Below are 72089 nucleotides of genomic sequence, written 5' to 3'. Positions count from 1 at the left end.
TCGTATTTTTCCTTTTCACTTAATGGAATCCCAGCAACTGGGCACGGGCCCTATGCCCAGCGCACATGATCCCTTATGGTTAAGGATTATATATAGCCAAGGGGAAGGAAAATATAAGGGGTTACTAGAAGGCATATGTGTGCATAAATATAGAGACTCTGCTTCTGATAGAGCTCAAAAAGGCTAAGCACATTTGTAAGTGCACCCCCAGTTAGCAAAGAGATAATACACTTAAGCCATAGTATTGTTGTCCTTATATGCCAGCACAGTATAATTGAGTCAGTAAATGTGGGGAAGACAAAATCCTTGAGCTTTAAAGTATGAAAACTAAGCATTAGAAGGGTGTGTGTGTCTATTATGACTAAGCCACACCATCTAGATAACAGAATGAAAAATTGAGAAGTACAGTGTACAGGCAAACATTTACCAATAGCCTATAATAGAGCAAACATCAGAATCTGTATAAACTAAACATATTGCAATATCTGTCCTTGACTCTCAGAGTGTGGGATAACTGAGTTTATAGCTTTCGGTGAGGAGGTCTCCTATGCGGCTCATGTGTAGATCTAAAGCAACACTGAAAGTTGCGACCATCCTGAATTAGTCTAGTAACAATACATGCAGAAAACATAACTTCCCAAACAGAGCACTATGTAAAAGCCTATATATGGCTCGATCCCTTCAATAACATGGGAATTAACATATGTACAATGCAGGCGTCTAAAGGAGCAAATCCAAATGTCCATATTAACATTTAATCCCTCTGGGCAACTCACGGCCTAGGTGAGAGAAGGCGCCGTGGCGCAGCATACCATAAGGGAAAGTTTTCTACCCTACTCCAGAGCGTTGTAGGATCCATGCGTGTGTATGATGGCGATGGCAGCGGCAGTGAAACCGCTGATCAGGTGTCAGTGAAGTAAGGTGAGAGCTAGTCCAGACTGTAATATTGTTCATCTTACCCTCTGGCGACAGGCTCCAGAAGTAAATACTAGTCACCGTAAGAGATGTGTGTTGCCGAGTTGTGCTGGTGCGCTCTAGCTTAACGGGCGTCAGGGAGGAGATGCGCACATCAGCTGGGGATATTAGATGTCCCGACATGGGTGATTTGCCCGCGGTGTTTCTGGTCAGGTGCGCCTCTGCCAACCCACACTCCGCTGCCACATCTTCAGAGGATAAGGAGCACCGAGGTCTCAAAACGCCATCTCCCTGCAGGGCAATTGTATAGATGGGCGTGCAGCTAGCATGGTCTTCAGGATTGGTAACTACTTGCTGGGGCGCCAAAATGAGTGGGCGCTCAAACAAACTGCAACACTCATGTAGAAAGGTGTGGATCTCCTCCATAATTTGCTCCGCGGCCTGCATAGCTGTAGTTAGAGGGAGGCTTAGGGCTTTAGGAGGTTATTGCAGTGATTGTCCCAAGATGGCCGACTTCAGGGCTTCTTGTCAGCACTAAGTACTTCAGGAACGTGTGTTACTGTGAAAATGGCAGAGTTCACGCCAAAATTAGGTGCACAAATTGTTAAGCTGAGCAGGCCATATTATAAATTACATATTTGAGCTGGTGTAATCTTTGGAATCAGTTTTTATATGTTTCTTAGCCGGAGCTGCTGAAATGTGCGACTGCTCTGCTTCCTAGTTGGCTCCGCCCCCCTTCTGCTTATGTTTTAAGTTTTTTTCTTTAAATTTATGAGAAAAACTTTATTTTTTTGTGGATTTATTTTTTTCAGTGGAAAATGGCTTTATTTTATCCCTCCCTTTCTACTGACACTTCTGTGGACTTCTACATCTTGGGTATTTCTATCCCATACGTCACTAGCTCATGGACTCTTGCCAATTACATGAAAGAAAACATAATTTTTCTGTAAGAACTTACCTGATAAATTCAATTATTTCATATTGGCAAGCGTCCATGAGACCCACCCTTTTTATTGTGGTTATGATTTTTTGTATAAAAGCACAATTATATTTCCAGTTCCTCTTTTTGTATGCTTTTCTACTCCTTATTTTATCACCCCACTACTTGGCTATTCGTTAAACTGAATTGTGGGTGGGGTGAGGGTGTATTTATAGGCATTTTGCGGTTTGGGAAACTTTGCCCCTCCTGGTAGGATTGTATATCCCATTCGTCACGAGCTCATGGACTCTTGCCAATATGAAAGAAATTAATCTATCGGGTAAATTCTTACATAAATTCTAGAAATTGAAATCCTGCGATCGTGCACGTGGTCATGAGATTTCAATTATGGGATTGGGTAAGGGGGGCGTCCCTATGACGCTAGGCAAGCTCACCAGACCACAATCACATCCAGAAAGCGCAGTTGGCTTCAGGATAGCCAAACGGCTATGACATTGTATTATGTCCTAACGGTGCTAAAGCCCAGCGCCGTTTGGACGGAATACAAGGCAATAATGGCGCTAAAAGGTTAATTTTAAAAATATGCCGTTTTACAGTCATTTAACATTTTAAATGTATTTTTTTTTTAAATATTTTCTTATTTTTCAAAATAAACAAATAATAGATGAAACAATTTATAACAAACACACAACTCTGCACGTCTTTAATCTTAGGTTTTTCCAAAGTATGGATTTATCTTAAAAAAAGAGCAATATGGTTTGTGTACATGTATATAAGTATATATTATATGTATGGAAATAAATGTTATATATCTGCTGCGGGCTTCTTTTAAATACAAAAAGTAAGACAATGACTAATTACAAAATCTCAGTTAGTTGCAGAGTACAGTAATTTATATGTGTAGAATAAAATATAGTCAGAAGAAATATAAATAATGGTAGAAAGATTAGAAAAAGAAACATTAGATTACACAGTTAGTGAACAAACAATAAAAGGGTTAAATTATTAGTATTGAAATACTCAGAATTTTATCTCACATGTATCTAATAACGTTAATATTATACATCTGTTTGCAACTAAATTTTGTTAAAATAACAATTGCCATCAATAAAAACATAATATGATGCTGTATCCTGATGTTTTTTAGGACACAACAGAATAATCTCTCATATTTTAAATAAACAGTTTGTTTTCTCCTTACTTATCCATATGATAATCACACCCTGAGGGGGAGGCAGGGACTCTGTATTCATGTGACACCAGAGGGGACAATAGACATATATATGAGAACAAAAGTCCAGGTGTGACCCTCTCATTGTCTACCAACTGACAAGTTGTACTCATGTGTGTGACAAGTTGTACTCATGTGTGTCACACAGAGAAAGGTGACACTCCCACATTAGTATAAATATCTGTGTAACACTCAGTGATATCACAGGAGGAACCAGAGAGACTTCATACTTACAGAGCTTCTGCTAAACGGTAATATGCAAAACCTGACATAAATATTTATTAACAGCCTCACACTGTTGTGTTTTATATAATGATGAGAATATAGTGTTCTGTATTTTGTTGTGATAAAGATAAAATATTTCACTTAATATAAGAAACTGAGTTTAAATAAAAAAAAAAAATCTCAACTGTTCTTATTTAATTTATTTTATACATTTTTCATGCTGTGTTAATGAGTATAACTTACATTTAAGTTCTTTCATTTAAAAAGCCCAATTTAATACATAATGATTTACAGCAGTTTGTAGCAGAACCAAACCATATTTTAAAGCTTGATGAGGTCTGTACAATAATACATTTGTGGGGTTGTTCCTGCTATCCAATGAGCAACAGATTCTTAAGTATCTGCCAATTAGAATCCTGTATTTCCCTATATGTTTATAATTAACTGTAGAGCCCAGATAAACCATTTTCATTAAATATTAGTCTGAAGCTGCTATTTGCTCCAGTAATAAATATCACTCAGCTTATGGCCCTGTTGTATCAGTCTCATCACATATACTGATCTAATCATAAATATCTTGTGATCTGCATATTATTTTATTTCTAATGAGGTTATTTTATAATACATTTCTTATTTCTATTAGCTGCACCTGTTTATCATCAGAACGTTTATCCCACTGATCTGTGACTGATTCTTGTTGTTAGTAAAGACCTTAGTAAGTGTATTCTGCACCTTCAGCTGCTGCTGTTTCTTTCATGTAATTGGCAAGAGTCCATGAGCTAGTGACGTAAGGGATATACAATCCTACCAGGAGGGGCAACGTTTCCCAAACCTCAAAATGCCTATAAATACAGCCCTCGCCACATCCACAATTCAGTTTTACAAACTTTGCCTCCTATGGAGGTGGTGAAGTAGGTTTGTGCTAAGATTTTTACATTGACATGCGCTTCTCAGCATTTTGAAGCCCGATTCCTCTCAGAGTACAGTGAATGTCAGAGTGATGTGAAGGGAGTATCACCTATTGAATGCAATGGTTTTCCTAACGGGAGATCTATTTCATAGGTTCTCTGTTATCGGTCATAGAGATTCATCTCCTACCTCCCTTTTCAGATCGACAATATACTCTCATATTCCATTACCTCTACTGATAGCCAAACCAGTACTGAAACGGTTATCTGCTTTATGTGGATGGGTGTCTTTTGGTAAGTATGTTTTCATTACTTAATGCACTCTCAGCTATGGTTTGGCACTTTATGTATTTATATAAAGTTCTAAATATATGTATTGTACTTATATTTGCCATGATTCAGGTTTCAGTATATTTCCTTTTGCAGACTGTCAGTTTCATATCTGGGAAATGTTTTTTTTTTAAGAAAAAAAAATAAAAAATTCTTACCTCGGGTTTAGTCTTTTTTTTCAATTGGCTGTCTTTTAAATTCGTGGGCAGAATTAGGCTTGCGAGGGCGCAAAATGCCAAAGTTTACTGCCCCATTGTTGTCGCAAGATTTTTTTGGCGCAAAGTTACGTTCGTTGACGTAAATTCATAATTTCCGGCGTCTTAGTTGAAGCCAAGTCCTTCACAAGGTTGCGTCATCCGTGACGCGAGTGTGTAATTCCGGACGTTTTTGGCTCCAAAAAATATTTTTCTGTTTGTTGTGCGTCATACTTGGCGCCAAATATTTTCATTATTTAAGACACCAATTCCTATATGCCTCTTGCCTTTTTTCTCTATCAGAGGGCTATGCTGTTTGCTTTTTTTTTCTCATTCCTGAAACTGCCATATAAGGAAATTGATAATTTTGCTTTATATGTTGTTTTTTTTTACATGTGCAAGATGTCTAAATCTCATCCTGTCTCAGAAGTCTCTGTTGGAACCCTGCTGCCTGATAACAGTTCTACCAAAGCTAAGTGCATTTGTTGTATACTTGTGGAGGTTATATCTCCTGCTGTGGTTTGTATTAGTTGTCATGATAATCGTTAACATGCAGAGAATGTTTCCATCAATAGTAGTTCATTACCTGTTGCTGTTCCTTCAACATCTAATGCAGAAGATATATCTGTAAATTTAAAAGAATTTCTTTCTGATTCTATTCAGAAGGCTTTGTCTGCCATCCCGCCTTCTAATAAACGTAAAAGGTCTTTTAAAACTTCTCATAAAGTTGATGAAATTTCAAATGACCGGCAACATGCTGATTTATCCTTCTCTGATGGGGATCTATCTGATTCAGAAGATCCTGCCTCAGATATTGACACTGACAAATCTTCTTATTTATTTAAAATGAAGTATATTCGTTCTTTGTTAAAAGAAGTGTTGATTACATTGGATATGGAGGAAACTAGTCCTCTTGATATTTAAACTAGTAAATGTTTAAATTCTGTTTATAAACCTCCTGTGGTTATTCCAGAAGTTTTTCCAGCTCCTGATGCTATTTCTGATATGGGTTCTAAGGAATGGAATAGGCCTGATACTTCTTTTATTCCTTCTTCAAGGTTTAAAAAATTGTATACTTTGCCAGCAGTTTCTTTAGAGTTTTAGGAAAAGATCCCCAAAGTTGATGGGGCTATCTCTACTCTTGCTAAATGTACTACTATTCCTACAGAAGATAGTACTTCTTTTAAAGATAATTTAGATAGGAAACTTGAATCTTACCTAAGGAAAGCTTATTTATATTCAGGTCATCTTCTCAGGACTGCAATTTCTTTGGCTGATGTTGCAGCTGCATCAACTTTTTTCATAAATAAAAAGAGAAGCGCTCAATCTGGGAACGAACAGTAGCATAATAGCTTGTTTTATGGCTAGTTACCACCATAGAAGCAGCCTCTTTTTGCTCAATATGTGCCTTTCACAGAGAACTTTCCTGTAGCATATCAGTCTTATCCTGACTTCACAGTACAGTCCAGCACTGAAATACCAGGCAATCCCTCTCTGAACGAGAGAAACGGCAAAACCCCAGACGTACGTTTCGGCCTATTGTGGGCCTTGTCAGTGTGGTGCAGCCATATCCCTTTAGGCACACTGAGCAACGGGTCCACGTCTGGATTCCCGCATCACACTTAGGGAGACCTCCCTAAGTGTCATAATTTGCATAAATAAAAAGAGAGAAGCGCTCAACCTGGGAACGAACAATAGCATAACAGCTTGTTCTATGGCTAGTTACCACCCTAGAAGCAGCCTCTTTTTGCTCAATATGTGCCTTTCACAGAGAAGAACTTTCCTGTAGCATATCAGTCTGATCCTGACTTCACAGTACAGTCCAGCACCGAAATACCAGGCAATCCCTCTCTGAACGAGAGAAATGGCAAAACCCCAGACGTACGTTTCGGCCTATTGTGGGCCTCGTCAGTGAGGTGCAGCCATATCCCTCTAGGCACACTGAGCAACGGGTCCACGTCTGGATTCCTGCATCACACTTAGGGAGACTGCTTCTTGGCTGCTTCTTGGGTGTAACTAGCCATAGAACAAATTGTTTAGAGAAAAAAAGGGGGGGGGGTAGGGGAGAGTAGAGTTATAGGAATGGTACCAGGTTTAACCTATATTTATTATTAATAATAGTGTTCTAATTACTAGAATTTAGTTTATATATAACAACAGCAAAACCTGAAGTGGATTATTCAATAAAGCAACTGACAACAACTAGACAAACTAGTTGTAACTGAGAGTACAACAAAGTTTAAAGAGAGAATAATTCCACTAAGTATTATCAGACTAACTCTACTAGTATCAGAAAGTGTTCAAAATAATTAAATCGTTCCCAATCATTCATACATTAAAGTTTATTAGGTTAACTAAGGAAATCACACTCATACAGTAGCAAAGGCTGTGAATTAAAACCACTTAAACTCTGTGGTTTGCATAATAGCTATTAGATATGTAAGTCCACTATTCAATATCCCCAATCCGTATTGAATTAGAATTAACTAAGCCCTTACAATCCGAGGGCTGCATTAATATTATTATATGACAGTAAAGGATTAGAGGACATAAATTCAACCACTTATTAATCTATTTTCCACAAGAGTAAGCCCATTAAAAACAAAACAACAGGAGAGACTAAGCTACCCCTGCCGGACCCCTGACGCGCGTTTCACGAACGCTTCCTCAGAGGGGGTGCGGGCCGCTGCTACTCGGCGTCTTTTATTCAATTGCAATGCCCACCACTCACACCGGACTGGTTAAACGAATGGGAGTTGTCTCCCTATGATTAGCTGAATATCCTGTCCATCAAAGCATCAGCATCTTACGTATGAGGAACTCGAAATTAAACAGTGGGTGTGATTCTGGTCATCGCTTAGTCATAGCGGTGGGACCAATCCACAACAGGATTGTCATTCCCATATGGGGCGTGTGAGTTAAAGCTAATGTGATTGGAAGATCAAGTGTCTAAGCATTATTTGTAAATATCGAGATTCACAAACTGTGAATTCATTTGTACATCTCTTTACACATCAACAATAAGCAATCCTCGGACTATTGGTTTTTACCCGACCTGAAACGGATTGTTAACAGGGTATATTAATACAAAGTGTGATGTAAGACATGCGGGTAATTCCTATCCTTATAGCACATAAACAGCTCTAGTAATCCACAATTAAAGCTTACTATAATATACATACTTATTATTAAGAGGTTTGCGATGTTTGTTATTACTCCATCTTATATTATTTCACAACAGACAATCACTGTTATATTGTTATTTATTATAAGAATCGCAAGTATGCTCTTAAACCAGATATCAGTATTTTAAGTTTACATTTGGTGTTTGTACTGATTGTTTCTTTATGTTGCATTGTAGAGTTTATTCCTCATATCTTAAGGGTGCATGTTAATGCACATACTGTCAACAAAATATTAGCTTTCTTGCAAAGGGTCTTAACTTCAACTGCATGTTAGACTAACTTTGTTGTTAAAGTAATATCTGTTGAACCAAAGATCGTAACTGCAAATCCTATTTACTAGATTAGCAAATGGAGAAGGAGGCATGATGTAGGCAGGAAATTTTATTAATTTGCAAGGATTCAATATATTATGCCTGGATGAGTAAAGATAAGAAATATGAACGAAATATAAATATTTATCTTAACAGTGGCAGTATTTAGAACTTGATACTATTGTGTACATAGAAGAATTTTTGTGTACAATAGAGAAATTTTATCTCTTAGTGATCTTAGTGATCAGTTGTACAAATGAATTCACAGGTGGTGGAACTGGCACTTCTTTGAGAAGTACGCAGAGAAAAATATTATACCTAGAGGTCTGAGAATGAAGGTATTTCCTGCATTCAATCTTAACAATGAAGTTTTGGTCAAAGAGTGGGAAACAGCACTATCAGAATGCTCTCTCAAATTAATACAAATATTAATCAAGCATGATAAACTAGAGTTATCCAAACTTGATACTGAGATTGAAGAATATAACGCTCAGCTGTCCAAATTTGATGATAAAATTGACTATAAAACACAATACGATAAATATCAGAAAGAATTGGATAAACTAGAGCTAGAAATAATAGCCACTAAAAAACAGAAACTTCAAAGAGATATAGAAGATTTTTCAAATCAAAGAGTTTACCGTTGGCGTAATAATACTAACACTACATTCAGACAGAGAACCAACAGGTACATAGTGCAGCAACCTGAAAGTAGTGCTGAGAGCGAAAGTGACAATTCTGATGGAGATTCAGACCACATGACTAGAGATGAATCTAATGACATAACACCTAGTACATCAAGTACCAGACCTAGAAGTTATAGTTCTGCACAATCTATAACTTCCTCCACCTCCTCCTCTACCTCTTTTTTGTCCACCACACCACAGAACACAACTCAACCGGTCATACAGACCAATCAGACTTCCACACAGAACAGAGGCAACAAAAGAAAGTTTTCAGGCCCAGTGAGACAATCAACAAGAAGAAGGGAATTGAGTCCCTTCAGCAAGATAAGGATGAACAAATGAGAGTTATTAATTTATCAGATCATGTACTAAGCATAACACATAAATCAGTACTATCTAAAGGACTATCTTTTTGCCCTGTTAATTCGCTCAACAAATTTGAACTGATTAAGGATATACACTTATTCTCCAGAAAGATGCTACTTAAGAAATTATATGAATTAAAAACACTTAACCAAAATGTGTGCTAAGTAAGATTATGTAAAGTAATAGAGTGGGCTAATAATACCAGGGTAAGAGTCTCTATTTGGGTTATTCTCTGTTGGGGGGTCGTGTAATATGGGTACAATCGACAGGGGGTTAAATATACTTATAAATGAAGTCCGGATCAGTACTTAGTATGTAGTACCTATGTGGCCCCTATCTTATGTAGCACACATTTTGGTTAAGTGTTTTTAATTGATTTTTTGTTTTCCGCAAATTTTAGCACTGTGAATTAATAAATGTTAAGTTTTAAATTAGTTAGATTTAGTATAATAGGGAACTAGTGTTGTCTTTACTAACATTTCACCACTTTATTCTCCACTGTGACCCTTATGATTAAAAAAGCATAAAATTACAAGCTCTCGAGTGCTTCAAGTGTACTCCTTTCAGTGGTTATCTCTTTAACCACATCCAGCCTCCATAATTTATATACAGTACACAGCACCACAGACTCATATACCACAGCATTGACCGGGGATATACTCCCCAGTCTGCCACATATAGAGATCTAGAGCTTCTAATAATCCTTTCAATAATAAAAAAGTAGTGCCATTGGTTTTCTCTTTCTGTTATTAAGAAATTATATGCCTACAATCCAAATATCCTCAATGCAGAAGATTTAGTCACAGCTGATTTATTATGTGAATTATCAGAAAGTAGTACTGACATTGATAATGAGAATTTGACACCGACACAACAAGTCTGGAAGTCAAATGTTAAACCTAAGTCTACATATACTCCATCCTTATCTTTATCACCTGAGATACAAGTTTTTTGTAAAATGGTTTGCCAGAAAATTGAACAGATACCTATATATAATGTTAATAACAATTTGAGCAGTCTTGAAATGCAAGCTTTGAGGGAGATTGAATCATGGCAAGATATTCTGATTAAACCATCAGACAAGGGTGGGAATGTGGTCTTATGGCCACGACAGATGTATATAGATGAAGCCACAAAACAACTATCTAATAATTCCTGCTATAAACAACTAATATTCAATCCCCAAAGCTCTTACCTCATACAGTATAACCGAATAATTAAGGATGCATGGGAGAACAATATACTCTCCAATTCAGAAAAGAAGTTTTTGACAAAAGAGAACCCTAAGATTGCCACTCTGTATTTTCTACCGAAAGTGCACAAAAACCCTGTAATACCACCTGGCAAACCTATCATGTCTGGAAATGATAATTTAACTGAAAATGCTAGCAAATTTATAGACCTTAGACTAAGGGAATATCTAACAACATTACCATCATATGTCCGTGACACCATGGAAGTACTACAAATGATAAAAGATATTGAACTAACAGATAATATGTGGTTAGTTACAGCAGATGTGGAGTCACTATATACTAACATCAGGCACAGTGATGGCATAGAAGCCATCAAATACTTCCTAGCGTCTAACAGTCTAGAAAATGAAGCACACAATGCCTTCATAGTTCAGTTGCTACATTTCATTCTAACACATAACTTCTTCACATTTAATGATAGGTACTATCTCCAAAAACAGGGTACCGCAATGGGCACTGCATGTGCACCAACGTATGCAAATTTATTTCTTGGTTTTTGGGAACGCTTTAGTGTATTCTCTGATCAACTACAAACATATACTGAATGTATACCACTGTGGGTACGGTTCATAGATGATGTTCTGTTCATCTGGGAGGGTACTTTTGATGATTTACAACTATTCATGCAAAAACTTAATGAAAATGATTTAAATATAAAACTGACGTATTCTGCTAGCCAGCAGGAGATATGTTTCTTAGACTTGAAAATATTCAAAAATAGCGAAGGCCTTATAAATACTACAATCTACAGAAAGGAGACAGCAACCAACACTCTCTTACACCATTCGAGTGCCCATTCACCCAACACTCTTAGAGCGATTCCATATGGGGAGTTTTTGAGACTCCGCCGTAATTGCACAAATAAAGAGATCTATATGACAGAGAGTGTTGCACTGTCACAAAGGCTAATATCGCGAGGATATAGTAAAAAGTCTGTAAAAAGAGCAAAATACAAAGCGCTAAAAGTTTGCAGGGATGAATTACTAGTACCTAAGGATAAAACAAAAACTGAATCTTATCCAAGATTAATAACTACATATAATCCCCAGATGAGACATGTGACAAAAATCATAAATGATCATTGGCAAATTCTACAAAATGATGAAACCTTAAAACCCCTCATTGGAGAGAGAGTATCCTTAGGATACAAAAGACCAAATAACCTAAGAGATAAATTGGTATCGAGTCATTTTGTAAGATCTGCTAAAAAACAACATAGGGACCCAGGCATGTATCCTTGTGGCACCTGTTCAGCGTGCCAATATGTGTGGAAAGTCAAATCTCTAACTGATAAAACTGGCAGAGTACATAAGATACCCTGTCATTTCTCATGCACTACCATTGGAGTGGTTTATGCACTACACTGTTCTTGCCAAATGTTTTATGTTGGCATGACTACCAGAGAGGTAAAAACAAGAATCTTGGAACACTGCTATAATATTAAAACAGCTGAACGGGATCTGAAAAAGGGCAAAAAATAACCTCAGTTGCCAAACATTTTTTATTATATCATAAGAGCTCTTCCAAAGATTTGAAATTCACAGTAATCCAGAAAGCATCCCTCGGCATCCGAGGAGGCGATATAGAAAAAATATTGCTGAAAATGGAATGCAGGTGGATTTACTTACTGAATACTGTTAAACCAAATGGAATGAATGACTACAATAATTACTTTGTTTATCTGTGAACCATTTTTTGTAAGACATCAGGAATTACAGTCAATATAATAAGGCATGTTCAAGTAAGAAAATTAATCACTTGAAAAAAGGTAAAAAATCAATACATGACACCACGTGCAATAACAAATATAGGTTAGAATACCTTGATGTAAATAAGGAATTGAACTAACACTTTTTTGCACCATTTCACTATTTAGCATTAAATTATATATATAAAGCACTCTACACCTGGGTCAAAGTCAATAGTTACCACACAAGGCTACTCGAAGAAGATGCTCCTTATAAAATTGATAATCACCACATAAGGATACTCGAAACAGATACTCCTTATAAAATTGATATATTTATTATATATAATTTTTTTATTATTTTTTCACTATTATAATGGGTCTCCATTAATCACATATACATGAAAGTAACGTAATTAGGTTACTTTAAAAATAAACCACACTCTCCACATGATTTCTGCACTAGCAATAGATCTTGGGTTTGTTGTTTTTCATTCACCCTTTTTTTTTATTCTCTTTATTCTTTTATTATTTTTATTATTTGTTGCACTGATCACTAAGAGATAAAATTTCTCTATTGTACACAAAAATTCTTCTATGTACACAATAGTATCAAGTTCTAAATACTGCCACTGTTAAGATAAATATTTATATTTCGTTCATATTTCTTATCTTTACTCATCCAGGCATAATATATTGAATCCTTGCAAATTAATAAAATTTCCTGCCTACATCATGCCTCCTTCTCCATTTGCTAATCTAGTAAATAGGATTTGCAGTTACGATCTTTGGTTCAACAGATATTACTTTAACAACAAAGTTAGTCTAACATGCAGTTGAAGTTAAGACCCTTTGCAAGAAAGCTAATATTTTGTTGACAGTATGTGCATTAACATGCACCCTTAAGATATGAGGAATAAACTCTACAATGCAACATAAAGAAACAATCAGTACAAACACCAAATGTAAACTTAAAATACTGATATCTGGTTTAAGAGCATACTTGCGATTCTTATAATAAATAACAATATAACAGTGATTGTCTGTTGTGAAATAATATAAGATGGAGTAATAACAAACATCGCAAACCTCTTAATAATAAGTATGTATATTATAGTAAGCTTTAATTGTGGATTACTAGAGCTGTTTATGTGCTATAAGGATAGGAATTACCCGCATGTCTTACATCACACTTTGTATTAATATACCCTGTTAACAATCCGTTTCAGGTCGGGTAAAAACCAATAGTCCAGAGGATTGCTTATTGTTGATGTGTAAAGAGATGTACAAATGAATTCACAGTTTGTGAATCTCGATATTTACAAATAATGCTTAGACACTTGATCTTCCAATCACATTAGCTCTAACTCACACGCCCCGTATGGGAATGACAATCCTGTTGTGGATTGGTCCCACCGCTATGACTAAGCGATGACCAGAATCACACCCACTGTTTAATTTCGAGTTCCTCATACGTAAGATGCTGATGCTTTGATGGACAGGATATTCAGCTAATCATAGGGAGACAACTTCCATTCGTTTAACCAGTCCGGTGTGAGTGGTGGGCATTGCAATTGAATAAAAGACGCCGAGTAGCAGCGGCCCGCACCCCCTCTGAGGAAGCGTTCGTGAAACGCGCGTCAGGGGTCCGGCAGGGGTAGCTTAGTCTCTCCTGTTGTTTTGTTTTTAATGGGCTTACTCTTGTGGAAAATAGATTAATAAGTGGTTGAATTTATGTCCTCTAATCCTTTACTGTCATATAATAATATTAATGCAGCCCTCGGATTGTAAGGGCTTAGTTAATTCTAATTCAATACGGATTGGGGATATTGAATAGTGGACTTACATATCTAATAGCTATTATGCAAACCACAGAGTTTAAGTGGTTTTAATTCACAGCCTTTGCTACTGTATGAGTGTGAGTTCCTTAGTTAACCTAATAAACTTTAATGTATGAATGATTGGGAACGATTTAATTATTTTGAACACTTTCTGATACTAGTAGAGTTAGTCTGATAATACTTAGTGGAATTATTCTCTCTTTAAACTTTGTTGTACTCTCAGTTACAACTAGTTTGTCTAGTTGTAGCCATAGAACAAGCTATTATGCTATTGTTCGTTCTCAGGTTGAGCGCTTCTCTCTTTTTTATTTATGCAAATTATGACATTTAGGGAAGTCTCCCTAAGTGTGATGCGGGAAGCCAGACGTGGACCCGTTGATCAGTGTGCCTAGAGGGATATGACTGCACCTCACTGACGAGGCCCACAATAGGCCGAAACGTACGTCTGGGGTTTTGCTGTTTCTCTCGTTCAGAGAGGGATTGCCTGGTATTTCGGGGCTGGACTGTACTGTGAAGTCAGGATCAGACTGATATGCTTCAGGAAAGTTCTTCTCTGTGAAAGGCACATGTTAAGCAAAAAGAGGCTGCTTCTTGGGTGGTAACTAGCCAGAGAACAAGCTATTATGCTATTGTCCGTTCTCAGGTTGAGCGCTTCTCTCTTTTTTTTTTTTTTTTTTATTTATAGCCAACAAGGGTTATAACATAAAAACAAAAATTTTTGACCCCTATCTGGGGTACATTGAAAAGATACAAATTGTACATGTAAAATATTCACCTAGAATTTCAGATTGCACATTAATGATACATTTTTTTCTTTTAACCAAGCAATATTCTGAAAAACATAATATAGAGCAGTGTTTTTCAACCAGTGTGCCGTGGCACACTAGTGTGCCGTGAGAGATCCTCAGGTGTGCCGCGGCAGACTGACAACAGTGCGGGGGTGTTTGTGAATGAATGTCAATATGTCATGTATAGTTTGTAGGAGGCATGGCATGACAGCACAGTACAGTGTGTGTGTGTATATATATATATATATATATATATATATATATATATATATATATATATATACCGGTATATATACTGTATATATATATATCCTGTATTAGGCTACAATGTGTGATTTTGTAAAATTTTGGGATGGTGGTGTGCCACGGGATTTTTTAATGTAAAAAAGTGTGCCACTGCAAAAAAAAGGTTGCAAATCACTGATATAGAGATCATTGTAAATACCATCAAGAAAAAATCATTTTACACCCCGCCTGGGGTATGATGAAAGTATATGCAATATAGGTATCGAACAATTACCTAATCCTGTCACAAAATATAACATGTATCTTTATGCTTTTAGATTATACCTTGTCGGTATTTTTTTTTTTTTTTTTTATACTTTACACAAACAATACTCAAGGGAAACAAAAAAAACAAAACAAAACCATAACAGAAAAAAAAAGGGGAAGGGAATTTCTTCTTTCCTCTCTCTCCTCTCTCCCCCCTCTCCTAATTGTCAGATATAAAATTATGTTACCATATACCAAGCGTGATCAGCTCTGAATTTCTAAAGGGATATATCAAGTATTTAATTTCACTATGTGGTAAATCTTTAATAAAAAGAGACCATTTTATGAACAATCTTCTAATCTCTTGCTCGTTATCTTGGTTGGTGTCAATCTGTTCAAGAATATATTGTTTCTTTAAATAGTTCTTAACTTCAGCTATGCTAGCGGTTGTTCTCAGTTTCCACTTTTTAAATATAAGATATCTGGCAGCTAATATAGTCATGTTAATAATTTTATTGTTATTACCTTCCTTTTTCCCTGAGTTATGGAGTAAAAAAAATATAATTCTTAATGAAAGGGTCACAGGGGAAGAATCTAGTATTTTATTCAGCCAATATTGGAGTTTCAACCAGAAATTCTTAATTTTTGGACAAGCCCATAACATGTGCCGAAGGTCTGCCGACGGGAGGGAGCATTTTGGACAAAGAGTAAAACTACTATTTCCACATTTAGATCTCTTTTCTGGTGTAAAATATGACATGTACAATAATTTGAGATGGGATTCCCTCCAAGAAGAGGAGAGAGTTACACGAGCAGTCTCTTGGATTGAGAAATAAGATAGTTGAGGATCTAAAGTTTGGTTAATCAGTGGAGCCCACTTGGTCTGAATTTTTTCGAGGTTATTTGTACCCTTCGCGGATACCATAATAAAATATCCTGGAGTAATCGAGATATGTCCAGTTTTAGCAATAGCAAGCCAGTTCCCAACACTCCCCAAAAACCAATCCCATCCGTGATCATGTGTAATTTTAAGGGCATAGTGTCTTGCCTGAGAGTAAGCGAAGAAGTTCTTGTGTGGTATATTGAATTCTAGTCTAAGAGAATCAAATATTTTGACACATCTTCTTTGAAAATCTAGGATCTGATATATATTAATAAGACCTAGTACTTTCCATTCTGTATAAACTCTTGTCTGTAATCCGGCTTGGAACTGAGGATTACCTAGAAATGGGATAAACATAGAAGCATGATGTTCCACAGCTAGTGATGTGCAGATCTTTTTCCAGGCAAGAATTGGATTATAAATAGATTTTAATTTCTTTATTTCAAGCGGGATCATATTGGTGTCGCAGTGTATAAGTGCCTCTGGATATAGAGGATATGTTATACTTTTTTCAAGATCATTATTTGTTACGTAATTCTTGGAGAATATCCAGTCAATAACCGTACGTACCAAGAAAGCTTGATTATAAACCCGTATATCTGGTAGGGCAAGACCACCATATTTCAATGGGAATGATAATTTAAAGAGAGATATCCTGGGTTTTCTACTCTGCCAAATAAATGATCTCAAGAATTGAGATGGTCAATGTCCTTCCGTTTAAGAAAAAGAGTAATATTTTGTAGAATATATAAAAGTTTGGGTAAGATCATCATTTTATAGGCGGCTATTCGTCCAGATAAGGAAAGAGGAAGATTTTGCCAATTTTTAAGGATATCTTTTATTCTCTTTAATGTTGGAGTAATATTGAGGGAATACCAAGTATCTTGAGTGGAGGAGATATTAATGCCCAAATAACGAAAATAATTCTGGACTATGGAAAAAGGTATATTTGCTAAGGAGTCTTCTACCCGTGTAATCCAGAATAGTTCAGATTTTGTATTATTGATCTTGTATCCCGAAAAGGATCCAAACTGTTGTACTATGGACAGAAGCTTGAGTATATTTGTTCTCATATTGGCCATATATATGAGGACATCGTCCGCATATAGGGCAATCTTCAACTCCTTCTTACCTATTTTTATTCCGTCTAGTTGCTGCCTTACTGAGATGGCAAGTGGTTCGATAGAAATATCAAACAGAAGCGGGGAGAGAGGGCATCCCTGTCTAGTACCTCGCTGTAGTTTTATATCCTGTGACATTTGACCATTCACCATTATCTTCGTGGAAGCACTTTGATAAAGATTACTAACAAATTTAGTAAAATTCTCGTTTATTCCGAATTGGTCTAAAGTATACAAGAGATGGTCATAGTGAACTGAATCTAAGGCTTTTTCGGCGTCTATTGATATTATTACCCTATAGAGGGTGCCCTCTCTCCCCACTAGGTCCTGAGCCCCCAATGTTTTAAAATAATCAATGACCAGAAGAAGTTCACGTATTTTAGCAGCAGAGTTCCTATTCTGTAGAAGCCAGCTTTGTCTACGTGGATAATAGGAGGCAAAATAATTTGAAGCCTATGTGCTAATATAGATGTTAAAATTTTGTAATCTGTGTTAAGTAAGGCAATAGGGCTGTAGGATTCGTTTTTAGTTGGATCCTTCCCTGGCTTTAATATTAAAGTAATATAAGAGGCAGAGAATTTAGCTGTTGACTCTTTTCCCTCTATATATATATATATATATATATATATATATATATATATATATATATATATATATATATATATATATATATATATATATATATATATATATATATAATTAAATAGAGAAGTTAGCTATGGTACAATAGAAGAGTGTAATAGTTGATAAAATTCATTGGGAAGTGCATCTGGACCTGCTGCTTTATTGTGAGGGAGTGTTTGAATTGCTTTATTGACTTCTATCTCGGTTATGGGAACATAGAGATCTTTTAAGGCCTCAGAGTCTAGTGATGGATAGGAGATTTTACTCCAAAATTCATCACGTTCCTTTATGTTTGAGGTTCGCTGTGAATATAGATCAGTATAATAATTAGAAAATACTTGTAAAAGTTCTTCGGGGGTTTTAAAAATTTGACCTTCAACATTTAAAGATTTATCGATTGGGAACCTCTCTCAGTTTTAAGAAGTTTTGCTAGTAACTTCCCCGTCTTATTTCCAAACCATTACATTTTTGATTGGACCCTAGTATCTTTCTGTGTTGTTTTATAGAGTAAAAAAGAATCTCTATTTCGTAGGGCAGTGGTGTACTTGGCCCAACTTCGCGATGAATTTTCAATTAGATGTAGGTTGAAAGCATTTGAGATCCAAGATACAAGTAGAAAGCAGGCACTACAACAAAGGTTCCTTATAGATAAAAAAATCCTTTATTGAAATAAACCAGGTTAAAAAAGTTTAACCAGCTACAAACGCTGGATGACACGCTAAAAACGATGGCAGGAGTGTATGAGAGACACTGTTTGCTGTCTGACTAGTTTTGCGTCCCTCTTGGACGCTTATTCATAGACTAAAGAGTTTAAACTTTTTTAACCTGGTTTTTTTCAATAAAGGATTTTTTTATCTATAAGGAACCTTCGTTGTAGTGCCTGCTTTCTACTTGTATTTTGGATCTGGACTTGTGGCTTGGTTTCGCCACGGCTACGGCGCTCCGTTTTCTTGGTGGGTTGAACTTGTATTTTGATAGACCGGTGTCACTTCCGGTCCCTTAGCCGGTTCCACGGTTGTTGCCAGCAATGCCGCCCGCCTCACAGCATCATCTCTCTGAAAGCATTTGAGACTGCTCGGACTAGCTCTCCCTCTCTCTCTGTTTAAGTTTTTTAGTTCTTTTCACACTATAGGCTAGTATTTCACCCCTTAAAACTGCTTTGGCCGTTTCCCAAAATAACATGGGGCGAGAAACATATTCGTGGTTGAAGCAAGCATAATCCTTGAGTTTAGCTTCCAGCCAGTTTTTAAATTTGAGATCTGTGGCAAGAAATGTAGGGAATGAAAATCGCCTATGCATTTGTATTAAATCACGAGACTGGAAGTCTAGGCAGATAGGAGCATGATCGGAAATAACGATAGGCAATATTTGAGCGTGGATTTGTGATTTACACAGCCTTTCGTCAATTAAAAATAAATCTATCCTTGAGAGCGATTTATGTGCTTTTGAGAGGCAAGTATAATCGCAAGAATCAGGGTTTTGCAGTCTCCATATATCTCGAACTTTCAAATTAGCAAATATTCTGGAGAAAAGTTTTGACTCCAATTTATCTCTTTTAGTTTTTTTTTGGGACAGGGTCTTGTCTAAGCCTATCTAGCGGGTACTTAGGGGCCATGTTAAAATCCCCTCCCATTATTAGATAGCCCTCAACACATGTCATAAGTTTAGCTTGTAAATTTCCCCAGAAAGATGGGTTAAAAACATTTGGGGCATATATATTACAAAGTGTATATAATATATTGTCAATTTTAATTTTTAAAATTATAAACCTCCCCTCAGGATCATATTAGATAGACTTCTCTAACCCATGAGGATTTGAGTTTGAGGATCTCTTCAGTTTTAAGTGTGTTTCTTGCCAAAATGCAAGGGAAGTGTTGATTTTCTTTAGATATGATAGTATTGTTTTTCTTTTAATAGGAGACGTAAGGCCTCCTATGTTCCATGAGGTGAGTTTAACTCTGCTTGGCATAGCTAATCTTTATAAGAGGAAGAGAGGGAGAGAAGGAGGAAGAGAAGGAAAAAAAAAAGAGGGGGGGAGGGAAAAAGGGGAGGGGGGTCCCATATTCCAGAGAGACTATACCACCAACACTCTCTGTTGCCCTTTGTGGAAGATCCTTCATAGTTTAGGAAAAAAGTAAATCAATTGTAATAACGATATTATCTATAGAATTTTACTCTGGAGCAACCTTTTCGGCGTAGAATTTCCCTGCCTCTGCAGCTGTGTCAAAGAAGTATGTGTGTTTATCTAGTTGTACTTTGAGTCTAGCGGAATGCAATATGGTTGCTCGTATTCCCTTCTGAATACATTTTGTGCATAGTGGGGCTATTTCTTTTCTTTTAGTAACTGTCTCTAATGAATAATCCTGAAATAGGAAGATTTTAGCTTCCCCAAGAAATATGGGTTGTTGCTTATGAAAGGATTGTAGGAATGTAAACCTTATCTTGGTAGTTCAGAAATTTAACAATAATTGGTCTAGGTCTAGTATTAGTTTTAATGGAGAGAATAGGGCCTATTCTGTGTACGCTTTCTATAAATGTTTGGGAAACCCCTCGGGAATCTTTAGAAGCTGTGGGATTGTGTGCATAAATATCTTAAATTGGTCCTCATATTGTTTCTCCTCAGGAACCCCTATTATTCTGAGGTTATTCTTGCGTGAGCGGTTCTCTAGATCTTCGATTTTGTTTTGTAATTTAAGAAGAATAGTGGAAGAGGTTTCAGACTTAATATTATGTTCTATCATAGTATCTTCAAGGTCAGATATCCTTTGCTCTGCTTCTGTAAGCCTGTTTGCAAATTGTTTGACTTCTGATGTTAATTGTGCAATATCTTGCTTAATTTCGTCTTTCAGGCTTTCAAATTTAGGTGAAAGAGCTTCCGATATTTTAAAAACTATAGATTGAATATCAATGGGTTCCGTAAATATTTGAGTGTTACTAGTGAGTAACTGTGCCTCAGCAGGAGGTTCTAAAGTATTTTTATTGCGTTTGTCTCTCTGTCATGGAAGAAGGTGATAATTTGGAGTGAGCGTGCCAAAATTTGTCCATGTATTGGTGAATTTAGAGGATAGTGACTGTGTGGAGATAAACCAGTGGATTAAGTGAGGAAAAAAAGGGAAAGGAGCCCCTTCGCTAGGAAGCAAGAATTGGGCGAGGGGGAGTGCCACACGGAATGGAGGGGAGTGCCACACGGAATGGAGGGGAGTGAGGGGAGGGGACGTGAATAGTGAGGATATGTAGGGAATTTAGTCGTTGGTTGCCACTTCCCGGGCAACTAACCGTGGCTGAGTGTGGTGGCAGGCAGGGAAAAAAGGCAACAAGGAACACGAAAAATTACAGTCACTGCTGGGGCAGCGGTGCTCAACTAAAGTGAGAATACTCAACTCTAAGCTATAGTTCTACTGTTAGAATTTTAGGGTATCTTAGAACTGTGATTAATGATCAACAATCCTTAGGGACAATTTAAAGCTGTGCAGCCCCTGATTCTAGGAATAATCCTACCAGAAAAAAGGTTATAATAATACAGCTTATTTTTCATTACAATGTTTCAACCTTATGTAATCAATTTTTCTTACTGTTTCAGTAGAACTATTGATACTTAAATATCTTAATACTTATATAAATTACATTCAAGCAAATTTCAATATATGAGTTAGTTTGAGAAGAAAATGTTGCAATCAAGAGATTTGGGGCTTATGCCCTCTAGTTTAACTTCCCCTACTGGTCAATTTCGGAATTATTCATGAAGGCTAGAATTACAGATCTATGCCCCGTTTACAAATAAACAGCATTATAGAAATAAAATTATATTCAGTAAGAGGGGGCGTGCCTAGAGGGGAAAAAAAACAGAAAAAGAAAAAAGCCAATACAAGCATATTTGAGAATACAGTCAGCATAAAGTAATATTAAACAATGTCAGAGTTTACGATGTGAACTGATTATTTAAATTGTTTTGTTTTTTTTTTCCTTTCTCTTTTTTTCTTTTTCCCTTTTTCCCCCTTTTTAAAAGAGTTTAAGGACCTATAACCTCTATTAGCTTATAGTTTGGGGCAGAAAAAAAGTTGGCTAAGAGGGGTTACAATTTTTGATCTGTCTGCTCTTTACGATTATGTCTAGCTCTTCTGTATCAGCTAGAATTAAGCTAAAATAATATCAAGTTGAGGTAAGAGGAAGAGCTTTATGCTATCTATGATATGCGTAATAGATGAGCAAATTTATACTTAAGGGATAGAATAAATGAAAAGGCAGATGTCTATGAATTACTTATAAGTATATGCACTTACACCATACTCTTATCGCTACCAGGTTGTTTTTATCTTAATTCTATATTTGTCAAGTTTGCCCTTGCTAAGTAATGTATAATAAACTTATATCAGTGGGTTTAGACTAGGAGAAAAAGTCACAAAAAGAATGTCCAGGTTACTGTGGGGATAAACGACAAGAGCAGTTAATTGTCCATAGTCTGATGAATTATAGTATCCTGTAGAGCTTTAACGACAAAAAGAATTACCACCAAGTTTGGTTGGCTACTTTACTAGTTCCTGCTCAGGAGAAAGCCGGTGTTAGATGAAAAGTCCTCCTCAGGAGCTGGCCCAGTCAAAATCCGGACAGCCCAAGCTTTCCCAGCGGAACACCGAGGAGAAGAACACAGGCGAACAATAGTATCCAGTTACAGTTGATGTCAGGTGCAAGCACTTTATCCTATAGCTGGAACGGTAGCAGAGTACTTGCAGGAAGCAGTTTGTGTCAGCTAAACCTGCCTGCAGAAGATCCTCACACAGCGGCTCAGTTCATGTGGCAGGTAAAAGCTCTCTGGGAAGAGACAAAGTGTCTCACAAGCAGCACGACAGAGGGAGAAGGTAAGCAACTGCTTATTGTATTAAATATAGATGAATACAAGAGTTCCCGTTCCTTTCGGTACTCCGCTGCCACTAAACTGTCATTGAAGACATTGTATAGATAAATACCTAAACAAGGTAGGTTCTTTCAATTGCTGCAGCATGCAGCTATAGTGCAATGACTTGGCACTAACGGGGTTCCAGTAGCGATGATTTCTACGCTAAACAAGCTGCCCAGGGTCTAGGGTTTAGGCGGAAGTATCACGCCAAGAGCTTGAAGGGTAGGTAGATCAGCACAGGTGTACCATTTGACCACACACCTGAACTCCTCCCTCGGAACCTTCTCTCTTTTTATTTATGCAAATTATGACATTTAAGGAAGTCTCCCTAAGTGTGATGCGGGAAGCCAGACGTGGACCCGTTGCTCAGTGTGACTAGAGGGATATGGCTGCACCTCACTGACGAGGCCCACAATAGGCAGAAACGTACATCTGGGGTTTTGCTGTTTCTCTCGTTCAAAGAGGGATTGCCTGGTATTTCGGGGCTGGACTGTACTGTCAAGTCAGGATCAGACTGATATGCTTCAGGAAATTTCTTCTCTGTGAAAGGCACATGTTGAGCAAAAAGAGGCTGCTTCTTGAGTGGTAACTAGCCATAGAACAAGCTATTATGCTCTTTTTCGTGCTCAGGTTGAGCATTTCTCTCTTTTTATTTATGCAAATTATGACATTTAGGGAAGTCTCCCTAAGTGTGATGCGGGAAGCCAGTCATGGACCCGTTGCTCAGTGTGCCTAGAGGGATATGGCTGAACCTCACTGACGAGGCCCACAATAGTTCAAAACGTACGTCTGGGGTTTTGCTGTTTCTCTCGTTCAGAGAGGGATTGCCTGGTATTTCGGGGCTGGACTGTACTGTGAAGTCAGGATCCGACTGATATGCTTCAGGAAAGTTCTTCTCTGTGAAAGGCACATGTTGAGCAAAAAGAGGCTGCTTCTTGGGTGGTAACTAGCCATAGAACAAGCTATTATGCTATTGTTCATTCTCAGGTTGAGTGCTTCTCTCTTTTTATTTATGCATCAACTTTTTGTTTGGAACATTTAGCGCAACAAGAATTGGATTCTGATTTGTCTAGCATTGTTTGCTTGCTTCAACATGCTAATCATTTTATTTGTGATGCCATTTTGGATATAATCAAAATTGATGTTAAATCTCTGTCTTTAGCTATTTTAGCTAGAAGAGCTTTGTGGCTTAAATCTTGGAATGCTGACATGACTTCTAAGTCCAGATTTCTATCTATTTCTTTCCAAGGTAATAAGTTATTTGGTTCTCAGTTGGATTCAATAATTTCAACTGTCACTGGGGGAAAGGGAGTTTTTTTGCCTCAGGATAAAAGACCTAAGGGTAAATTTAAAGCTTCTAACCGTTTTCGTTCCTTTTGACAAAATAAGGAACAGAAACCTAATCCTTCCCCCAAGGAATCTGTTTCCAATTGGAAGCCTTCCTCAAATTGGAATAAAACCAAGCCATTTAAGAGATCAGAGCCAGCCCCCAAATCCATATGAAGGTGCAGGCCCTCACTCCAGCTCAGCTGGTAGGGGGCAGATTAAGATTTCTCTTGTAAGGTGTATCCAGTCCACGGATCATCCATTACTTGTGGGATATTCTCATTCCCAACAGGAACTTGCAAGAGGACACCCACAGCAGAGCTGTCTATATAACTCCTCCCCTAACTGCCATATCCAGTCATTCTCTTGCAACTCTCAACAAACATGGAGGTAGTAAGAGTGAAGTGGTGAAATGTAGCTGTTATTTTGCTTCAATCAAAAGTTTATTATTTTTAAATGGTACCGGAGTTGTACTATTTTGTTCCTGGCAGAAAAATAGAAGAATCTGCCTGTGATTTCTATGATCTTAGTGGGTTGTAACTAAGATCCATTGCTGTTCTCACACATGACTGAAGAGAGAGATAACTTCAGCGGGGGAATGGCGTGCAGGTTATCCTGCTATGAGGTATGTGCAGTTAAGATTTTTCTAGAAGATGTGAATGCTAGAAAATGCTGCTGATGCCAAATTTATGTAAGGTAAGCCTGAATACAGTGATTTAATAGCGACTGGTATCATGCTTACTTTCTGAGGTAATACTCTTTTATATTTACAATATAAAATGTTTGCTGGCATGTTTAAACGTTTTTATATATACTTTGGTGATAAAACATTATTGGGGCCTAGTTTTTTCCACATGGCTGGCTTAAATTTGCCTAGAAACAGTTTCCTGGGGCTTTCCACTGTGTTACTATGAGTAGGAGGGGCCTAATTTAGAGCTTTTTTGCTCAGTAACTTTTACAGACTGAGACATCCAGCTTCCTCCAGGATTCCCCTGAATGCTCCGCTTAGCCTATGAGGCTGCTGGCCAGCGGCCTCCAGAAAGGATTACAGCTCATTCTACTAGAGCTGTGGCTTCCACATGGGCCTTTAAAAATTAGGCTTCTGTTGAACAGATTTGCAAGGCGGCGACTTGGTCTTCGCTTCATACTTTTTCAAAATTCTACAAATGTTATACTTTTGCTTCTTCGGAGGCTATTTTTGGGAGAAAGTTTTTACAGGCAGTGGTACCTTCCGTTTAAGTTCCTGCCTTGTCCCTCCCTTCATCCGTGTACTTTAGCTTTGGTATTGGTATCCCACAAGTAATGGATGATCCGTGGACTGGATACACCTTACAAGAGAAAACATAATTTATGCTTACCTGATAAATTTATTTCTCTTGTGGTGTATCCAGTCCACGGCCCGCCCTGTCATTTTAAGGCAGGTATTTTTTAATTTTAAACTACAGTCACCACTGCACCCTATGGTTTCTCCTTTCTCTGTTTGTTTTCGGTCGAATGACTGGATATGGCAGTTAGGGGAGGAGCTATATAGACAGCTCTGCTGTGGGTGTCCTCTTGCAACTTCCTGTTGGGAATGAGAATATCCCACAAGTAATGGATGATCCGTGGACTGGATACACCACAAGATAAATACATTTATCAGGTAAGCATAAATTATGTTTTTTCAAAGATGTTTGGATCAATTCGGTCCAAAATCAATTGATTCAGAGCATTGTTTCTCAGGGGTACAGAATAGGATTCAGAGTAAGACCGCCTGTGAGAAGATTTTCTCTCTCTCATGCATTCCAGCAAACCCAGTAAAAGCTCAGGCTTTCCTGAAGTGTGTTTCAGACCTGGAGTTATCAGGGGTAATCATGCCAGTTCCGTTTCAGGAAAAGGGTCTGGGGTTTTATTCAAATCTTTTCATTGTCCCAAACAAAGAAAATAAGTGTGATGCGGGAAGCCAGACGTGGACCCGTTGCTCAGTGTGACTAGAGGGATATGGCTGCACCTCACTGACGAGGCCCACAATAGGCAGAAACGTACATCTGGGGTTTTGCTGTTTCTCTCGTTCAAAGAGGGATTGCCTGGTATTTCGGGGCTGGACTGTACTGTGAAGTCAGGATCAGACTGATATGCTTCAGGAAATTTCTTCTCTGTGAAAGGCACATGTTGAGCAAAAAGAGGCTGCTTCTTGAGTGGTAACTAGCCATAGAACAAGCTATTATGCTCTTTTTCGTTCTCAGGTTGAGCATTTCTCTCTTTTTATTTATGCAAATTATGACATTTAGGGAAGTCTCCCTAAGTGTGATGCGGGAAGCCAGTCATGGACCCGTTGCTCAGTGTGCCTAGAGGGATATGGCTGAACCTCACTGACGAGGCCCACAATAGTTCAAAACGTACGTCTGGGGTTTTGCTGTTTCTCTCGTTCAGAGAGGGATTGCCTGGTATTTCGGGGCTGGACTGTACTGTGAAGTCAGGATCCGACTGATATGCTTCAGGAAAGTTCTTCTCTGTGAAAGGCACATGTTGAGCAAAAAGAGGCTGCTTCTTGGGTGGTAACTAGCCATAGAACAAGCTATTATGCTATTGTTCATTCTCAGGTTGAGTGCTTCTCTCTTTTTATTTATGCATCAACTTTTTGTTTGGAACATTTAGCGCAACAAGAATTGGATTCTAATTTGTCTAGCATTGTTTGCTTGCTTCAACATGCTAGACATGTTATCAGGTAAGCATAAATTATGTTTTTTCAAAGATGTTTGGATCAATTCGGTCCAAAATCAATTGATTCAGAGCATTGTTTCTCAGGGGTACAGAATAGGATTCAGAGTAAGACCGCCTGTGAGAAGATTTTCTCTCTCTCATGCATTCCAGCAAACCCAGTAAAAGCTCAGGCTTTCCTGAAGTGTGTTTCAGACCTGGAGTTATCAGGGGTAATCATGCCAGTTCCGTTTCAGGAAAAGGGTCTGGGGTTTTATTCAAATCTTTTCATTGTCCCAAACAAAGAAAATTCATTCAGACCAGTTTTGGATCTAAAAATTTTGATTCGATATGTAAGAGTACTATCTTTCAAAATGGCGACTATAAGGACTATTCTGCCTTTTGTTCAGCAAGGGCATTATATGTCTACAATAGACTTACAGGATGCATATCTTCATATTCCGATTCATCCAGATCACTATCAGTTCCTGAGATTCTCTTTTCTAGACAAGCATTACCAATTTGTTGCTCTTCCTTTTTGGCCTAGCGACAGCTCCAAGAATCTTTTCAAAAGTTCTTGGTGCCGTACTCTCTGTAATCATAGAGCAGGGTATTGCGGTGTTTCCTTATTTGGACGATATCTTGGTACTAGCTCAGTCTTTACATTCTGCAGAATCTCACACAAATCAGCTAGTGTTGTTTCTTCAAAGACATGGTTGGAGGATCAATTTACCAAAAAGTTCCTTGATTCCTCAGACAAGGTCACCTTTTTAGGTTTCCAGATAGATTCAGTGTCCATGACTCTGTCTCTAACAGACAAGAGACGTTTGAAATTGGTTGCTGCTTGTCGGAACTTTCAGTCTCAGTCATTCCCTTCAGTAGCTATGTGCATGGAAGTTTTAGGTCTCATGACTGCAGCATCGGACGCGATCCCCTCGTTTTCATATGAGACCTCTCCAGCTTTGTATGCTTAACCAATGGTGCAGGGATTATACAAGGATATCACAATTAATATCCTTAAATCCCAATGTTCGACAACTATCTCTGACTTGGTGGTTAGATCACCATCGTATTATTCTAGGGGCCTCTTTCGTTCGTCCAACCTGGACTGTGATCACAACAGATGTGAGTCTTTCAGGTTGTGGAGCTGTTAGGGCATATCTGACAGCACAAGGGGTTTGGAAATCTCAAGAGGCAAGATTACCAAAACATATTTTGGAACTCTGTGCGATTCTCAGGGCTCTTCAGTTTTGGCCTCCATTGAAGAGAGAACCGTTCATTTGTTTTCAGACAGACAATATCACAACTGTGGCATATGTCAATCATCAGGGTGGGACTCACAGTCCTCAAGCTATGAAATAAGTATCTCAGGGAATCCAGCTCCTGTCTAATTTCTGCGGTTCATATCCCAGGTATAGACAATTGGGAAGCGGATTACCTCAGTCGTCAGACTTTACATCCAGGAGAGTATTCTCTCCATCCAGATGTGTTTTCTCAAGTTGTTCAGATGAGGGGTCTTCCATAAATAGATCTGATGGATGGCATCTCATCTAAACAAAAAACTTCCCAGGTACCTGTACAGGTCCAGGGATCCTCAGGCGGAAGCAGTTGATGCTTTGACATTTCCTTGGTGTTATCAACCTGCTTATATTTTCCTGTCTCTAGTACTTCTTCTGAGAGTAATCTCCAAGATCATCATGGAGCAATCGTTTGTGCTGCTGGTAGCTCCAGCATGGCCTCACAGGTTTTGGTATGCGGATCTTGTTCGGATTTCCAGTTGCCAACCTTGGCCTCTTCTATTAAGGCCAGACCTTCTATCTCAAGGTCCGTTTTGCCATCAGGATCTCAAATCATTGAATTTGATGGTATGGAAATTGAACGCTTAGTCATAGAGGTTTTTCTGACTCTGTGATTAATACCATGTTGCAGGCTTGTAAATCTGTTTCTAGAAAGATTTATTATCGAGTCTGGAAGACTTACATTTCATGATGTTCCTCTCATAAATTCTCTTGGCATTCTTTTAGAATTCCTAGAATTTTACAGTTTCTTCAGGATGGTTTGGATAAAGGTTTGTCTGCAAGTTCCTTGAAGGGACAAATCTCTGCTCTTTCTGTCTTATTTCACAGAAAGATTGCTAAACTTCCTGATATTCATTGTTTTGTGCAGGCTTTGGTTCATATCAAGCCTGTTATTAAATCAATCTCTCCTCCTTGGAGTCTTAATTTGGTTTTGATGGCTTTACAGGCTCCTCCATTTGAGCCTATGCATTCTTTGGACATTAAAATACTTTCTGTGTTGTTTCTTTTGGTCATCTCTTCTGCTAGAAGAGTTTTTGAATTATCAGCTCTCTTGTGAATCTCCTTTTCTGAATTTTCATCTGGATAAAGCAGTTTTGCGTACTTCATTTAAATTCTTACCTAAGGTTGTAAATTCTAACAACATTAATAGAGAAATTGTTGTTCCTTCTTTGTGTCCTAATCCTAAGAATTCTTTGTAGAGATCTTTACATTCTTTGGATGTGGTGAGAGCTCTGAAATATTATGTTGAAGCTACTAAAGATTTCAGGAAGACTTCTAGTCTATTTATCTTTTCTGGTTCCAGGAAAGGTCAGAAGGCTTTTGCCATTTCCTTGGCTTCGTGGTTAAAGCTTTTGATTAATCAAGCTTATTTGGAGTTGGGTCAAGTCCCGCCTCAGAGAATTACATCTCATTCTACTAGATCAGTTTCCACTTCCTGGGCTCTTAAGAATAAAGCTTCAGTTGATCAGATTTGCAAAGCTGCAACTTGGTCTTCTTTGCATACATTTACTAAATTCTACCATTTTTATGTGTTTGCTTCTTCGGAAGCAGTTTTTAGTAGAAAAGTTCTTCAGGCAGCTGTTTGATTCTTCTGCTTCTAATTTAAGTTTTTTCCTTTCATTTTGAGATTTAAACTTATATTTTGGGTCGTGGATAATTTTTTTCAGCGGAAAATGTCTTTTATTTTATCCCTCCCTCTCTAGTGAGTCTTGCGTGGAGTTCCACATCTTGGGTATTGCTATCCCATACGTCACTAGCTCATGGACCCTTGCCAATTACATGAAAGAAAACATAATTTATGTAAGAACTTACCTGATAAATTCATTTCTTTCATATTGGCAAGAGTCCATGAGGCCCACCCTTTTTATGGTGGTTATGATTTTTTTTTATAAAGCACAATTATTTCCAAATTCCTTTGTTGATGCTTTTTACTCCTTTCTTTATCACCCCACTTCTTGGCTATTCGTTAAACTGAATTGTGGGTGTGGTGAGGGGTGTATTTATAGGCATTTTGAGGTTTGGAAAATTTGCCCCTCCTGGTAGGATTGTATATCCCATACATCACTAGCTCATGGACTCTTGCCAATATGGAAAAAAAATAATTTATCAGGTAAGTTCTTACATGAATTATGTTTTTATGTCACATGGTCACAGACTTAAAGGGACAGTGTCATGTAATTTTAATTTTCACTTAAACAAGAAACCCTAAATCTTTTTCATTATTTAAATAGAACATATAATATAACAACTTTACCATTTACTTACATTATGATACTTGCTTTATTCTCTAGGTATCCTTTATTGAAGCAGCAACAGCAATACACTACTGGGAGCTAGCTGAGCATAAGATGAGCCAATGGCAAGAGGCTTGTATGTGTGACTAATCAGCAGCCAGCGCACCATAGTGCTTTGCCCCAAAGTTCCCCAAGGGAATAAAACAGATTTGATAATAGAAGGGAATTGGAAAGTCATTTAACCCCTTAAGGACCACAGCACTTTTCCATTTTCTGACCGTCTGGGACCAAGGCTATTTTTACATTTTTGCAGTGTTTGGGTTTAGCTGTAATTTTCCTCTTACTCATTTACTGTACCCACAAATATTATATACCGTTTTTCTCGCCATTAAATGGACTTTCTAAATATACCATTATTTTCATCTTATCTTACAAAAAAATTATAAAATATGAGGGAAAAAATGGGAAAAAAACTCAATTTTTCTAACTTTGACCCCCAAAATCTGTTACACATCTACAACCACCAAAAAACACCCATGCTAAATATTTTCTAAATTTTGTCCTGAGTTTAGAAATACACAATTTTTACATGTTCTTTGCTTTTTTTGCAAGTTATAGGGCAATAAATACAAGTAGCACTTTGCTATTTCCAAATCACTTTTTTCCAAAATTAGCGCTAGTTACATCAGGACACTGATATCTGTCTGGAAATGGGTTCCTCACTGAAATTATTTACAAACAGCTTGTGCAATTATTGCACACATGGTTGTAAATGCTTCTCTGGGATCCCCTTTGTTCAGAAATAGCAGACATATATGACTTTGGCATTGCTTTTTGGTAATTAGAAGGCCGCTAAATGCCGCTGCACACCACATGTGTATTATGCCCAGCAGTGAAGGGGTTAATTAGGGAGCTTGTAGGGTTAATTTTAGCTTTAGCGTAATGTAGTAGACAACCCAAAGTATTGATCTAGGCCCATTTTGCTATATTTCATGCCACCATTTCACCACCAAATGAGATCAAATAAAAAAATAATTCACTTTTTCACAAATATTTTCACTATCTTTGGGTTTCTTACTGAAATTATTTACAACCAGCTTGTGCAATTATAGCACAAATGGTTGTAAAAGCTTCTCTGGGATCCCTTTTGTTGTCTGCCAGTACCCAGTTTGAAATAAAATGTTTTTTTATTAAAAAAATATTGAATTTTTCTGTAGTGTAGCTGCCCCCCCTCAACAACCTACTCCCCACCCTCTCCCAGATCCCTTCATTTAAAATTACCACCCTCCCCAGTCCTCTTTCCCACCTCACTACTGATCCATTTTGTCCTGTGTAAACCGCCCGCGCAAATCCACCATCATGCACACGAGAGCACACCCGCACTTGATCCCGTCCCCCTCCTCCACAGATGGTTGCACACCCTCCTCCCTGGATCAGCTCCCACCCACCAACGATCACGGCCATCGATGGCCGATGCAGAGAATATCTCTGCATCAGACTGCTAAAAACTGTTATTGCAGGATGCTTCAATATCGAGGCATCACTGCAATAACATGAAAGCGTCTGGAAGCGATCAGGATCACTTCCACCGCTTTCAAAGATCAACAACGTACGGGGTGCGTCCTTGGTCGTTAACTGCATTTTTTGGCAGGACGTACCCCATACGTCGGTTGTTAAGGGGTTAAATTTGAATCATAAAAGTTTAATTGTGACTTTGCTGTCCCTTTAATGTGTTTCTAATGACTTGTTTTACCGGTGTATAAAATAGTATAAAGTGTATGGGAAATTTCACCTTTAGCTTTATTTTTATGTAAAATAACTGTTTGCTGTTTGTAATTTATTTTCATTATTAAATTGTACACAGCCTTTTAAATGACCTGAGGCTCCGGCTCCTACTTAGCATATGCAGGAGTTCACATTATATAAAAATATGAGTCTGTTATTGGTTGATAGCTGTCACATGGTACAGGAGTCTGTTATTGGCTGATAGCTGTCACATGGTACAGGTGCAGAACTACATTTATCAGAAAACAATCTATTGCTCTTTATAAATTAATAGTACGTTTTATTGCATTGTATTTTTATTATTCATCTGTGGTTTTGTAATTCTATATTTTACGGTCCTTTTAAATTGACTGAATTTGCCAAAAGAACATCTCATATATTATCACACTATGAAAACACAAATTCTTTATTTTCTTAACTCTATCCAAGTTAATATTTGAAATGAACATGTTAGTGCCTATCTCTCCCACACCCCCTTGCAGTGTGATTTAAGACAACTCCGTATTGACCAAGAGAAGTTAAAGGACTGGGGGTGGAGCACAAGACAAAATGTCTGACAGTGAGAATTAGTAGGAAGTACAATACCAATACTGCAGTATCCAATTTAACTTATATTTAAACAACTGATTTTTTAACATTTCTTTCAGTAGAAAATATTGTTTCATATAAATGATAGAAAATAAAGATTATAATATATTTGTAAAGTTGTGATAGGGCCCCACTTAAATAGATTTTCTACCATTATGTTGTATAGATCTGGGAAGATTCATATTTAAGGTGCAACTATAACACCCACAGAGCTAACTGTACTAAATGCTTGTGCTGAATCAACATCACATATGTAATAAGCTAATCAGCTGATCTGTATCACATGAACTGTTATGTGTGCCTTTAAAGGGAGAGTAAACACCAGAATTTGTTGTTGTTTAAAAAGATAGATAATCTCTTTATTATCCATTCCCCAGTTTAGCACAAACAACACAGTTATAATAATACGTTTTACCTCTGTTATTACCTTTTATCTAAGCCTCTGCAGACTGTCCCCTTATTTCAGTCCATTTGACAGACTTGCATTTTAGCCAATTAGGGGTCGCTCCTCTGTAAATTCACGTGCATTAGCTCAATGTTATCTATGTGAAACACATGAACTAATGCCCTCTAGTGGTGAAAAACTGTCAAAATGCTTTCAGATTAGAGGCGGCCTTCAAGGTCTAAGAAATTAGCATATGACCCTCCTAGGTTTAGCTTTCAACTAAGAATACAAAGAGAACAAAGCAAAATTGGTGATAAAAGTAAATTGGAAAGATGTTTAAAATGACATGCCCTATTTGAATCATGAAACTTTTTTTTGGACTCGACTGTCTCTTTAATTATACCATACGTACAGTTAATCAGAACCATTATTTATTATCTCTTTAAACCATTTAATATACTTTTTACAGACACAGCCAGATCACTGAGAGATATCAGGTATTGATGTAACTGGAGTGAATAAGGGAACCTTCTTCCTGAGCACAGACATTGGAGCCTGTTATCAGCATGAACTCATATGTGTTAGGTGAGTAAAATAGATATTATGCTGACTTTAACCCCTTAAGGACCACAGCACTTTTCCATTTTCTGACCGTTTGGGACCAGGGCTATTTTTACATTTCTGCGGTGTTTGTGTAATTTTCCTCTTACTCATTTACTGTACCCACACATATTATATACCATTTTTCTCGCCATTAAATGGACTTTCAAAAGATACCATTATTTTCATCATATCATATAACTTACACATCTTTAACTACCAAAAAACAACCATACTAAATAGTTTCTAAATGTTGTCCTGAGTTTAGTAATAACCAATGTTTACATGTTGTTTGCAAGTTATGGGGCAATAAATACAAGTAGCACTTTGCTGTTTCCAAACCAATTTTTTTTTTTTCCTCCAAAATTAGCGCTAGTTACATTGGAACCCTGATATCTTTCAGTAATCCCTGAATATCCCTTGACATGTATATATTTGTTTTAGAAGACATCCCAAGGTATTGATCTAGACCCATTTTGGTATATTTAATGCCACCATTTCACCGCCAAATGCGATCAAATTAAACAAAAATGTTCACTTTTTCACAAACTTTAGGTTTCTCACTAAAATTATTTACAAACAGCTTATGCAATTATGGCACAAATGGTTGTGAAATATTCTCTGGGATCCCCTTTGTTCAGAAATAGCAGACATATATGGCTTTGTTTTTTGGTAATTAGAAGGCCGCTAAATAACGCTGAGCACCACACGTGTATTATGCCCAGCAGTGAAGGGGTTAATTAGGGAGCTTGTAGGGTTAATTTTAGCTTTAGTGTAGTGTAGTAGACAACCTAAAGTATTGATATAGGCCACCATTTCACCGCCAAATGCAATCAAATAAAAAATAAACATTACATTTTTTCACAAACTTTAGGTTTCTCACTGAAATTATTTACAAACAGCTTGTGAAATTATGGCACAAATGGTTGTAAATGCTTCTCTGGGATCCCCTTTGTTCAGAAATAGCAGACTTATATGGCTTTGGCATTGCGTTTTGGTAATTAGAAGGCCACGAAATGCCGCTGCGCATCACACGTGTATTATGTCTAGAAGTGAAGGGGTTAATTAGGTAGCTTGTAGGTTGCTTGCAGGGTTAATTTTAGCTTTAGTGTAGAGATCAGCCTCCCATCTGAAACACATCCCACCCCCTGATCCCTCCCAAACAGCTCTCTTCCCTCCCCCACCCCACAATTGTTCCCCCAATCTTAAGTACTGGCAGAAAGTCTGCCAGTACTAAAATTTAAAAAAAAAAGTTTTTTGGGGGGGCTTTTTTAAAAAAAAATTCTGCTGTGTAAGACTCCCCTGAAACAGCTCTCTAACCCCCCCCCTTACTGTGCGCCATATTGGGTACTGGCAGCTGTCTGCCAGTACCCAGTTTGCCATAAAATTTGGTATGTTTTTTTATTTTTAAATATTTTTCTGTAGTGTAGCTGCCCCCCCCTCAATAACCAACCCTAAAAAACCTACAAAAAAATGGTACCATAGTGTAGCGTTCCCACCCGCCCCCATGCACGCGCGCGCATCCGTGCCCGATCTGCATCGGATGGCTAACAAATCTTATTGCAGGATGCCTCAATATCGAGGCATCACTGCAATTACATGAAAGCGACTGGAAGCGATCATGATCGCTTCCACCTCTTGAAAACACTAACAACGTGCAGGGTACGTCGTTGGTCATTAACTACCATTTTTTGAAAATAGAATAGATCACTCATTAAACAAATAAATTATTATATTTATATCTGCATCTTTTAAGTACATTTGTGTCAGTGATGGTTAAAAATATGGAGTAACCTCCATTGGGCCGAGGAGGAGGGTAAAAAAATACTACTCCCCCCTCTGTCCTTTTAGACAGATCATGTCTAACAAATGCCTAACCTCACTCCCAGACCTGGTTCATTACTCAGAACACCTCCAACTCCACCTTCCCCTGCCTTGACCTCGCTCGTGGAACACCCACAACTCCAACAGTGTTCCCCAACCCAGAACCACCACTGATTTGTGTGCTTAATTTTACAGTGAGTATTGTTAAACTAATAAAGTTTTTTGGCTGTTTATATAAATAGAACAACCACAGCCGAAAGCTAAAGATTATCATAAGGTCACTGCTTCTAACCCTCTCAAAACATCTCACACTGATTATTAGTCTGTGATGATTAAGACATCATGTTCTCTCCCAACTGGTTGTGCATGAGCCGGGCAGGGCTGTATTTACAGTTGCTTGTGCAATGTTAAATGAGGATGGTGGAGGCCACCTCTCTTGCCCAGAATATAGATGTACTTGTTCCCTGGCTGAGAACATTATCCACACACACCTTGTTTAATGGAGACCTATAACTTGTTTTCATTAGTAATTTAGTTTACTATGATGTAGCAATGTTTACATTCTATGTCATGCTTTTTTAGTTTGTGATTTACAGGTAAATTTAAAAATAGAAAACTGAAGACATTTTTGAGTATAAAACATAATCTTTTCTTTCATGTAATTGGCAAGAGTCCATGAGCTATTGACGTATGGGATATACAACGTTTATCCCACTGATCTGTGACTGATTCTTGTTGTTAGTAAAGACCTTAGTAAGTGTATTCTGCACCTTCAGCTGCTGCTGTTTCTTGTCATGTAATTGGCAAGAGTCCATGAGCTAGTGACGTATGGGATATACAATCCTACCAGGAGGGGCAAAGTTTCCCAAACCTCAAAATGCCTATAAATACACCCCCCACCACACCCATAATTCAGTTTTACAAACTTTGCCTCCTATGGAGGTGGTGAAGTAAGTTTGTGCTAGATTTTACGTTGATATGCGCTTCGCAGCAGGCTGAAGCCTGGTTCCTCTCAGAGTGCAGTGAATGACAGAGGGATGTGAAGGGAGTATTACCTATTGAATGCAATGGTCGTCCTAACGGGGATCTATTTCATATGTTCTCTGTTATCGATCGTAGAGATTCATCTCCTACCTCCCTTTTCAGATCGACAATATACTCTTATATACCATTACCTCTGCTGATTCTCATTTCAGTACTGGTTTGGCTATCTACTTTATGTAGATGAGTGTCTTTTGGTAAGTATGTTTCCTTTATTTAAGACACTCTCAGCTATGGTTTGGCACTTTATATTTAAAGTTCTAAATATATGTTTGTACTTATATTTGCCATGATTTAGGTTTATCAGTATATTTCCTTTTTGCAGACTGTCAGTTTCATATTTGGGAAATGCATATAAAAAAAAAAAAAGATTTTTCTTCTTACCTGAAGTTTTCAAATTGACTCTCTTTTCTAAATTGCGGGCTGTTAGGCTCGCGGGAGCGCAAAATGCTATAATTTATTGCGTCATTCTTGGCGCAAGATTTTTTTGAAGCGAGAATTACGTTTGTTGACGTAATTTCGCCATTTCCGGCGTCTTAGTTGGCTCCGAGTTTTTTCACGTAGTTGCGTCATCTATGAAGCTCGTGTTTGTTACAGACATTCTTGGCGCCAAAAAATATTTTGTCTGTTGGGTGTCATACTTGGCGCCAAACTTTTTTACATTATTTAAGAATTCATTTCTTTTTGCTTCTGGTTTCCAGAGGCTTATTTTGTTTTGCATTTCTTTCCCATTCCTGAAACTGTCATATAAGGAAATTGATAATTTTGCTTTATATGTTATTTTTTCTCTTACATATTGTAAGATGTCTCAAACTGACCCTGTTTCAGAATCTACTACTGGAATCCTGCTGCCTGATGCCGGTTCTACCAAAGCTAATTGCATTTGTTGCAAATTTGTGGTAACTGTAATTTGTGATAGTTGTCATGACAAACTTTTACATGCAGACAATATTTCCATTAGTAGTAGTCCATTACCTGTTGCTGGTCCTTCAATATCTAATGCTCAGGATATTCCTGTTAATGTGAGAGAATTTGTTTCTAATTCCATTCAGAAGGCTTTGCCTGTCATACCGCCTTCTAATAAATGTAAAAGGTCTTTTAAAACTTCATAAAATTGATGAATTTTTAAATGACCGACAACATTCTGATTTATTTATCTCTGATGAGGATCTATATGGTTCAGAAGATTCTGCCTCAGATATTGACACTGACAAATCTTCATATTTGTTTAAAATGGAGTATATTCGTTCCTTATTAAAGGAGGTGTTGATTGCATTAGATATGGAGGAGACTAGTCCTCTTGATATTAAAACTAATAAATGTTTAAATTCGTTTTTTAAACCACATGTAGTTATTCCTGAGGTTTTTCCAGTTCCTGATGCTATTTCAGATGTGATTTCTAGGGAATGGAATAGACTGGGTACTTCTTTTACTCCTTCTTCAAGGTTTAAGAAATTGTATCCTTTGCCGTCTGATAGATTGGAGTTTTGGGAAAAGATCCCCAAAGTTGATGGGGCCATCTCTACTCTTGCAAAGTGTACTACTATTCCTACGGCAGATAGTACTTCTTTTAAAGATCCTTTAGATAGGCAACTTGAATCTTATCTAAGGAAGGCTTATTTATGTTCAGGTCATCTTCTTAGGCCTGCTATTTCTTTAGCTGATATTGCAGCTGCTTCAACTTTTTGGTTGGAAACCTTAGCGCAACAAGTACCAGATCATAATGTGTATAGCATTGTTAAGTTAATTCAACATGCTAATAATTTCATTTGTGATGCCATTTTTTATATCATTAGAATTGATGTTAGATATATGTCTTTAGCTATTTTAGCTAGAAGAGCTTTATGGCTTAAATCTTGGAATGCTGATATGACTTCTAAATCAATGTTGCTATATCTCTCTTTCCAAGGTAATAAATTATTTGGTTCTCAGTTGGATTCAATTATTTCAACTGTCACTGGGGGGAAGGGAGCTTTTTTTGCCTCAGGATAAAAAAATCTAAGGGTAAATTTAAGGCTGCTAACCGTTTTCGTTCCTTTCGACAAAATAAGGAACAGAAACCTGATCCTTCCCTTAAGGGAACTGTTTCCAATTGGAAGCCTTCTTCAGTCTGGAATAAATCCAAGCCATTTAAAAGATCAAAATCAGCCCCCAAGTCTGCATGAAGGTGCGGCCCTAATTCCAGTCCAGCTGGTAGGGGGCAGACTAAGATTTTTCAAGGATGTTTGGATCAATTCAGTGCAAAATCATTGTCTCTCAGGGGTTACAGAATAGGTTTCAAAGTAAGGCCGCCTGTGAGAAGTTTCTTTCTCTTGCGCATTCCAATGAACCCAGAAAAAGCTCAGGCTTTCCTGAAGTGTGTTTCAGACCTGGAGTTGTCTGGGGTAATTGTGCGAGTTCCTTTTCAGGAACGGGGTCTGGGGTTTTATTCAAATTTTTTCATTGTCCCAAAGAAGGAGACTTCTTTCAGACCAGTTCTGGATTTAAAAATTTTAAATCGCTATGTAAGAATACCAACATTCAAGATGGTGACTATAAGGACTATTCTGCCTTTTGTTCAGCAAGGGCATTATATGTCCACAATAGACTTACAGGAGGCATATCTTCATATTCTGATTCATCCAGATCACTATCAGTTCCTGAGATTCTCTTTTCTAGACAAGCATTACCAATTTGTTGCTCTTCCTTTTAGCTTAGCAACAGCTCCAAGGATCTTTTCAAAGGTTCTCGGTGCCCTACTCTCTGTAATCAGAGAGCGGGGTATTGCAGTGTTTCCTTATTTGGACGATATCTTGGTACTTGCTCAGTCTTTACATTCTGCAGAATCTCACATGAATCAACTAGTGTTGTTTCTTCAAAGACATGGTTGGAGGATCAATTTACCAAAAAGTTCTTTGATTCCTCAGACAAGGGTAACCTTTTTAGGATTCCAAATAGATTCAGTATCCATGACTTTGTCTCTAACAGACAAAAGATGTCTGAAATTGATTTCAGCTTGTCGGAACCTTCAGTTTCAATCATTCCCTTCAGTAGCTATGTGCATGGAGGTTTTAGGTCTCAGGACTGCAGCATCGGACGCGATCCCCTTTGCTCGGTTTCACATGAGACCTCTTCAGCTTTGTATGCTGAACCAATGGTGCAGGGATTATACAAAGATATCACAATTAATATCCTTAAATACCAATGTTCGACTATCTCTGACTTGGTGGTTAGATCACCATCGTTTAGTACAAGGGGCTTCTTTTGTTCATCCAACCTGGACTGTGATCACAACAGATGCAAGTCTTTCAGGTTGGGGAGCTGTCTGGGGATCTCTGACAGCGCAGGGGGTTTGGGAATCTCAAGAGGTGAGGTTACCTATCAATATTTTGGATTCTCAGAGCTCTTCAGTTTTGGCCTCTACTGAAGAGAGAACCGTTCATTTGTTTTCAGACAGACAATGTCACAACCGTGGCGTATGTCAATCATCAGGGTGGGACTCACAGTCCTCAGGCTATGAAAAAAGTATCTCAGATACTTGCTTGGGCGGAATCCAGCTCCTGTCTAATCTCTGCAGTCCATATCCCAGGCATAGACAATTGGGAAGTGGATTATCTCAGTCGTCAGACCGGGAGAGTGGTCTCTTTACCCAGATGTGTTTTTTTAGATTTTTCAGATGTGGGGGCTTCCAGAAATAGATCTGATGGCTTCTCATCTAAACAAGAAGCTTCCCAAGTATCTGTCCAGGTCCAGGGATCCTCAGGTGGAAGCAGTGGATGCGTTGACACTTCCTTGGAATTATCAACCTGCTTATATTTTTCTGCCTCTAGTTCTTCTTGCAAGAGTGATTTCCAAAATCATAATGGAGTGTTCGTTTGTACTGCTGGTGGCTCCGGCATAGCCACTCAGGTTTTGGTATGCGGATCTTATTCAGATGTCTAGTTGATAACCTTGACCACTTCCGTTAAAGCCAGACCTTCAATCTCAAGGCCCGTTTTTCCATCAGGATCTCAAATCATTAAATTTGAAGGTATGGAGATTGAACGCTTAGTGCTTAGTCATAGAGGTTTCTCTGACTCAGTGATTAATACTATGTTGCAGGCTCGTAAATCTGTGTCTAGAAAGATTTATTATCGAGTTTGGAATACTTATATTTCATGGTGCTCTTCTCATAAATTCTCTTGGCATTTAGAATTCCTACAATTTTACAGTTTCTTCAGGATGGTTTAGCTAAGGGTTTGTCTACAAGTTCCTTGAAAGGACAAATCTCTGCTCTTTCTGTTCTATTCCACAGAAAAATTGCTAATCTTCCTGATATTCATTGTTTTGTTCAGGCTTTGGTTCGTATCAGGCCTGTCATTAAATCAATCTCTCCTCCTTTGAGTCTTAATTTGGCTTTGAAGGCTTTACAGGCTCCTCCATTTGAGCCTATGCATTCTCTGGACATTAAATTACTTTCTTGGAAAGTATTGTTCCTTTTGGCCATCTCTTCTGCTCGAAGAGTTTCTGAATTATCTGCTCTTTCTTGTGAGTCTCCTTTTCTGATTTTTCATCAGGATAAGGCGGTTTTGCAGACTTCGTTTAAATTTTTACCTAAAGTTGTGAACTCCAACAACATTAGTAGAGAAAAATTGTTGTCCCTTCTTTGTGTTCTAATCCTAAGAATTCTCTGGAGAGATCTTTACATTCTTTGGATGTGGTAAGAGCTTTGAAATATTATGTTGAAGCTCTTAAAGATTTCAGGAAGACTTCTAATCTATTTGTTAACTTCTCTGGTTCTAGGAAAGGTCAGAAGGCTTCTGCTATTTCCTTGGCTTCTTGGTTAAAGCTTTTGATTCATCATGCTTATTTGGAGTCGGGTAAATCCCCGCCTCAGAGGATTATGGCTCATTCTACTAGGTCAGTTTCTACTTCCTGGGCTTTTAAGAATGAAGCTTCTGTTGATCAGATTTGCAAAGCAGCAACTTGGTCTTCTTTGCATACTTTTACTAAATTCTACCATTCTGATGTTTTTTCTTCTTCAGAAGCAGTTTTTGGTAGAAAAGTTCTTCAGGCAGCTGTTTCAGTTTGATTCTTCTGCTTATAATTTTTTTTTTTTCATTATTAAGATTAAAACTTTTGATTTGGGTTGTGGATTAATTTTTCAGCGGAATTGGCTGTCTTTATTTTTATCCCTCCCTCTCTAGTGACTCTTGCGTGGAGTTCCACATCTTGGGTATTTGCTATCCCATACGTCACTAGCTCATGGACTCTTGCCAATTACATGAAAGAAAACATAATTTATGTAAGAATTTACCTGATAAATTCATTTCTTTCATATTGGCAAGAGTCCATGAGACCCACCCTTTTTATGGTGGTTATGATTTTTTGTATAAAGCACAATTATTCCAATTCCTTGTTGATGCTTTCGCTCCTTTCTTATCACCCCACTTCTTGGCTATTCATTAAACTGATTTGTGGGTGTGGTGGAGGGTGTATTTATAGGCATTTTGAGGTTTGGGAAACTTTGCCCCTCCTGGTAGGATTGTATATCCCATACGTCACTTGCTCATGGACTATTGCCAATATGAAAGAAATTAATTTATCAGGTAAATTCTTACATAAATTATGTTTTTTATTTAGATGTATTATATTATAAATGAATAAACATTCTTATTTTTCTTTATTCTATTTCTTTTCATGTAGACAAAAACGTCAATAGTTCATATATATCCTTCACTGCAGTCTTAGACACCAATGACTATTCACAAACACTGGGGAAATCACATCAGATATTTAAAGGAGATGGTGAATTGGCAGGAACTGGGCAGCAATCACTATGTACAGAAAGTAATTTAGTCATCAAACAAGAGGACAACATTTATGCCTTATCTAGTGAAATTATTATCCCTGAGGATAAACAACACACATTTACTGAGTTTTCAAAACATATTAAAGATGGGAAAAGTCTACAGTCTAGCCAAATGATTAATACAAAGGAGAAACCTTTTCAATGTACAGAGTGTGAGAAAAGCTTTAGATGGAAGTCTCGTCTACTAGAACACTACAAAATTCACACAGGTGAGAAACCACACAGGTGTACTGAGTGCGGAAAATGTTTTACACAAATGAATCGTCTGAAAATTCATAAAAGGAGTCACACAGGAGAAAGGTCATTCACATGTTCAGAGTGTGAAAAAAGTTTTATATACATGAGTCATCTGAAAACTCATGAAAGGAGTCACACAGGAGAAAAGCCAATCACGTGTGCAGAGTGTGGAAAAAGTTTTACACAAATAAGTAGTCTGAAAAGTCATGAAAGGATTCACACAGGGGAAAAGTCATTTACATGTACAGAGTGTGGACAAAGTTTTACAGATAAGGGTAGTCTGAAATATCATGAAAGGATTCACACAGGGGAAAAGCCTTTCACATGTACAGAGTGTGGAACAAGTTTTATACAAAAGAGTAATCTGAAAAATCATGAAAGGATTCACACAGGTGAAAAGCCTTTCACATGTACAGAGTGTGGAAAAAGTTTTATACAAAAGGGTAATCTGAAAAATCATGAAAAGATTCACACAGGAGAAAAGTCTTTCACATGTACTGAGTGTGGAAAAGGTTTTACAGGAAAGAGTAATCTGAAACAGCATGAAAAGATTCATACAAGAGAAATGCTTTTTACATGTAGAGAGTGTGGAAAATGTTTTACAGAAATAATTAGTCTTAAAAGTCATGAAAGGATTCACACAGGGGAAAAGTCATTTACATGTACAGAGTGTGGACACAGTTTTACAGAAAAGAGTGCTCTGAAAAGTCATAAAAGGATTCACACAGGAGTAAAGCCTTTCACATGTACAGACTGTGGAAAAGGTTTTACACATATTAGTAATCTGAAAAAGCATGAAAGGATTCACACAGGAGAAAAGCTTTTTACATGTACAGAGTGTGGAAAAAGTTTCATACAAAAGAGTCATCTGAAAAAGCATGAAAAGATTCACACAGGAGAAAAACCTTTCACATGTACAGAGTGTGGAAAAAGTTTTACAGAAATTAGTTATCTGAAAAAACATGAAAGTATTCACACAGGAGAAAAGCCTTTCACATGTACAGAGTGTGGAAAATGTTTTACAGAAATTAGTTATCTGAAAAAACATGAAAGGATTCACACAGGAGAAAAGCCTTTCACATGTACAGAGTGTGGAAAATGTTTTAAACAAATGAGAAGTCTTAAAACTCATGAAAGGAGTCACACAGGGGTAAAGCCTTTCACATGTTCAGAGTGTGGAAAAAGTTTTACAGAAAAGAGTGCTCTGAAAAGTCATGAAAGGAATCACACAGGAGTAAAGCCTTTCACATGTACAGAGTGCGGAAAAAGTTTTATACGAAAGAGTAATCTGAAAACTCATGAAAGGATTCACAAGGGAAGAAACCTTTCATATGTTTAGAAAGTGGAGAAAAAGTTTTTTTTATTGATGTCAGGTATCACAGGACAGCAAATATTTACACACAAATAAACTTTATATACACAGTGTACAAATCTTTTTACAATGATCCTAAAGAGGACAAACTCTCTAAATAGAAGCATCAAAAGAGATGTTATTGTAAATAATACTTTCTAAATACCAGTTATAAAAGCCCCTGATTGGAAGTGCTCTCCTGCTGTCCTTTGTTCCTCTATATATGTGCACCTAAGTTTCTCTCATATAAATGTGATAGAATCCAAACTCCACACAGGAATATACAAATCTGTCCTCATACTGACCAGTTTACACAACCATTAACCCCAAAGCACCCCCAGTGTTGTTTATTAATATGCCAGTGTTAGGAGTTGTACGTTTGAAGAGGGGAGAAAATAATTACATTTACAGAATAAAGGAGTCTTTCTCCAACATTGGTGTGTCCGGTCCACGGCGTCATCCATAACTTGTGGGAATATCTCTTCCCCAACAGGAAATGGCAAAGAGTCCCAGCAAAGCTGGCCATATAGTCCCTCCTAGGCTCCGCCCACCCCAGTCATTCTCTTTGCCGTTGCACAGGCAACATCTCCACGGAGATGGTTAAGAGTATGTGGTGTTTAGTTGTAGTTTTTTATTCTACTATCAAGAGTTTGTTATTTTAAAATAGTGCTGGTATGTACTATTTACTCTGAAACAGAAAAAGATGAAGATTTCTGTTTGTGAGAGGAAGATGATTTTAGCAGACAGTAACTAAAATCGATTGCTGTTTCCACATAGGACTGTTGAGATTTAGTAACTTCAGTTGGGGGAAACAGTTAGCAGACTTTTCTGCTTAAGGTATGACTAGCCATATTTCTAACAAGACTGTGTAATGCTGGAAGGCTGTCATTTCCCCTCATGGGGACCGGTAAGCCATTTTCTTAGTCTCAAACAGAATAAAGGGCTTAATATGGGCTATAAAACTGGTAGACACTTTTATGGGCAAAATCGATTGCTTTATTTGGACATTTTATATATGTTTATGCTGATAATTCACACTTATAAACTTGGGGAACGTTTTTTAACGTCAGGCACTATGTTAGACACCTTTTCCAGTCAGGAAGGGCCTTCCCAGTTGTAGGCTGAGCCTCATTTTCGCGCCATTACTGCGCAGTTGTTTTTGAGAGCAAGACATGCAGATGCATGTGTGAGGACCTGAAAGTAGTTGGAAAAGTTCCTAGAAGGCGTCATTTGGTATCGTATTCCCTCTGGGCTTGGTAAAGTCACAGCAAAGGCTGTATCTGGGACTGTATAGGGGTTAAATCTGTAACTGGCTCCGGTTTCGTTATTTTAAGGGTTAAAGCTCTGAAAATTGGTGTGTAATACTTTTAATGCTTTAAGACACTGTGGTGAAATTTTGGTAATTTTTGAACAATTCCTTCATATTTTTTCACATATTCAGTAATAAAGTGTGCTCTGTTTAAAATTTAAAGAGACAGTAACGGTTTTGTTTTAAAACGGTTTTTGTGCTTTATTGACAAGTTTAAGCCTGTTTAACATGTCTGGGCCTTCAGATAAGCTATGTTCTATATGTATGAAAGTCAATGTGTCTCCCCCTTCAAAATTGTGTGATAATTGTGCCATAGCGTCCAAACAATGTAAGGACAGTACTGTCACAGATAATGAAGTTGCCCAAGATGATTCATCAGATGAAGGGAGTAGACATGGTTCTACATCATCTCCTTCTGTGTCTATACCAGTTTTGCCCACGCAGGAGGCCCCTAGTACTTCTAGCGCGCCAATGCTTATTACCATGCAACAACTGACGGCTGTAATGGATAACTCCATAGCAAATATTTTATCCAAAATGCCTGCATATCAGAGAAAGCGTGATTGCTCTGTTTTAAACACTGAAGAGCAAGAGGGCGCTGATGATAATGGTTCTGTCATACCCTCACACCAATCTGAAGGGGCCATGAGGGAGGTTTTGTCAGATGGGGAAATTTCAGATTCAGGAAAAATTTCTCAACAGGCTGAACCTGATGTTGTGACATTTAAATTTAAATTAGAACATCTCCGCGCACTGCTTAAGGAGATGTTATCTACTCTGGATGATTATGACAACTTGGTCATTCCAGAAAAATTATGCAAGATGGACAGGTTCCTAGAGGTTCCGGTGCACCCCGACGCTTTTCCTATACCCAAGCGGGTGGCGGACATAGTGAATAAGGAATGGGAGAAGCCCGGCATACCTTTTGTTCCCCCTCCTATATTTAAGAAATTATTTCCTATGGTCGACCCCAGAAAGGACTTATGGCAGACAGTCCCTAAGGTCAAGGGGGCAGTTTCTACTCTAAACAAGCGCACTACTATTCCTATCGAGGATAATTGTGCTTTCAAAGATCCTATGGATAAAAAATTGGAGGGTTTGCTTAAAAAGATTTTTGTACAGCAAGGTTACCTTCTACAACCCATTTCGTGCATTGTTCCTGTCACTACAGCAGCGTGGTTCTGGTTCGAGGAACTAGAAAAGTCGCTCAGTAGAGAGACTCCATATGAGGAGGTTATGGACAGAGTTCACGCACTTAAGTTATCTAACTCTTTTATTTTAGATGCCGCTTTGCAATTAGCTAGATTAGCGGCGAAAAATTCAGGGTTTGCAATTGTGGCGCGCAGAGCGCTTTGGCTAAAGTCTTGGTCAGCGGATGTATCATCCAAGACAAAATTGCTTAACATCCCCTTCAAGGGTAAAACTCTCTTTGGGCCAGAATTGAAAGAGATTATTGCAGACATCACTGGGGGAAAGGGCCACGCCCTCCCACAAGATAGGCCTTTCAAAGCCAAGAATAAGTCTAATTTTAATTCCTTTCGTAATTTCAGGAACGGACCGGCCTCTAATTCTGCATCCTCTAAGCAAGAGGGTAATGCCTCACAGAAACCAGCCTGGAAACCGATGCAAGGCTGGAACAAGGGTAAGCAGGCCAAGAAGCCTGCTGCTGCTAACAAAACAGCATGAAGGAGTAGCCCCCGATCCGGGACTGGATCTAGTGGGGGGCAGACTCTCTCTCTTTGCTCAGGCTTGGGCAAGAGATGTTCAGGATCCCTGGACGCTAGAAATAGTTTCTCAGGGTTATCTTCTGGAATTCAAGGAACTACCCCCAAGGGGAAGGTTCCACATGTCTCACTTATCCTCAAACCAAATAAAGAGACAGGCGTTCTTACATTGTGTAGAAGACCTGTTAAAGATGGGAGTGATACACCCAGTTCCAATGAATGGGGATTTTACTCAAATCTGTTCGTAGTTCCCAAAAAAGAGGGAACTTTCAGACCAATTCTGGATTTAAAGATCCTAAAAAAATTTCTCAGGGTACCATCGTTCAAAATGGAAACCATTCGAACGATTCTACCCACCATCCAGGAAGGTCAATTTATGACTACCGTGGATCTAAAGGATGCGTACCTACATATTCCTATCCACAAAGAACATCATCAGTTCCTAAGGTTCGCCTTTCTGGACAAACATTACCAGTTTGTGGCCCTCCCATTCGGATTAGCCACTGCTCCAAGGATTTTCACAAAGGTACTCGGTCCCTTCTAGCGGTTCTAAGACCGAGGGGCATTGCAGTAGTACCATACTTGGACGACATTCTAATACAAGCGTCGTCCCTTTCAAAAGCAAAGGCTCATACAGACATTGTTCTGGCCTTTCTCAGATCTCACGGATGGAAGGTGAACATAGAAAAAAGTTCTCTGTCCCCGTCAACAAGAGTTCCCTTCTTGGGAACAATAATAGATTCCTTAGAAATTAGAATTTTTCTGACAGATGTCAGAAAGTCAAAACTTCTAAGCGCTTGTCAAGTTCTTCATTCTGTTCTACGTCCTTCCATAGCTCAGTGCATGGAAGTAGTAGGGTTGATGGTTGCAGCAATGGACATAGTTCCTTTTGCGCGAATTCATCTAAGACCATTACAACTGTGCATGCTGAAACAGTGGATTGGGGACTATGCAGACTTGTCTCCAGTGATTCAAGTAGATCAGAAGACCAGAGATTCACTCCGTTGGTGGCTAACCCTGGACCACCTATCCCAGGGAATGAGCTTCCGCAGACCAGAGTGGGTCATTGTCACGACCGACGCCAGCCTAGTGGGCTGGGGCGCGGTCTGGGAATCCCTGAAAGCTCAGGGACTATGGTCTCGGGAAGAGTCTCTTCTCCCGATAAACATTCTGGAACTAAGAGCGATATTCAATGCTCTCAGGGCTTGGCCTCAGCTTGCAAAGGCCAGATTCCTAAGATTCCAATCAGACAACATGACGACTGTTGCATATATCAATCATCAAGGGGGAACAAGGAGTTCCCTGGCGATGAAAGAGGTGACCAAAATAGTACAATGGGCGGAGGATCACTCCTGCCATCTATCTGCGATCCACATCCCAGGTGTGGAAAACTGGGAAGCGGATTATCTGAGTCGTCAGACTTTCCATCCGGGGAAGTGGGAACTCCACCCGGAGATCTTTGCCCAGTTGACTCAATTATGGGGCATTCCAGACATGGATCTGATGGCGTCTCGTCAGAACTTCAAGGTTCCTTACTACGGGTCCAGATCCAGGGATCCCAAGGCGACTCTAGTGGATGCACTAGTAGCGCCTTGGACCTTCAACCTAGCTTATGTGTTTCCACCGTTTCCTCTCATTCCCAGGCTGGTAGCCAGGATCAAACAGGAGAGGGCCTTGGTGATCTTGATAGCTCCTGCGTGGCCGCGCAGGACTTGTTATGCAGACCTGGTGAATATGTCATCGGTTCCACCATGGAAGCTACCTTTGAGACAGGACCTTCTTGTTCAGGGTCCATTCGAACATCCAAATCTGATCTCCCTCCAGCTGACGGCTTGGAGATTGAACGCTTGATTCTATCAAAGCGTGGGTTTTCAGATTCTGTGATAGAAACTCTGGTTCAAGCCAGAAAACCGGTAACTAGAAAGATTTACCATAAAATATGGAAGAGATATATCTACTGGTGTGAATCCAAGGGATTCCCATGGAATAAGATAAAAATTCCTAAGATTCTTTCCTTTCTGCAAGAAGGTTTGGATAAAGGATTATCTGCGAGTTCTCTAAAGGGACAGATTTCTGCTTTATCTGTCTTACTACACAAACGATTGGCAGCTGTGCCAGATGTTCAAGCATTTGTTCAGGCTCTGGTTAGGATCAAGCCTGTTTACAAACCTTTGACTCCTCCCTGGAGTTTAAATCTAGTTCTTTCAGTTCTTCAAGGGGTTCCGTTTGAACCTCTACATTCCATAGATATTAAGTTGTTATCTTGGAAAGTTTGTTTTTGGTTGCTATTTCTTCTGCTAGAAGAGTTTCAGAGTTATCTCTCTCTGCAGTGTTCTCCGCCCTATCTGGTGTTTCATGCAGATAAGGTGGTTTTGCGTACTAAGCCTGGTTTTCTTCCAAAGGTCGTTTCTAACAAAAATATTTACCAGGAGATAGTTGTACCTTCTTTGTGTCCGAATCCAGTTTCAAAGAAGGAACGTTTGTTACACAATTTGGACGTAGTCCGTGCTCTAAAATTCTATTTAGAAGCTACAAAAGATTTCAGACAAACATCTTCTCTGTTTGTCGTCTATTCTGGTAAAAGGAGAGGTCAAAAAGCGACTTCTACCTCTCTTTCCTTTTTGGCTTAAGAGCATTATCCGATTGGCTTACGAGACTGCCGGACGGCAGCCTCCTGAAAGAATCACAGCTCACTCCACTAGGGCTGTGGCTTCCACATGGGCTTTCAAGAACGAGGCTTCTGTTGATCAGATATGTAAGGCAGCGACTTGGTCTTCACTGCACACTTTTGCCAAATTTTACAAATTTGATACTTTTGCTTCTTCGGAGGCTATTTTTGGGAGAAAGGTTTTGCAAGCCGTGGTGCCTTCCGTTTAGGTAACCTGATTTGCTCCCTCCCTTCATCCGTGTCCTAAAGCTTTGGTATTGGTTCCCACAAGTAAGGATGACGCCGTGGACCGGATACACCAATGTTGGAGAAAACAGAATTTATGCTTACCTGATAAATTACTTTCTCCAACGGTGTGTCCGGTCCACGGCCCGCCCTGGTTTTTTAATCAGGTCTGATGAATTATTTTCTCTAACTACAGTCACCACGGTACCATATGGTTTCTCCTATATTTTTCCTCCTGTCCGTCGGTCGAATGACTGGGGTGGGCGGAGCCTAGGAGGGACTATATGGCCAGCTTTGCTGGGACTCTTTGCCATTTCCTGTTGGGGAAGAGATATTCCCACAAGTAAGGATGACGCCGTGGACCGGACACACCGTTGGAGAAAGTGATTTATCAGGTAAGCATAAATTCTGTTTTATATGAATAGAGAGTTATATAAACAAGAACATCAGTCTCAAATGATTGACATCTGGGAGATATTTAATGTGCACATCATGTGGATAAACCTTTTCTTATAGCAATAGATGCTTAGCATTGTACATGTTATATACCAGAGGAATTACTGAGGGGAAACTGATTTTATTTCATGAGACACAATATCAGTAACCGGTACATACGTGATCATAATCAGTTTAATTTAAATGGCTACTATAACCTACATGTATACTGGGTATGTAATATGTGTGTCATGTGATCATAATCAGTTTAATTTAAATGGCTACTATAACCTACACGTATACTGGGTATGTAATATGTGTGTCATGTGATCATAATCAGTTTAATTTAAATGGCTACTATAACCTACATGTATACTGGGTATGTAATATGTGTGTCATGTGATCATAATCAGTTTAATTTAAATGGCTACTATAACCTACATGTATACTGGGTATGTAATATGTGTGTCATGTTCTGTAACTTGATATTATGTCTGTTAGATGATTTCATGTTAGTTAGAAGCCACAAGAACTGATAATAGCACATACTGTATATATAAAGGGAACATTATATGTCTGATAAATCCCTTTGTATCAAGAGCACAAGTGTTAGGTATATTTATACCATTGTGTGCATATATCATGTAATGCTGCTGTTTACTATATAATGATATACAATGTTTTTTCATGCAAATAAAAAGTGATTGTAATCCAGACCAGTATTTTGTGTTTTTTGTATAATTATAAACCCAATATCACAGAATAATTAGTAAAACATCATCAGACAGAAGCCAAATCTGACAGTGAAAGTTAAACGCTGATAATTCAGATAGGGCAGCAATTTTACCCAACTTTCCAATTTACTTCTATTATCTAATTTGCTTTGTTCTTTTGGTATCTTTTGTTTTAGAGTAAACCTAGGAGGCTGATATTATATGAGCTTAGGGGCGTGCACGTGTATTTGAAGTTGTTTGAAATGTCATGTTCTATCCAATCTATTTAAGTTTAATTTTGACATTACTGTCCCTTTAACAGTACATAAAACAATATCAAATTAACCCCAGATTTACACCAATACAGATTATTAATCACCAGCAAGACTTTATACACAGACATTTTCTGTTACTTAAAGGGATAGGAAATTACACTTTCATGATTCAGATAGAATTTGTCATTTTATGATAGTTTTAATTTCACTTCTGTTAACAAACTTATGTACTACTGAGAGCTGACTGGTGACTGCACACGTGTCTCTTGTCATTTGCTCACCAGATATGCTCCGCTATCTCCCAGTACTTAATTGGATCGCTTCCACCACTTAAAAACACTAACAACGTGCAGGGTACGTTGTTGGTCGTTAACTACCATTTTTTGTACGACGTACCTGTATGTCGTTGGTTCTTAAGGGGTTAATTACTGGGAAAATAGAATAGATCACTCATTAAACAAATACATTATTATATTTATATCTGCATAATTTAAGTACATTTGTGTTAGTGACGGTTAAAAATATGGAGCAACCTCCAATGGGCTGAGGAGGAGGGTAAAAAAAATACTACTACCCCCTGTTGTTTTAGACAGATCATGTCCAACAAATGCCTAACCTCACTCCCAGACCTGGTTCATTACTCAGAACACCTGCAACTCTATCTTCCCCTGCCCTGACCTCGGTCGTGGAACACCCACAACTCCCCCAGTGTTCCCCACCCCAGAACCACCACAGATTTGTGTGCTTAATTTTACAGTGAGTATTATTAATTTAATAAAGTTTTTTGGCTGTTTATATAAATAGAACAACCACAGCCAAAAGCTAAAGATTATCACATGGTCACTGCTTCTTACCCTCTCAAAACATCTCACACTGATGATTAGTCTGTGATGATTAAGACATCATGTTCTCACCCATCTGGTTAAGCATGAGCCTGACAGGGCTGTATATGCATTTGCTTGTGCAATGTTAAATGAGGATGGTGGATGCCACCTCTCTTGACCAGAATACAGATGTACTTGTTCCCTGGCAGAGAACATTACCACATGCACCTTGTTTAATGGAGACCTATAACTTGTTTTCATTAGTAATTTAGTTTACTATGATGTAGCAATGTTTACATTCTATGTCATGCTTTTTTAGTTTGTGATTTACAGGTAAATAAATTTAAAAATAGAAAACTGAAGTCATTTTTGAGTATAAAACATACTTTTCTTTCATGTAATTGGCAAGAGTCCATGAGCTAGTGACGTATGGGATATACAATCCTACCGGGAGGGGCAAAGTTTCCCAAACCTCAAAATGCCTATAAATACACCCCCCACCACACCCACAATTCAGTTTTACAAACTTTGCCTCCTATGGAGGTGGTGAAGTAAGTTTGTGCTAGATTCTACGTTGATATGCGCTTCTCAGCTTTTTTTGAAGCCCGGTTCCTCTCAGAGTGCAGTGAATGACAGAGGGATGTGAAGGGAGTATTACCTATTGAATGCAATGGTCATCCTAATGGGGATCTATTTCATAGGTTCTCTGTTATCAGTCGTAGAGATTCATCTCCTACCTCCCTTTTCAGATAGATGATATAATCTTATATACCATTACCTCTGCTGATTCTCGTTTCAGTACTGGTTTGGCTATCTACTTTATATAAATGAGTGTCTTTTGGTAAGTATGTTTCCTTTATTTAAGACACTCTCAGCTATGGTTTGGCACTATATATTTAAAGTTCTAAATATATGTTTGTACTTATATTTGCCATGATTCAGGTTTATCAGTATATTTCCTTTTTGCAGGCTGTCAATTTCATATTTGTGAAATGCATATTTAAAAAAAAAAGATTTTTCTTCTTACCTGAAGTTTTCAAATTGACTTTGTTTTCTAAATTCCGGGCTGTTAGGCTCGCGGGAGCGCAAAATGCTATAATTTATTGCATCATTCTTGGCGCGAGAATTAAGTTTGTTGACGTAATTTCGTCATTTCCGGCGTCTTAGTTGGCGCCGAGTTTTTTCACGTAGTTGTGTCATCTATGACGCTCGTGTTTGTTACAGACGTTCTTGGTGCCAAAAAATATTTTGTCAGTTGGGTGTCATACTTGGCGCCAAAATTTTTGACATTATTTAAGAATTCATTTCTTTTTGCTTCTGGTTTCCAGAGGCTTATATTGTTTTGCATTTCTTTCCCATTCCTGAAACTGTCATATAAGGAAATTGATAATTTTGCTTTATATGTTATTTTTTCTCTTACATGTTGCAAGATGTCTCAAACTGACCCTGTTTCAGAATCTACTACTGGAATCCTGCTGCCTGATGCCGGTTCTACCAAAGCTAAGTGCATTTGTTGTAAATTTGTGGTAACTGTTCCTCCGGCTGTAATTTGTGATAGTTGTCATGACAAACTTTTACATGCAGACAATATTTCCATTAGTAGTAGTCCATTACCTGTTGCTGGTCCTTCAACATCTAATGCTCAGGATATTCCTGTTAATGTGAGAGAATTTGTTTCTAATTCCATTCAAAAGGCTTTGTTTGTCATACCGCCTTCTAATAAACATAAAAGGTCTTTTAAAACTTCTCATAAAATTGATGAATTTTTAAATGACCAACAACAATCTGATTTATCTATCTCTGATAAGGATCTATCTGGTTCAGAAGATTCTGCCTCAGATATTGACACTGACAAATCTTCATATTTGTTTAAAATGGAGTAAATTAGTTTCTTATCAAAGGAGGTGTTGATTGCATTAGATATGGAGGAGACTAGTCCTCTTGATAGTAAAACTAATAAACATTTAAATTCCGGTTTTAAACCTCATGTAGTTATTCCTGAGGTTTTTCCAGTTCCTGATGCTATTTCAGATGTGATTTCTAGGGAATGGAATAGACTGGGTACTTCTTTTACTCCTTCTTCAAGGTTTATGAAATTGTATCCTTTGCCGTCTGATAGATTGGAGTTTTGGGAAAAGATCCCCAAAGTTGATGGGGCCATCTCTACTCTTGCAAAGTGTACTACTATTCCTACAGCAGATAGTACTTCTTTTAAAGATCCTTTAGATAGGAAACTTGAATCTTATCTAAGGAAGGCTTATTTATGTTCAGGTCATCTTCTTAGGCCTGCTATTTCTTTAGCTGATGTTGCAGCTGCTTCAACTTTTTGGTTGGAAACCTTAGTGCAACAAGTACCAGATCATAATGTGTATAGCATTGTTAAGTTAACTCAACATGCTAATAATTTCATTTGTGATGCCATTTTTGATATCATTAGAATTGATGTTAGATATATGTATTTAGCTATTTTAGCTAGAAGAGCTTTATGGCTTAAATCTTGGAATGCTGATATGACTTCTAAATCAACGTTTCTATCTCTCTCTTTCCAAGGTAATAAATTATTTGGTTTTCAGTTGGATTTGATTATTTCAACTGTCACTGGGGGGAAGGGAGCTTTTTTGCCTCAGGATAAAATATCTAAGGGTAAATTTAAGGCTGCTAACCGTTTTCGTTCCTTTTCGACAAAATAAGGAACAGAAACCTGATCCTTCCCCTAAGGGAACGGTTTCCAATTGGAAGCCTTCTTCAGTCTGGAATAAATCCAAGCCATTTAAAAGATCAAAATCAGCCCCCAAGTCCGCATGAAGGTGCGGCCCTCATTCACCCCAGCTGGTAGGGGGCAGACTTAGATTTTTCAAGGATGTTTGGATCAATTCAGTCCAAAATCATTGGATTCAGAACATTGTCTCTCAGGGGTACAGAATAGGTTTCAAAGTAAGGCCGCCTGTGAGAAGTTTCTCTCACTCATTCCAGTGAACCCAGAAAAAGCTCAGGCTTTCCTGAAGTGTGTTTCAGACCTGGAGTTGTCTGGGGTAATTGTGCCAGTTCCTTTTCAGGAACGGGGTCTGGGGTTTTATTCAAATCTGTTCATTGTCCCAAAGAAGGAGAATTCTTTCAGACCAGTTCTGGATCTAAAAATTTTAAATCGCTATGCAAGAATACCAACATTCAAGATGGTGACTATAAGGACTATTCTGCCTTTTGTTCAGCAAGGGCATTATATGTCCACAATAGACTTACAGGATGCATATCTTCATATTGTGATTCATCCAGATCACTATCAGTTCCTGAGATTCTCTTTTCTAGACAAGCATTACCAATTTGTTGCTCTTCCTTTTAGCTTAGCAACAGCTCCAATGATCTTTTCAAAGGTTCTCGGTGCCCTACTCTCTGTAATCAGAGAGCGGGGTATTGCGGTGTTTCCTTATTTGCACGATATCTTGGTACTAGCTCAGTCGTTACATTCTGCAGAATCTCACATGAATCAACTAGTGTTGTGTCTTCAAAGACATGGTTGGAAGATCAATTTACCAAAAAGTTCTTTGATTCCTCAGACAAGGGTAACCTTTTTAGGATTCCAAATAGATTCAGTATCCATGACTTTGTCTCTAACAGACAAAAGACGTCTGAAATTGGTTTCAGCTTGTTGGAACCTTCAGTTTCAATTATTCCCTTCAGTAGCTATGTGCATGGAGGTTTTAGGTCTCATGACTGCAGCATCGGACGTGATCCCCTTTTCACATGAGACCTCTTCAGCTTTGTATGCTGAACCAATGGTGCAGGGATTATACAAAGATATCACAATTAATATCCTTAAATCCCAATGTTCGACTATCTCTGACTTGGTGGTTAGATCACCATCGTTTAGTTCAAGGGGCCTCTTTTGTTCGTCCAACCTGGACTGTGATCACAACAGATGCGAGTCTTTCAAGTTGGGGAGCTGTCTGGGGGATCTCTGACAGCGCAGGGGGTTTGGGAATCTCAAGAGGTGAGATTACCTATCAATATTTTGGATTCTCAGAGCTCTTCAGTTTTGGTCTCTACTGAAGAGAGAACCGTTTGTTTTCAGACAGACAATGTCACAACCGTGGTGTATGTTAATCAGGGTGGGACTCACAGTCCTCAGGCTATGAAAGAAGTATCTCGGATACTTGCTTGGGTGGAATCCAGCTCCTGTCTAATCTCTGCGGTCCATATCCCAGGTATAGACAATTGGCAAGCGGATTATCTCAGTCGTCAGACTTTACATCCGGGAGAGTGGTCTCTTCACCCAGATGTTTTTTATCAGATTGTTCAGATGTGGGGGCTTCCAGAAATAGATCTGATGGCTTCTCATCTAAACAGGAAACTTCCCAGGTATCTGTCCAGGTCCAGGGATCCTCAGGCGGAAGCAGTGGATGCGTTGACACTTCCTTGGAATGATCAAACTGCTTATATTTTTCCGTCTCTAGTTCTTCTTCAAAGAGTGATTTCCAAAATCGTAATGGAGTGTTCATTTGTACTGCTGGTGGCTCCAGCATGGCCACTCAGGTTTTGGTATGCGGATCTTATTCGGATGTCTAGTTGCCAACCTTGGCCACTTCCGTTAAGGCCAGACCTTCTATCTCAAGGCCCGTTTTTCCATCAGGATCTCAAATCATTAAATTTGAAGGTATGGAGATTGAACGCTTAGTCATAGAGGTTTCTCTGACTCAGTGATTAATACTATGTTGCAGGCTCGTAAATCTGTGTCTAGAAAGATTTATTATCGCGTTTGGAAGACTTACATTTCATGGTGCTCTTCTCATAAATTCTCTTGGCATTCTTTTAGAATTCCTAGAATTTTACAGTTTCTTCAGGATGGTTTAGATAAGGGTTTGTCTGCAAGTTCCTTGAAAGGACAAATCTCTGCTCTTTCTGTTCTATTCCACAGAAAAATTGCTAATCTTCCTGATATTCATTGTTTTATTCAGGCTTTGGTTCGTATCAGGCCTGTCATTAAATTAATCTCTCCTCCTTGGAGTCTTAATTTGGTTTTGAAGGCTTTACAGGCTCCTCCGTTTGAGCCTATGCATTCTCTGGACATTAAATTACTTTCTTGGAAAGTATTGTTCCTTTTGGCCATCTCTTATGCTCGAAGAGTTTCTGAATTATCTGCTCTTTCTTGTGAGTCTCCTTATCTGATTTTTCATCAGGATAAGGCGGTTTTGTGGACTTCGTTTAAATTTTTACCTAAAGTTGTGAACTCCAACAACATTAGTAGAGAGATTGTTGTCCCTTCTTTGTGTCCTAATCCTAAGAATTCTCTGGAGAGATCTTTACATTCTTTGGATGTGGTAAGAGCTTTGAAATATTATGTTGAAGCTCTTAAAGATTTCAGGAAGACTTCTAGTCTATTTGTTATCTTCTCTGGTTCTAGGAAAGGTCAGAAGGCTTCTGCTATTTCCTTTGCTACTTGGTTAAAGCTTTTGATTCATCATGCTTATTTGGAGTCAGGTAAATCCCCACCTCAGAGGATTACGGCTCATTCTACTAGGTCAGTTTCTACTTCCTGGACTTTTAAGAATGAAGCTTCTTTGCATACTTTTACTAAATTTTACAATTTTGATGTTTTTTCTTCTTCAGAAGCAGTTTTTGGTAGAAAAGTACTTTAGGCAGCTGTTTCAGTTTGATTCTTCTGCTTATAATTTCAGTTTTTGTCATTATTAAGATTAAAACTTTTGATTTGGATTGTGGATTAATTTTTCAGCGGAATTGGCTGTCTCTATTTTTATCCCTCCCTCTCTAGTGACTCTTGCGTGGAGTTCCACATCTTGGGTATTTGATAACCCATACGTTACTAGCTCATGGACTCTTGCCAATTACATGAAAGAAAACATAATTTATGTAAGAACTTAACTGATAATTTCATTTCTTTCATATTGGCAAGAGTCCATGAGACCCACCCTTTTTATGGCGGTTATGATTTTTTGTATAAAGCACAATTATTCCAATTCCTTGTTGATGCTTTCGCTCTTTTCTTATCACCCCACTTCTTGGCTATTCATTAAACTGAATTGTGGGTGTGGTGAGGGGTGTATTTATAGGCATTTTGAGGTTTGGGAAACTTTGCCCCTCCTGGTAGGATTGTATATCCCATACGTCACTTGCTCATGGACTCTTGCCAATATGAAAGAAATTAATTTATCAGGTAAATTCTTACATAAATTATGTTTTTATTTAGATGTATTATATTATAAATGAATAAACATTCTTATTTTTCTTTTCTATTTCTTTTGTAGACATGTAGACAAACACGTCAATAGTTCATATATATCCTTCACTACAGTCTTAGACACCAATGACTATTCACAAACATTGTGGAAATATCAGCAGATATTTAAATGAGATGGTGAATTGGCAGGAACTGGGCAGCAATCACTATGTACAGAGAGTAATTTAGTCATCAAACAAGAGGACAACATTTATGCCTTATCTAGTGAAATTATTATCACTGAGGATAAACCACACACATTTACTGAGTTTTCAAAACATATTAAAGATGGGAAAAGTCTACAGTCTAGCCAAATGATTAATACAAAGGAGAAACCTTTTCAATGTACAGTGTGAGAAAAGCTTTAGATGGAAGTCTCGTCTACTAGAACACTACAAAATTCACACAGGTGAGAAACCACACAGGTGTACTGAGTGCGGGAAATGTTTTACACAAATGAATCGTCTGAAAACTCATGAAAGGAGTCACACAGGAGAAAAGCCAATCACGTGTGCAGAGTGTGGAAAAAGTTTTACACAAATAAGTAGTCTGAAAAGTCATGAAAGGATTCACACAGGGGAAAAGTAATTTACATGTACTGAGTATGGAAAAGGTTTTACGGAAAAGAGTAATCTGAAAAAGCATGAAAAGATTCATACAAGAGAAATACTTTTTACAGAGTATGGAAAATGTTTTACACAAATAATTAGTCTTAAAAGTCATGAAAGGATTCACACAGGGGAAAAGTAATTTACATGTACAGAGTGTGGACAAAGTTTTACAGAAAAGAATGCTCTGAAAAGTCATGAAAGGATTCACACAGGAGTAAAGCCTTTCACATGTGCAGAGTGTGGAAAAAGTTTTATACAAAAGAGTAATCTGAAAACTCATGAAAGGATTCACAAGGGAAGAAACCTTTCATATGTTTAGAAAGTGGAGAAAAAGTTTTTTTTTATTGAAGTCAGGTATCATAGAACAGCAAATATTTACACACAAATAAACTTTATGTACACAGTGTACAAATCTTTTTACAATGATCCTATAGAGGACAAATTCTCTAAATAGAAGCATCAAAAGAGATGTTATTGTAAATAATACTTTCTAAATACAAGTTATAAAAGCCCCAGATTGGAAGTGCTCTCCTTTGTTCCTCTATATATCTGCACCTAAGTTTCTCTCATATAAATGTGAATCCAAACGCCACACAGGAATATACAAATCTGTCCTCATACTGACCAGTTTACACAACCATTAACCACAAAGCACCCCCAGTGTTGTTTATTAATATGCCAGTGTTAGGAGTTTGAATTACATAGGGGAGAAAATAATTACATTTACAGAATAAAGGAGTCTTTATATGAATAGAGAGTTATATAAACAAGAACATCAGTCTCAAATGATTGACATCTAAGAGATATATTTATTGTGCACATCATGTGGATAAACCTTTTCTTATAGCAATAGACGCTTAGCATTGTATATGTTATATCCCAGAGGAATTACTGAAGGGAAACTGATTTTATTTAATGAGACACAATATCAGTAACCAGTACATATGTGATCATAATCAGTTTAATTTAAATGGCTACTATAACCTACATGTATACTGGGTATGTAATATGTGTGTCATGTTCTGTAACTTGATATTATGGCTGTTAGATGTTTTCCTGTTAGTTAGAAGCCACAAGAACTGATAATAGCACATACTGTATATATAAAGGGAACATTATATGTCTGATAAATCCCTTTGTATCAAGAGCACAAGTGTTAGGTATATTTATACCATTGTGTGCATATATCATGTAATGCTGCTGTTTACTATATAATGATATACAATGTTTTTTCAGGCAAATAAAAAGTGATTGTAATCCAGACCAGTATTTTGTGTGTTTTGTATAATTAAAAACCCAATATCACAGAATAATTAGGAAAACATCATCAAAGACAGAAACCAAATCTGACAGTGAAAGTTAAATGCTGATTATTCAGAAAGAGCAGCAATTTTACCCAACTTTCCAATTTACTTCTGTTATCTAATTTGCTTTGTTCTTTTGGTATCTTTTGTTATAGAGTAAACCTAGGAGGCTGATATTATATGAGCTTAGGGGCGTGCACGTGTATTTGAAGTTGTTTGAAATGTCATGTTCTATCCAATCCATTTAAGTTGTGTGCCGGGATATTATCTGTGTGTCACAAACGTACAGTGACTAATAATGCAGTAAACACATAGAAATAACCTCACTGATTCACTATTTATTGTATAATAGTATTGTTATATCAGCTGTGTGCCGGGATATTATCTGTGTGTCACAAACGTACAGTGACTAATAATGCAATAAACACATAGAAATAACTTCACTGATTCACTATTTATTGTCTAATAGTATTGTTATATCAGCTGTGTGACGGGATATTATCTGTGTGTCACAGACGAACAGTGACTAATAATGCAATAAACACATAGAAATAACCTCACTGATTCACTATTTATTGTCTAATAGTATTGTTATATCAGCTGTGTGACGGGATATTATCTGTGTGTCACAGACGTACAGTGACTAATAATGCAATAAACACAGAAATAACTTCACTCACTCACTCACTCACTCACTATTTAATGTCTAATAGTATTATTATATCAGCTGTGTGCTGGGATATTATCTGTGTGTCACAGACGTACAGTGACTAATAATGCAATAAACACATAGAAATAACTTCACTGACTCACTATTTAATGTCTAATAGTATTGTTATATCAGCTGTGTGCAGGGATATTATCTGTGTGTCACAGACGTACAGTGACTAATAATGCTATAAACACATAGAAATAACTTCACTGACTCACTATTTAATGTCTAATAGTATTGTTATATCAGCTGTGTGCCGGGATATTATCTGTGTGTCACAAACGTACAGACTAATCATGCAATAAACACATAGAAATAACTTCACTCACTCACTATTTAATGTCTAATAGTATTGTTATATCAGCAGTATGCAGGGATATTATCTGTGTGTTACAGACGTACAGTGACTAATAATGCAATAAACACATAGAGGTAACTTCACTGACTCACTATTTAATGTCTAATAGTATTGTTATATCAGCTGTGTGCCGGATATTATCTGTGTGTCACAGACGTACAGTGACTAATAATGCAATAAACACATAGAAATAACTTCACTCACTCACTATTTAATGTCTAATAGTATTGTTATATCAGCTGTGTGTTGGGATATTATCTGTGTGTCACAGACGTACAGTGACTAATAATGCAATAAACACCTAGAAATAACTTCACTGACTCACTATTTAATGTCTAATAGTATTGTTATATCAGCTGTGTGCCGGGATATTATCTGTGTGTCACAAACGTACAGTGACTAATAATGCAATAAACACATAGAAATAACTTCACTGACTCACTATTTAATGTCTAATAGTATTGTTATATCAGCTGTGTGCCGGGATATTATCTGTGTGTCACAAACGTACAGTGACTAATAATGCAATAAACACATAGAAATAACCTCACTGACTCACTATTTAATGTCTAATAGTATTGTTATATCAGCTGTGTGCCAGGATATTATCTGTGTGTCACAGACGTACAGTGACTAATAATGCAATAAACACATAGAAATAACCTCACTGACTCACTATTTAATGTCTAATAGTATTGTTATATAAGCTGTGTGCTGGGATATTATCTGTGTGTCACAGATGTACAGTGACTAATAATGCAATAAACACATAGAAATAACGTCACTGACTCACTATTTAATGTCTAATAGTATTGTTATATCAGCTGTGTGCTGGGATATTATCTGTGTGTCACAGACATACAGTGACTAATAATGCAATAAACGCATAGAGGTAACTTCACTGACTCACTATTTAATGTCTAATAGTATTGTTATATCAGCTGTGTGCCGGGATATTATCTGTGTGTTACAGACGTACAGTGACTAATAATGCAATAAACACATAGAGATAACATCACTGACACACTATCTAATGTCTAATAGTATTGTTATATCAGCTGTGTGCCGGGATATTATCTGTGTGTCACAAACGTACAGTGACTAATAATGCAATAAACACATAGAAATAACTTCACTGACTCACTATTTAATGTCTAATAGTATTGTTATATCAGCTGTGTGCCGGGATATTATATGTGTGTCACAGACGTACAGTGACTAATAATGCAATAAACACATAGAAATAACTTCACTCACTCACTATTTAATGTCTAATGGTATTGTTATATCAGCTGTGTGCCAGGTTATTATCTGTGTGTCACAGACGTACAGTGACTAATAATGCAATAAACACATAGAAATAACTTCACTGACTCACTATTTAATGTCTAATAGTATTGTTATATCAGCTGTGTGCCGGGATATTAACTGTGTGTTACAGACGTACAGTGACTAATAATGCAATAAACACATAGAAATAACTTCACTCACTCACTATTTAATGTCTAATAGTATTGTGATATTATCTGTGTGTTACAGACGTACAGTGACTAATAATGCAATAAACACATAGAAATAACCTCACTGACTCACTATTTAATGTCTAATAGTATTGTTATATCAGCTGTGTGCCGGGATATTATCTGTGTGTCACAGATGTAAAGTGACTAATAATGCAATAAACACATAGAAATAACTTCACTGACTCACTATTTAATGTCTAATAGTATTGTTATATCAGCTGTGTGCCGGGATATTATCTGTGTGTCACAAACGTACAGTGACTAATAATGCAATAAACACATAGAAATAACCTCACTGACTCACTATTTAATGTCTAATAGTATTGTTATATCAGCTGTGTGCCGGGATATTATCTGTGTGTCACAGACATAAAGTGACTAATAATGCAATAAACACATAGAAATAACGTCACTGACTCACTATTTAATGTCTAATAGTATTGTTATATCAGCTGTGTGCCGGGATATTATCTGTGTGTCACAGACGTACAGTGACTAATAATGCAATAAACACATAGAAATAACTTCACTTACTCACTATTTAATGTCTAATAGTATTGTTATATCAGCTGTGTGCCGGGATATTATCTGTGTGTCACAGACGTACAGTGACTAATAATGCAATAAACACATAGAAATAACTTCACTCACTCACTATTTAATGTCTAATAGTATTGTTATATCAGCTGTGTGCTGGGATATTATCTGTGTGTTACAGACGTACAGTGACTAATAATGCAATAAACACATAGAAATAACGTCACTGACTCACTATTTAATGTCTAATAGTATTGTTATATCAGCTGTGTGCCGGGATATTATCTGTGTGTTACAGACGTACAGTGACTAATAATGCAATAAACACATAGAAATAACTTCACTGACTAACTATTTAATGTCTAATAGTATTGTTATATCAGCTGTGTGCCGGGATATTATCTGTGTGTCACAGACATACAGTGACTAATAATGCAATAAACACATAGAAATAACTTCACTGATTCACTATTTAATGTCTAATAGTATTGTTATATCAGCTGTGTGCTGGGATATTATCTGTGTGTCACAGACGTACAGTGACTAATAATGCAATAAACACATAGAAATAACTTCACTGACTCACTATTTAATGTCTAATAGTATTGTTATATCAGCTGTGTGCCGGGATATTATCTGTGTGTCACAGACTTACAGTGACTAATAATGCAATAAACACATAGAAATAACTTCACTGACTCACTATTTAATGTCTAACAGTATTGTTATATCAGCTGTGTGCCGGGATATTATCTGTGTGTCACAGACTTACAGTGACTAATAATGCAATAAACACATAGAAATAACTTCACTCACTCACTATTTAATGTCTAATAGTATTGTTATATCAACTGTGTGCCGGGATATTATCTGTGTGTTACAGACTTACAGTGACTAATAATGCAATAAACACATAGAAATAACTTCACTGACTCACTATTTAATGTCTAATAGTATTGTTATATCAGCTGTGTGCCGGATATTATCTGTGTGTCACAGACATACAGTGACTAATAATGCAATAAATACATAGAAATAACCTCACTGACTCACTATTTAATGTCTAATAGTATTGTTATATCAGCTGTGTGCCGGGATATTATCTGTGTGTCACAGACGTACAGTGACTAATAATGCAATAAACACATAGAAATAACTTCACTCACTCACTATTTAATGTCTAATAGTATTGTTATATCAGCTGTGTGCCGGGATATTATCTGTGTGTCACAGACGTACAGTGACTAATAATGCAATAAACACATAGAAATAACCTCACTGATTCACTATTTAAAGGGACAGTAAACCCAAATATTGTCTTTCATGATTCAGATAGAGCTGCAATTTTAAGCAACTTTCTAATTTACTCCTATTATCAATTTTTCTTCGTTTTCTTGGCATCTTTATTTGAAAAAGCAGGAATGAATGCTTTGGAGCCGGCCCATTTTTGGTTTAATACCCTGGATATGGCTTGCTGATTGGTGACTACATTTAGCCATCCAATCAGCGGATAAATCAAATTAACATCAAATTAACATGGTCTTCACCTGAGCAATGCAAGTTTCATTATGAACTTATCTATGTAAAGAAAACGATTTAAATTAAATAACTTAATTTGCTACGTTATATCAGCTGTGTGCCGGGATATTATCTGTGTGTCACAAACGTACAGTGACTAATAATGCAATAAACACATAGAAATAACCTCACTGACTCACTATTTAATGTCTAATAGTATTGTTATATCAGCTGTGTGCCGGGATATTATCTGTGTGTCACAGACATAAAGTGACTAATAATGCAATAAACACATAGAAATAACGTCACTGACTCACTATTTAATGTCTAATAGTATTGTTATATCAGCTGTGTGCCGGGATATTATCTGTGTGTCACAGACGTACAGTGACTAATAATGCAATAAACTCATAGAAATAACTTCACTTACTCACTATTTAATGTCTAATAGTATTGTTATATCAGCTGTGTGCCGGGATATTATCTGTGTGTCACAGACGTACAGTGACTAATAATGCAATAAACACATAGAAATAACTTCACTCACTCACTATTTAATGTCTAATAGTATTGTTATATCAGCTGTGTGCTGGGATATTATCTGTGTGTTACAGACGTACAGTGACTAATAATGCAATAAACACATAGAAATAACCTCACTGACTCACTATTTAATGTCTAATAGTATTGTTATATCAGCTGTGTGCCGGGATATTATCTGTGTGTCACAGACGTACAGTGACTAATAATGCAATAAACACATAGAAATAACCTCACTGACTCACTATTTAATGTCTAATAGTATTGTTATATCAGCTGTGTGCCGGGATATTATCTGTGTGTCACAGATGTAAAGTGACTAATAATGCAATAAACACATAGAAATAACTTCACTAACTCACTATTTAATGTCTAATAGTATTGTTATATCAGCTGTGTGCCGGGATATTATCTGTGTGTCACAAACGTACAGTGACTAATAATGCAATAAACACATAGAAATAACCTCACTGACTCACTATTTAATGTCTAATAGTATTGTTATATCAGCTGTGTGCCGGGATATTATCTGTGTGTCACAGACATAAAGTGACTAATAATGCAATAAACACATAGAAATAACGTCACTGACTCACTATTTAATGTCTAATAGTATTGTTATATCAGCTGTGTGCCGGGATATTATCTGTGTGTCACAGACGTACAGTGACTAATAATGCAATAAACACATAGAAATAACTTCACTTACTCACTATTTAATGTCTAATAGTATTGTTATATCAGCTGTGTGCCGGGATATTATCTGTGTGTCACAGACGTACAGTGACTAATAATGCAATAAACACATAGAAATAACTTCACTCACTCACTATTTAATGTCTAATAGTATTGTTATATCAGCTGTGTGCTGGGATATTATCTGTGTGTTACAGACGTACAGTGACTAATAATGCAATAAACACATAGAAATAACCTCACTGACTCACTATTTAATGTCTAATAGTATTGTTATATCAGCTGTGTGCCGGGATATTATCTGTGTGTTACAGACGTACAGTGACTAATAATGCAATAAACACATAGAAATAACTTCACTGACTAACTATTTAATGTCTAATAGTATTGTTATATCAGCTGTGTGCCGGGATATTATCTGTGTGTCACAGACATACAGTGACTAATAATGCAATAAACACATAGAAATAACTTCACTGATTCACTATTTAATGTCTAATAGTATTGTTATATCAGCTGTGTGCTGGGATATTATCTGTGTGTCACAGACGTACAGTGACTAATAATGCAATAAACACATAGAAATAACTTCACTGACTAACTATTTAATGTCTAATAGTATTGTTATATCAGCTGTGTGCCGGGATATTATCTGTGTGTCACAGACATACAGTGACTAATAATGCAATAAACACATAGAAATAACTTCACTGATTCACTATTTAATGTCTAATAGTATTGTTATATCAGCTGTGTGCTGGGATATTATCTGTGTGTCACAGACGTACAGTGACTAATAATGCAATAAACACATAGAAATAACTTCACTGACTCACTATTTAATGTCTAATAGTATTGTTATATCAGCTGTGTGCCGGGATATTATCTGTGTGTCACAGACTTACAGTGACTAATAATGCAATAAACACATAGAAATAACTTCACTGACTCACTATTTAATGTCTAATAGTATTGTTATATCAGCTATGTGCCGGGATATTATCTGTGTGTTACAGACGTACAGTGACTAATAATGCAATAAACACATAGAGATAACATCACTGACACACTATCTAATGTCTAATAGTATTGTTATATCAGCTGTGTGCCAGGATATTATCTGTGTGTCACAAACGTACAGTGACTAATAATGCAATAAACACATAGAAATAACTTCACTGACTCACTATTTAATGTCTAATAGTATTGTTATATCAGCTGTGTGCCGGGATATTATATGTGTGTCACAGACGTACAGTGACTAATAATGCAATAAACACATAGAAATAACTTCACTCACTCACTATTTAATGTCTAATGGTATTGTTATATCAGCTGTGTGCCAGGTTATTATCTGTGTGTCACAGACGTACAGTGACTAATAATGCAATAAACACATAGAAATAACTTCACTTACTCACTATTTAATGTCTAATAGTATTGTTATATCAGCTGTGTGCCGGGATATTATCTGTGTGTCACAGACGTACAGTGACTAATAATGCAATAAACACATAGAAATAACTTCACTCACTCACTATTTAATGTCTAATAGTATTGTTATATCAGCTGTGTGCTGGGATATTATCTGTGTGTTACAGACGTACAGTGACTAATAATGCAATAAACACATAGAAATAACCTCACTGACTCACTATTTAATGTCTAATAGTATTGTTATATCAGCTGTGTGCCGGGATATTATCTGTGTGTTACAGACGTACAGTGACTAATAATGCAATAAACACATAGAAATAACTTCACTGACTAACTATTTAATGTCTAATAGTATTGTTATATCAGCTGTGTGCCGGGATATTATCTGTGTGTCACAGACATACAGTGACTAATAATGCAATAAACACATAGAAATAACTTCACTGATTCACTATTTAATGTCTAATAGTATTGTTATATCAGCTGTGTGCTGGGATATTATCTGTGTGTCACAGACGTACAGTGACTAATAATGCAATAAACACATAGAAATAACTTCACTGACTCACTATTTAATGTCTAATAGTATTGTTATATCAGCTGTGTGTCGGGATATTATCTGTGTGTCACAGACTTACAGTGACTAATAATGCAATAAACACATAGAAATAACTTCACTGACTCACTATTTAATGTCTAATAGTATTGTTATATCAGCTATGTGCCGGGATATTATCTGTGTGTTACAGACGTACAGTGACTAATAATGCAATAAACACATAGAGATAACATCACTGACACACTATCTAATGTCTAATAGTATTGTTATATCAGCTGTGTGCCAGGATATTATCTGTGTGTCACAAACGTACAGTGACTAATAATGCAATAAACACATAGAAATAACTTCACTGACTCACTATTTAATGTCTAATAGTATTGTTATATCAGCTGTGTGCCGGGATATTATATGTGTGTCACAGACGTACAGTGACTAATAATGCAATAAACACATAGAAATAACTTCACTCACTCACTATTTAATGTCTAATGGTATTGTTATATCAGCTGTGTGCCAGGTTATTATCTGTGTGTCACAGACGTACAGTGACTAATAATGCAATAAACACATAGAAATAACTTCACTGACTCACTATTTAATGTCTAATAGTATTGTTATATCAGCTGTGTGCCGGGATATTATCTGTGTGTTACAGACGTACAGTGACTAATAATGCAATAGACACATAGAAATAACTTCACTGACTCACTATTTAATGTCTAATAGTATTGTTATATAAGCTGTGTGCCGGGATATTATCTGTGTGTTACAGACGTACAGTGACTAATAATGCAATAAACACATAGAAATAACTTCACTCACTCACTATTTAATGTCTAATAGTATTGTGATATTATCTGTGTGTTACAGACGTACAGTGACTAATAATGCAATAAACACATAGAAATAACCTCACTGACTCACTATTTAATGTCTAATAGTATTGTTATATCAGCTGTGTGCCGGGATATTATCTGTGTGTCAGACGTACAGTGACTAATAATGCAATAAACACATAGAAATAACGTCACTCACTCACTCACTATTTAATGTCTAATAGTATTGTTATATCAGCAGTATGCAGGGATATTATCTGTGTGTCACAGATGTAAAGTGACTAATAATGCAATAAACACATAGAAATAACTTCACTGACTCACTATTTAATGTCTAATAGTATTGTTATATCAGCTGTGTGCCGGGATATTATCTGTGTGTCACAGATGTACAGTGACTAATAATGCAATAAACACATAGAAATAACTTCACTGACTCACTATTTAATGTCTAATAGTATTGTTATATCAGCTGTGTGCCGGGATATTATCTGTGTGTTACAGACGTACAGTGACTAATAATGCAATAAACACATAGAAATAACTTCACTGACTCACTATTTAATGTCTAATAGTATTGTTATATCAGCTGTGTGCCGGGATATTATCTGTGTGTCACAGATGTACAGTGACTAATAATGCAATAAACACATAGAAATAACTTCACTGACTCACTATTTAATGTCTAATAGTATTGTTATATCAGCTGTGTGCCGGGATATTATCTGTGTGTTACAGACGTACAGTGACTAATAATGCAATAAACACATAGAAATAACTTCACTGACTAACTATTTAATGTCTAATAGTATTGTTATATCAGCTGTGTGCCGGGATATTATCTGTGTGTCACAGACATACAGTGACTAATAATGCAATAAACACATAGAAATAACTTCACTGATTCACTATTTAATGTCTAATAGTATTGTTATATCAGCTGTGTGCTGGGATATTATCTGTGTGTCACAGACGTACAGTGACTAATAATGCAATAAACACATAGAAATAACTTCACTGACTCACTATTTAATGTCTAATAGTATTGTTATATCAGCTGTGTGCCGGGATATTATCTGTGTGTCACAGACTTACAGTGACTAATAATGCAATAAACACATAGAAATAACTTCACTGACTCACTATTTAATGTCTAACAGTATTGTTATATCAGCTGTGTGCCGGGATATTATCTGTGGGTCACAGACGTACAGTGACTAATAATGCAATAAACACATAGAAATAACTTCACTCACTCACTATTTAATGTCTAATAGTATTGTTATATCAACTGTGTGCCGGGATATTATCTGTGTGTTACAGACTTACAGTGACTAATAATGCAATAAACACATAGAAATAACCTCACTGACTCACTATTTAATGTCTAATAGTATTGTTATATCAGCTGTGTGCCGGGATATTATCTGTGTGTCACAGACGTACAGTGACTAATAATGCAATAAACACATAGAAATAACTTCACTCACTCACTATTTAATGTCTAATAGTATTGTTATATCAGCTGTGTGCCGGGATATTATCTGTGTGTCACAGACGTACAGTGACTAATAATGCAATAAACACATAGAAATAACCTCACTGATTCACTATTTAAAAGGACAGTAAACCCAAATATTGTCTTTCATGATTCAGATAGAGCTGCAATTTTAAGCAACTTTCTAATTTACTCCTATTATCAATTTTTCTTCGTTTTCTTATTTGAAAAAGCAGGAATGAATGCTTTGGAGCCGGCCCATTTTTGGTTTAATACCCTGGATATGGCTTGCTGATTGGTGACTACATTTAGCCATCCAATCAGCAAGTGCAACTCAGGTTCTCAACATAAAATGGGCTGGCTCCAAAGCTTTTATTTCTGCTTTTTCAAATAAAGATACCAAGAGAACAATGAAAAATTGATAATAGATCATTTAGAGAGTTGCTTAAAATTGCACGCTCTATCCAAATCATGAAAGAAAAAAATTGTGTTTATTTTCCCTTTAATGTTGAAGCCATTTAATGTTTCCCTGCCCCCTGCAAGTGATCTGCTTGCTTGCGGTATATCTGGGCATCACTCCCTTTTAGTTTCTGGTTGAATTATCGTTTTGTATGCAGAAAGAGCGTCCCACTCGCTTGCGCTACTAGTCCCTTCCGGTCATGGCGAGTTTCCTGTGTTGCTTTAGGTTTCCTCCGGCAGCTGCACGCCAACACTTCAGTGGTACAAAGGGTCCCCACTGTTATAGTGATTCCTCTATTCACTACATATAAACTGTAATAAACAAACAGCAGGGAACAGTCCTATGGATTAAGGCGGCTTTATTAGAAAGATGCAGCATTATCGTGACCTCTTATTGTGACTTCATCAGAGACATCTGACAAAGCACTCGATGAGCGAAACTAAGTTATTGTAAAATGAACACTCTGAGGATGGACATTATGGTGCCGAGTATCTAAAGGTCTCTGGGATGGCGAGATTATTTAAAGGGATTTATAAAACAAATTAAACTTTATGATTCAGATAGGGCAGGTAGTTTTAAACAACTTTCTAATTTACTTTTATCAACAAATGGGCTTTGTTATTTTGGTATTCTTAGTTGAAAGGTAAACCTAGTTAGGCTCATATGCTAATTTCTAAGCCCTTGAAGGCCGCCTCTTATCTGAGAAGTATCTTGTTTAGATGAGAGACCATCAGAAACTATAGGTGATTGTAAGATGCGCATCTTTTTTTTTTTTTTTTTTTTTAATTGTTTATTTTCAAAATCAGTAAAAAAGATAGATAATATACAGATATAAGTAAGATAATCACATTAAATAAATTAATTTGCCACACATGGCGGATAAATCAAATTAACATCAAATTAACATGGTCTTCACCTGAGCAATGCAAGTTTCATTATGAACTTATCTATGTAAAGAAAACGATTTAAATTAAATAACTTAATTTGCTACGCAGGGCGATAAAGCAAATTAGCATCAGGTTAACATGGTCTGCACA

General features: G+C 37.3%; 1 protein-coding gene across 1 annotated transcript; it reads left to right on the top strand.

The window, feature by feature from the left end:
• Window positions 1-33640: 33640 nt before the first annotated feature.
• Window positions 33641-44493, top strand: LOC128659216 (gastrula zinc finger protein XlCGF26.1-like). Its single transcript, XM_053712894.1, has 2 exons — window positions 33641-33757; window positions 42302-44493. The coding sequence occupies exons 1-2, from the start codon at window positions 33739-33741 to the stop codon at window positions 44041-44043; spliced, it is 1761 nt and encodes a 586-aa protein (XP_053568869.1). The 5' UTR covers window positions 33641-33738; the 3' UTR covers window positions 44044-44493.
• Window positions 44494-72089: the final 27596 nt, after the last annotated feature.

This window comes from Bombina bombina, chromosome 5 (assembly GCF_027579735.1).
Source record: "Bombina bombina isolate aBomBom1 chromosome 5, aBomBom1.pri, whole genome shotgun sequence".
Taxonomy (NCBI): Eukaryota; Metazoa; Chordata; class Amphibia; order Anura; family Bombinatoridae; genus Bombina; species Bombina bombina.
The sequence above is the reverse complement of the archived record's forward strand: the minus strand, read 5'-3'. Positions and strand labels throughout refer to the sequence as shown.